Genomic DNA, 72,089 nt, shown 5'->3' with positions numbered 1-72,089 from the left:
CTGCTTAGTGTCGATATTTACTGTATTAAGCAATATGTTAATTACTGTTGTGGATAGCATAGTTTATGATTTTTACTATTGCATTGTCAACGTCAAATACCCACAAATATGTAAATGCTACAATTGGATTGTCGCCTTTTAATAATATAAGTTGATTCTTCGCGGCAAAGAAATATAATGAAAGATATAATAATTATCATATGCGTGGGTATGTGTCACTGTGTGATATTTACATGATATTTACAGACCATTGTGACGCTTTCCGTCACTACACTGCATTCACCTGATTTAATTAGCTGACATCCAGATTGGACATGGCTCCACTTGTTCATCTTGGAACTATCCACAATCCATCTTTCTATGACTCTTGATCATATGCACACCATATAATGGAATATGCATAATTTTCAAAGAAATCTTAGCCAATTCAAATTTTGTATGTTTTTTATACATAAACTACAAAATATTAATCTCTAAAACCAACAAGCTCCAATTGTAGCTTCTATTACTTAATGACTCTAGTTATTATGATGATATTATTATTCAAGGGCTTATCTGAATTTACAGCATCGTATATTTTGAAAGTTAGATCATAGTTTTTTGATAGGTTCATAAGCAAAAGGCAATGGTAGCAAATGTGGAGCAGAAGGTTTGTCAATAACAGTGTTGCAGTAAATGTTGTTGGATGCTTTCTTGCCACTATACCTGCTAACTGTCCTCATTTTTAGGGTCCTCCTCTCTTAGCAAGTAGTTGGGAAATATATATCGAATCAAACGTTATACGAGTTCCATTAAGTTGAGTGTCTCAACATGACATATTTGTCAGTGTACAACCAGCAAGACAATCGTTTCATTTAATTTTCTTTGCTAGGGCTAAGAATGCTCACGTTTTCTATTGCGATATATATTAGCAGTGTCACATGCTTTTTAAATCAGTGACGTAACGAGAAGTCAGTTACCGTTGCTTGTCTTAGGCTTTAGTGTGTTTTCTCACAATAATATTTTCATTTCATGAGGTTTTGCATCAACTGGAGATATGCTTGAGAACAGGACGTAAACAGATTTTGCTAAATTTATGAAAATATTTAGGGATTTATAAACTAATTATGGTCATATTATAAACGAAAATTAAATTTAATTTTCGCATTATTACAACTCATTTATAATTTTGATTTTAAATTAGATTCTCCAAGGGCATACTGGTTTGATACGTTGGCTGCAATAGTGGCCCACTATTTAAATATGTGAATTTATCCTATCCTCTTTAGTTTCAGATAACGTTGGTATCTACCAACCTCCAGTTAAAATAATAGACTATGTGATGCGGCTTCAGAAGTTGGTTGTGAAGAATCAGAGATTAGAAGAGTCCATTCTTAAAACCCAGGAGATAATGGACAAGATACAACATGGCGTGGCTGTTACCGTTGGCGACATTGGACAGCATCGAGGATCTATAAAACGATGGCATAAGGAAAAGGAACAAAACAATCAGGTCGAAGGCATACATATATTCTTTTAGCTAACTTATGTATGGGCAAACTGTGAATAACGTAACTCCATTTATATTGATGTATGGGCAAAATGATGCGAGTAGGGACTATGACAATTGGGTAACATTCCAAAATAGTACGATGTAATAATACGGACGTGTTGGTGCGATATAATAATACGAACACATTAGTATAACAATCTCACAAAATAATTGCGATACTCATTTTAGAATTTGATGATTGGCAAGATTTAACTGGTAACTAACTAAAGTTGTACACTTTTACAAGCTAAACTTAAGCTCATGTTACTTTAACGTTTAAAAAGGAATTAATCTTCACCAGTAGTGGTACTTTTGTGCGATTTGAAAGGACATATACATATTTCTTACATTTAGCCAAGACTGTAAAACTTGGTCTGAAGTTTGTAAAGTACGTAAGTTTCATATCGTGGTTGATTCCGAAAAAAATGTTTTTTTTGTGTGTGAAATATTTCCTTGATTGCCTGACAGCAGCGAATCAGTCAAAATGATGAAACGTAGGGCTGTATGATGTCCAGGTTTGAAATGAAAAGCTTCGCTGTTATTCAACCTAAAGATTAAAAATAATCTGAATGCAGTTGCATCTTCACGTGCATATAATTACTATATTACATTATGTATATTTCGTATCATTCGTAAGAGATCTCCCTATTTTTTTATGCTATCATATGTATGTTTGACAAATATGTAAACAAAAGCTTTATGTTATAAACCTTTTTTTGCCTTCATTAGGATAAGAGAGTTGTGTGTTAGACTTCTGTCCATGATTGTACACTTTACATGTCATTTGTAAACAATATAGAACATAACTTACATTTGTCCAAGAGTGTATACTTTATGTTTATTTTAATCTGAATTCATAACATTTGTTTACAATCGATAAGAATGTTGCTTGCCTGATTCGTATGATGTTATTTACTTCAATTTATTTATGTTTTGGTAAAAATTAAGATCACAAGAATATTATGGCGTTTTTTAATAACGTTTAGGAATAAGCAGCGACTGAAAAATTTCCCAGCTGGCATTTAGAAGCAGTGAAGAAATGTTTCATCGCATGGTGAATAAAGAAGGGAGAAAACCGTGTAAAGCATGAAGAAGAAGAAAGAAGAAAGAGAGAAGAGGAAGAGAGCCAACGGAATGAAAAAGAGAGGAAACTGAAGGAGGAAGAAGAAAGGAAATGAAATTAAGATGAGAAATATAGGAAAGGAGAAGAGGCGCGGTTAATGATGAAGAAGAAGAAAAACGTAACAGGGACGAGGAACAACGAAAAGAAGATGAGAGGACGGAAAGATTGGAAGCTGAAAGAAAGAGGAGTGGTGAAGAAAAGAGGAGGAAAATAGAAGCAAATGAAAAAGAAGACAAAGAGAGAAGGAGGAAGGATTCTGCCAATTGGACACCTTACATAAAAGTCCTTCCTTCAGATTCTTTTTTGTTGAGACATTATAAGGTTTCAACTCCTAATTTAATCCCATTTTGTTGCAAGATAATCATAAAAATAATATTAATTGTTGCAGTTGAGTTCAACAACAAACATGCAACAACTGAGGTGAAAGGTAATATCGTACAGTGTACACAGGCATATATGTATAATGTCTGATGGATACTTTCCACAACACTTTCAATACAATATTGACTACATCTTGCAGAATAAATGAAAGCTAAGTCGGCACAAAGAAGAAGTCACGTGCATAATTTGCCGGAATCAAATCGATGAAAACAACTTTTAGTGTTACAAAATTGGGTATTTTGACGTACATTCATGTGATGTAACTCTACTTTAGAAGAGAGTAATTAGTATTCAAGAGTCAAAGCATGGCATGACGAATATTCCTTGGAAAAGGTGGTGTAAATTTGAACAGTGTAGCATACATTACTGTCAGTTGCTATATAGAGTGGTGTGACCATTAGTAACATGTAAAAGTATTCAAAAGTGTTACATAGGCTTCACCCATTCAGAAAAATACAATACACATAGCAAACTTATATTAGTTACCATTGCAGATCTTTCAATGTATCAGTTTTTTCAGACTTAACTGGAAAACTCAGACTTACCTTTTTTCTACAGATATACCGTCAATAAGTCGAACTTACAAAACAATTAGCGAACTTATGCAAATAGTAATTTAATTGTGTTTTATGCAGCACATGTATTATTGTACAAAGCCACATTATGTTGATTTCAACAATGTTCAAAGATTAGACAGAATTAAATAACTCGAAAACAACAATGTTGGTATCAAGTAATTCTGCGTAGTTTGACTCCATTTTTGACAGGGCAAATATACATTCAAAACTTGTCCTATTCAACTATCTTTATTGCCCTTGTATGGGGATATTGCTTATATTATCTGCACGTTTGACTTTGGAGATAACAATGTTTAAAGCTGTGTTCAAGTTTAAATAAACGATTTACAAATTATTTATAATGAATCTATCATTTTGCTATTACTGTAATGAGGATGGTACTGATGTTGTACGGTCTCATGGTCGCCCAAAAGGCTGCATGCCCTACTCTGTCAAATGCCTTCTTAAAATCCACGAAAACGTGGTGCAGATCTTTCTGGTGTTGGAGGTACTACTCACACAATATCCTGAGGCTGAATATCTGCTCTGTTGTGCTGCGCCCTGTTCTGAACCCCGCCTGCTCTTCGTCAATGATCTTTGCTGCCTGTGATTTTAGTCTATTCAGCAGCATCCTTAACATGACTTTACTTGGATGGTTTATAAGACTGATTGTATGGTGGTTTTGACACTGTTGCAAGCTGTCTTTCTTTGGGACGTTGATGATCAGTGATTGGGTCCATGGCGATGGTCATACTCCTGTTTGCCATAACTTGTTGCAGATGTTTATGAGGGCACTAATCATTGATTCTCCCCCAGCTAGGACTAGTTCTGCTAGGATGTTTTCCACTCCTGCTGACTCAAACCTTTTCAGTGATATCACTGCGGCTTGTACTTCGTCTATGCTAGGGTGGTTGTCATTGTTAGTTGCTGGACGGACGTTCAGTACCACAGGATCTATTGTAGCTCGGTGGTTCTAACGTACTGTGCAATTCTGTCCTAAGTGTCAGAATATCATTTTCTGATGTGAGGCAGTTTCCGGCTTTGTCCGGTAAGGAGGAAAACCGCCGTTGTCTTGTGCTTGTTAGAACATTGACCAGGTTGATATGCTTTCCTAATGTTGTTCCTTTTCACGTTTCCCTCAGTGTGTTTGTACATTTCTCCTATCCAGTTCTCATTTGCTTTTTACAAGCTTGTATTGACTTCCCGCTTGACTGCCTTGTACTGCTCTCCCCTTCTGTGTCGTTCTTTTACTTCTTCAGTTCCTTCCTCTTGTCACACAGGTTCAGAACCTCAGATGTTGCCCAGGATATCTGGACTGGACGATGTCTACTGAGGATATCACTAGCTGTTTCAGTCGTTGCTGTATTGAAGGTGGTGATCAATGTGTCCATGCCGGTATTGTCAGCATATAGGATAGTGAGCGGTTCAAATTTCCCACCAATAATTACCTGGAAGGCTTTTGCTACTTTTGGTACTTCACTTTCTCAATATAAATTTTAATCTTGTATGGCTCTCTTTCTTGACCTTCTTTAGATGTAGCGTGAAGGCCATCATCACCATATCATGGTCACTTCCTATGTCCCTCCGGGAAAGCCTCTAGTTTTGGCGATGTTTATAATTGACTGTCGGCGACTCTTCACCATAATTTAGTCGATCTGACTGTGATGGTCTCCACTTGGGCTGTGCCATGTCTATCTTCTGTATAACATGTGCTGACCTAAGGTGTTTGCTAGCATTAGGTAGTTGTAACTAGCGCATTCCAGGAGCTTCAGTCCTGTCTCATGTAATTGTGCATTTCAGCAACGCCCACATGTTCCTTTCCAGTTCAAGCAAGCGTGCGCGCCAATGTTGGAATTCCAATCAACGTGCACAACCATACTGTCTTTGTGCGGTGTTTTATCCACAGTTCCTTGTAGCTGGTCACATACGTATTCCTCATCCGCGTCATCATAGTCTGATGTTGCGGCGTATGCCTGTATTATGTGATGTGGAATGGAGTTGCCCTGTGGAGATGAGCCGACTTGATACTGGCCGACATCCCATGACAGTACTCACTTTGTCGTTGTGAACAAGAAGCCCAACTCCCTGCTCATGTTTGTCTTCTTTGCCACTGAAGTACAGTAATTTGTCTCCTTTCAAGGTAGTTGCTTCTCCAATGTTCATCCATCGTATCTCACAGAGTCCTAGGAAGTTACAGCGATATATTTCATTTCGTATGTAAGCACCTCAAGCTTTCGTGTTGCTCTCAGTATTATCACATTCCCAGTGCCAATGGTGATGTTGTTCCTGACACGAATACTGCTGCTCTGAGCACCAGTCATACAGTTTCCACCTCTACCATGGTGCATGACGGAAGGCGCGGCCATTGCTGAACCGGGCGACGACCGAGCTGGTATGGGATGGGTAATGGTTGTCAGTTTTCATGTGGTCAGTCTAGGGCATCTGTCACCTGGCGGAGCCCAACCATCTCTAGGCCTGACCAAAGCCGTTTTCCTCCAACTTGGTGGCTCGCCTTGGTCAGGAACACGTAGCCGTTGAGCTGTTTGACAGCATTTCCGCTTGGTTGTTGACTTTGTCTCGGAAGTTCTTCCGCCCAGTAATAGAGCGCCTCTCTGACAAGGCCACATTGCAGTATAATTCAACGGCAGCACAAGAGACTGGTTCAGAAGGACAGTCGGAGTGAGATAAGTCTGTCTGCTCTCTCGCACACTATTCAACATATCCTTGGATAGAATCATGGCAGATGCGCTTGATAAGCACACAGGGTGAGTCAGCATCGGAGGGAGAACAATCATCAACTTTTGTTTTGCTGATGACATTGATGGACTAACAGGAAACGAGCAAGAATTAGCTAGCTTATTAGACAACTTTGACAAAAACTCTGCAGCCTATGTCATGGAAATCAGTACAGAGAAGACCAAAATGATGACCACCAACATTAAGGGCATCGCCACTGACATCATGGTCCGAGGTACAAAGCGAGAAACAGTCTACAGCTTGAAGTATTTGGCTGCAACTGTAACAGATGAATGGTCGAAGCCTGAAATGCTCTCCAGGATTGCACAGACAACAGCAGAGCTGACAAAACTGAAGCCCGTCTGGAAGGAAAAAACATCGCATTCAGCTCAAAAGTCACACAGATGCACTCACCGGCGATCTCCATTTTTCTATATGCCTGCGAATCTTGGACCATAACAGCAGACTTGGAGGAAAGGATACATTCTACAGAGATGAGATGTTTCCGAAAGATCATCGGCGTCACATACACAGACCATATGAGCAATGAAGAAATACGGCAAAAGTTATGACAAGTCATTGGGCCTCAATATGCCTCATTATCATAGTGAATACAAACGGAAACTGCAGTCATATGGGCTTGTCTCACGATCATCAGGTCTTCCCAAGACAATCCTACAAGGCACTGTGCAATGAAAAAGAAAGAGAGGCAGGCAAGGAAAGAGGTGGGAAGATAACATTTGAGAGTGGACAGGCGTAAAACTGAGCGACTCACTGAGAAAGACGGTAAATCGATAGGAATGAAGGAAGCTGGTTGTTAGGTCTTATGCGGTGCCCCAACTGTCTTTCAGACTACGGACTGATGATGATGATTATGATGCTGATTATGTTAGCTTTTTAATATGAAATATCAAGCGCTACGGCAAGATCATAAAAGCCGCGAAGTTAGAGAACGGACTAACAAACATTATTTATTTGCTGTGGGGAAAAGACAAACATTTTTATACCGTAAATTTTACAGTAGAATAGAAAAATCTCTCAGACACTACGAAGATGATTTACACAGATTCAAGGAATTCAGATTAAAACATTTCGAGAAAATTCTGCAATTGAAGAAAAGGAATGGTGTCTTGGGATATAAAGTAACAATAGCATAGACGGTCAAATGTATCACATAAATATGAACACCGAAAGGAGTTTAACAAATTGCACTTTGTTACAATAAATGTGTATATTGTAGACAGTCGTCCTGTTGACCTTTTAATAACATTTGTTTAGACAGTATGTGTTTGTTTCGTTTCGAATGATTGACAAATATAACGTTTTACATATATATACTCTAATCTTTAAAGTTCAGTTGCTCATACAAATCAAAATCAAATTTGACAAAAAGAAAACGCCAAAATAACAGGTTTGTCATTCGAAAGGCACCTTGGTATTTGACTTGTGTATGTAGAGCATTAATATCAGTTAAACCTTGATACAATTATTGGTCAAACACATGACCTCTCTTAACAATCGTGTGAAGTTCAATTTGAAAATTCAACTTCCATTTACTAACATTAGAAAATAAAACTATTTTGACTTATTCGATAGTTTCTTTCCATCTCTACTTGGAAAGTTGTATAAAGGGACACTGCTTTTACTCGAATTGATGTTGTATTTGTTCTACAACAAGCCATTACTGTTGTTCAGGAAACATTCATATTCTGTTGGTTCTGGTGCATTTTTTCTCACTGTGTGCTATAAGCAACTGTTTATTTCTTTCCTGTCAAATGCTATTCATATCTTGCTTCTCTTTCACTAATAGTGTTTCTGTTTCGGTATGGGAGTATTGCTTTCTATTGTTATATTGTGTTGTTTTAAGTTTGTGTTTTCTGTCACTTTCATAATTATACCTGCTTTTGTTACATCTTGTACACTGATGTTAATTAAATATACCTGTACTTGTACAGAGTAGGACCTTTGTTAAGTGTTCTGAAACTTGTGCTTCAATCCCGATTTCTTTTCTGTAGTGTTGAATTTAAATATAATTTACTAAGAATGGTATCTCTTGTAAAATTGCTGACATTGGCAAGTGGTAGGTTAAAATCAAGTTTGATGCATATTCCATTGATAAAGAACTTTGCAGAACAATATTTTCTATTCTGATAATAGTTATTTAGTCTGTTGTTCAACTGTTATAATGCTAGCGATATATTCAAATCTTTTTTTTTGAAGGTGGTAATATTCACATAAATTAAGTGATAAATACATGGTCATACTTAGTCGTCTCCAAAAATATCTGAAAGTAGTTTTCACAAAGTGTGAGAAAGATTTGCAACAAAATGGAAGACAAATCATGAATATTAAGATATGAGTTTGGGATGTGTGTGTAGCACAGTTCATGTCAGTTCAGTACAGTGCACAGTGTATTTGCTCATGTGTCCAGTCATTTAGGTCATGTGTAGCACTCGCTCAATTCGTCTTTGTTCCCATGCCATAGTAGGAGAGGTGTGGTTTAATTAAATGTCATGTTTTATGTTCATTTGCAATTATTTGTTACTTAGTTTCATGTCTATCTGCATGTCATCTGGATAGCAAAGTTTTTTCTATAAGATTTCAATGAATAGTATTGTCCCTATTTTTTACTTTAATAATACCAAGGTCTCACCAGAGCATTTAACATTTTTAAAGGTTTAAACTATTCCTATAAACATGATAAAAGGGTGCACACTATAAATGAGAGGCAAGTGTGGTGCATATATAGAGTTAGTACATTATAACCTATCTTGAAAGACCCCCCCCCCCTTCTGCCCATAAAGTATGGTCTCTCAAGACAGTTGATCTCTTAACAGGTCACAACACAATATAATCAATAAATTTGTCCTAGAATAAGGTCTCTCAAGACATGTGGTCTAGAGTAACTGGTCTTTCAAGTCTGGATTTGCTGTCAAGGGTTGTATTGGCTCACTGAGCACCAACTAAATGATTGTTCTAACAATGCAGAGCATGAGCGTCTCAGGCTTGTAGATGTCTTCAAAGCCATTGAGGCGAGAGGAGACGAGGTCGTGAATATAACGGCCATATATAATGTTGGAAGATACGGGTATTTTGTATACGCCACGAGAAGGATTCCCAATTATCAGCTGCATCAAGTACAGACAAAAGCAAAAGTTGTGAACACGGCCCAAACCAGTAGAGAGAACGTTGGAAAGCAGACTAGTATACGTGCATTTGTCTGGCTGTCTGCTACAAATAAACATAATAATTGAAATTTAAGCTCGGAAAGAAACTAGGAGTATTGTTTATCCTTGAGAAGCTAGCCACCTTCCGGGGTAAATTTGTCATTAACTTGGAGCCAGAATTAGCCAAACCCTAAAGTTAAAGTCTACTAGAGTGTAATACACACTATATATGATAATGTTCATTTTCTTTTCTTCTAAATAACTCAGAAATGTGCATCAAACTTAGCATATGTGATAATGCCTGAATTTAATGATCAATTTATGGCAAATTTGTCAAGCTCATTTTCATCGTTTGAAGGTGAACACCCAGAAAGTAATGAATCTTAAGAAAATTATGCTCGATGAGGTTAGACAGTAGCAATTTAAGCCCGAACGAGGACATGGATGAGGACCCTAAAATGCACATAGGGCATAAAGGGCCGTCCATTTAGTGCATACGCATGGAGGGGGGTAACCTAAATGCATACGCTTGCGTATTGGGGTGTGCTCTACTAATTATGCACGTACGCATAGGAAACGGGGTAGGGTCCTTGATAATAATTTGTCTTATACGTAACTTGTTTGACTGGTTCTGTAGGTGTTTTTGAATTTTAGAGGACATTAGACAAACTTTACAGTTATGCAGCTTATTATTTCTTTGATGCAGCCAGACATTCAGCGTTGGTGGAATGTTTCATTAAACACGTTCATATTATTAATCATGTATGGTTTCTGCATGAATTAAGTATATGCCTTACTGTGGAATTGGGTGGTAGTGCGTGAAGCGTACCTTCCCAGGTAGGGTGTGTGGGTATGTGTGTAAAAATGTATGCATGTGTATAGGGAGGGGGAGGGTCAAGCTTTGCTACATATTTGCATACATACAAAATGGATGACCCCTAATGAAGCTGAGTAGAGCTCGGGCTATCGGTATCCATTCTGGTAATTACTGTTAACATTATGACAGTTATTATTATTATTGTTTCGTTAATGTTATTTTAATTTCCTAATGAAAAGAAATGGGCATGAATTCGGGCGACATTTGGATGTCTTCAGAGCATATGGTCATGTGGGCATGGTGCATCAGTAACTAGTGGCATTAAAAGTTCAACACTTAAGACTCGGACTGTGAGAGGTGTATAAATACATTCTTTATTGACTTTATGACAAGTTTGTTTTTTAAACCGTAATGAAATGCAGACACCAATGTACTTTGGGTGGTATTGTTTACTACCCTCCAGAAATAGTAAAACTGAACAATTATATTAAAAAGAAAAACGAATCATATACCTGGTGTATCCAGATGTTCAGCAAGCATACATTTTATCTGTGGGTCTAGGTTTATACTACTAATTGCCCATTATGTATCCATATTTATGTGGAAACAAATATTGAGAATAATAATAATAATAATAATACTAATACTAATAATATATTGGTGATTACTGTTATGATATTGTGGTACAGAAGGAAGAAGATGTGTCTAACCATGCATCACATATACATATATATCATACTTTAACATGCATGAACTTCAAATAAATTTTACCCACAAGTTTGCTTTCTAACACAATAATGAATGAGGGAATGTATTTATCATGTATAACGGTGTACCTGTGGAAATTGCAGCAGTAAATAAATAGTTGAGAAGTGCCGATGCTGTAAAGAGATTATGATTTTGAATAAGTCTGAGGAGGTCAATGTGGATTGCATCATTGATAATCCAAGATTTCATACAGTTTGCTTGGATGAACATGTCCTGGAAGCAGCATACTGAGTCTACCGACATCAACATGACAAGTGATTGCTTTATATACATGTGATAATTATGCTTAAAATTCCGTTTCATAAAATCCTTCCTTTATTAACACAATTTATCAGCACTGTCACTTTACATGAGTGTGGAATTTTTACCCAGACCTTTCATTTTGATAATAGATCATGCTAGGCACATTTGGCCATTATCTTTGAAGTTCTCATGAACAATTCTTTAATCCACTGTAATTTCATTTCTTGAATAGATTATGTACTATGATATTACAAACATAATGCTCTCTGTTCATGTTCACAATTGATTCATTTAGCTTCCTTACACTGGTTGTAGTAAAATCTAATTGTATGCTAAAAACATTGACTCTGAAAATATGAAATAACTAACAGAAGACCGGAATATATGAGCTAACATAACTTTATTAAAGTTACAAATTTTCCGTATATTCTATTTTCAGACATAATATATACATGGCTGCATAGAGGTGTTAATAACTGTATATCAATTGATTACAGCTTCCTGACCATTTCCTTCAGCACTGCCATCAATTCTTCAACATAGTTGAAGAACAACAAATTTTACCCTAGTAATTCTAGAAACTGAAAAATGTCGACCACTGCCTAGACAATTTACCAAAGAGACTTAATGTGAATGGAAATATTAATTAGTATTCACTTTAAATCATAGTTTAATGAATTAATGAACAATAATAATAACTTTTGTTGCAAAATATGATTTTGAATATGTGCTACAAAAATAATCTGTTAGCTTTGGTTTGATTGAAATGGTTCAAGTTTGAGTTGCTTTTCCTTAGTTAGTTTATACCTTTTGTGTGTGTATGTACAGGGATGTGGATGAAAGGGCTGACTGTATTCGTAGCGATATGTTCACTCCTACTTTAATGTAACTTGAAACATAGAACTGATCTATTACTATATATGCTTGCATACGAGTTTTATTAAATGGGTATCATTCATTGTTGTAAAAATTGTAATATCTACCTACACTTGTCTACATGTCACACATCATAATAATGTGTGGCTCTTATTCTCTCTGGTCCATTTCTGTTCTGGACACGCCAGTCCGTAAATTTTGTGTCCACCTCCACACTGTGGTTCTGCAGTTTTGTATGGCTCTATAAAGTCCCTATTTCTCCATGTCATAACTACTCTTCACTTCACTGATCTGAAGAAAAGAGAAAAAATGTGTTGAGGAAAATTGACAACACATGTATTTATATTTCTTGAAATGTGACATAATTTACCAATATTTTAAAAAATGAACTTATGCATAAGTAACATTGAAAAAGTAAGTTCATTTCCTTGTTTGAGTGTGGTGTATGAATGATGATAATTACATGAATGTTTGCAATGCCTTTACTCGTTCTCTTTATTTGGTGGGCATTTACTTCACAACCTGTGTAGTAGGTTAAATTTTATACGTGTATTTTGATCATCGTCGTTTTCACACAGACGAGATTTCTCATGAATATGTGTATCAATTACAGTGTAGCATTGCTAAATAATAAAAAAATCACAAGTGTTTGGCCTACAGAGTAAAGTGCTTACATAATCATACTGAGCTTAGTTAGTAAAATGTTGTACGTTTTGTTTGCTTGGTTTTTTTGTTTGTTCTTAAGTTTCCTATCAGTCTGACACTGAATAGAAATCCTGCATGATGGTGTGTCTAGTCCCTGTAATAAGATTATATAAAATGTGTTTCATGCCTTTGCAGTATATATGTTAGTCCCCTTACGAAGTCTTTTGTATAATAATTGACAATTACACCAGACATTTTTGCTTAATTTTACAAGTAAGGGTTGATCGTAAAGTTTGACATATTACCAATACCTTGTAGTTTTTCTGCAATAAAATAATTATGTAACTTAATTATTGACTGATGCTGATAATATTTGTGAGGTCTTAGCAATCCACATCAACTATGAAGCTACAGAAACCATGTAAACAGGGAATTAATGGAAAGTTTACCGTGACATCAAAATGCACAACATCTATAATGTCATTGGTTCTCTCTAGTGCATTAACTTCCGGGTACTTGTTCCCAAAATGCGCATTCAGTCCTAAAAAAACGAGAGAGAGAGAGAGAGAGAGAGAGAGAGAGATGATCATTATAAGGTAAAATCTTGACACCGACAGCCTTCAAGTACTTGAAAAAATTCCTTTAAAATATGGGTATGTTCGTATTCTGAATACTAATGATATACTCTCCACATTGAACAGACAGGTGTGTTCACTCTCAAAAGCAATGGGTTGTGGGTTTGACTCTGACCTAGACTGTCATCACTGACACAATGGTGTATATTTTGGCAAACAATGTAAGTAATTTACTTGCAGTCCCTCAACATGAAGGGTTAATTAGCCTTTAACATTAAACATAATCGATACATCAAGTATTCACAACATTTTGGCTTTAGTATACAATTTTATGGTCATTATTATTAGTGTTGAACGGGGGAGTAGGCAAAGCTAAATTTCAAGAGTCACACACACACGCTCGTCATGGTAATGCAGGATTCATTTTGGGGGCTAGGGGTAGGGCTATTATGGTTTGCAAACATCTCACATTAAAATTGCCCTCTACCAATGATTGTTCTTTTTCTATGTACATGTGTGGCGAAGGGTAGGGGCTGAAACCAATAATATAACAAGCTTCTCTCGTTCTACATGTTGTTAACCCTGCCGTAACCCTTAGTTTTTTTTGATCTGGTGTTCACGGACTCGGTTATATGGCATTTGCATTTGGCAGGAGTGTCTGATGGTCGTAATACCAAGTGATTCTTTACTTTATTGGCGGTATCGAAATAATCGTTTCTCAAAGGGTCACTGCAGACTTCCTCGCCTGTCATTACTCGGAACCATCTAATGAATACAACTAGTAACGCAAGTAGAGATGCATTTCCTTACATGACGTCGCTTACATTCTGTTACCGAAAGTGACTAGCACGAAATCAGCTATGAGCGTTTCTCATTGTGGATAGAAAACAAAATCGATGTTTTGTGGTCATTGTTTTCATTAATGATGATATATTTTAATAATATCTTTAAAAATCACATCTGGAAGATTACATTTATGACATAAGCGAACGTTGTGTGAGCACACTGGCAGACCCTTAATTACTCACGCAAGTTAGCAAACTTTGTATTGGGTGGATTTTGCAAGAGAGAACTAGCCTCCGTTCACACAACCTAGACAGAGAAAGGTGAACAAGAAAAACAAGGGATCCAAAAATAAAATCACGTCTCCAGTAGTAGTTGAATAAACCTCATAAGGGAATTAGCACCGAAACTGAACCCCGACAGGATAGATATATTATCGATTGTCAGTTGGGGAGAGAGTCAACCGGAACTTCAACAAAACCTGATTTTAGAACAAGCTCTAAATGATGGATAACGTATGAGACAGAATATACTGAGATCCAGGGCCGGGTCGGGGTCGATGGAGATGGGTGGAGATTTCCAGGGTTTCAAAACCCCTCCTGGCATACAAAAACGAACAGACATAAACGTGTATTTACTGGTCGCATGACATTTGACCATCGTTGTATTCTTGCTCACGCTTATTCTGTAGTATGCACACTTTGAGTAAATAGACACATATTGTTTTTCTTGGGTACCCTTTCCAGGAAAGTCCGGGCTCTTTTGAAATTTTGGAAACCCCTTCCTCCCAATACTTGATCTGATCTGTTCCCAAGACCAACTACGAACAACTATTTGACAAATTCGACATCACATTGTGATACGGAAAAACTCACGGACAAACCTAATGGAAAAAGTTCAAGTTGTAAAGATATAACTATAATGCAAATTTTGATACGAAAATAAAACTATAGGCTTTGGTCGTCTTCACAATTCGCTGTGATCAAGATGTTGCCAGAAGTACATAACAATCATACTGAACATATACTTTTTGCAGCATTTTCGTCCAAAATTTCCCTTTTGATACATTGGTTTATTGTGGACAAAGATCTGCATGCCAGTGACCTCTTTTGAACTATGCGAAAAACATCTTTTGCATTCAAACCAGTGCCGCAAGCCCACGAGTTCACAAACTTTTTCACTAAGTCAAAGTTAAACTTTCCCCTAGTCTTTCCGTAACCAGCACGTTTCTTCCGGAAAAAGTACGAATGAAGACCAAAATTAATCCGAATATCCATCGCTTCTTTCCGTTGCGTGCTCTGGAAGATTAAGAGTGACGATGGGATTATTTTCGACTGGCCAAAGCCGCCCAACTTGTGTTACCGACATCCGTATCTAGCGCTTGTTTGTCAAAGGCGATTTTGATATAACATACTTAAATAATGAAACATTTTAACGACGAGTCCAAACATAAGCGTGTCTAAATGTAATAATACTTTATGCTGTGTTTTAGACTTAAGCACGTTGTACCCTTCGATCTTTCGTTTAAAGCAATACAAAAAAAAAAAGAAAGAAAGAAACCAGAAAGAAATCCGTGTGCAAACTATGAAAAATGACTGACAATTTACCATCATAACCGGAATATAATGAGGCGGGAGGGGGCGAGTTAGCATTCCCCTTTTTTTTACTTGATTATTTGTATAAATTACATCAGTTTTGGAAAAAGGATGGGGTCTGTCTATTTTTAGGTTTTGATCCATGATTTTTAAATTGCTTCTTAGTGATACAATTATCTCAGCATGTTTTTAAACCAACACATTTCAAGCCTTCAATTTTCAATTACCCAAGTTATATTTTCTTCATAGATTATTGTTGCATTGGAATATTCTTTGGATCGCTTATCTGTCAAATGGTGAAAAACAAACAACTACATCAACAACAACAAAGCAAGCTAAAATCCTTGCCGGGATGGAATTCGAAGGATAGCATCATATTGTCCTGGTACAGACAAGGCAAACACTGCTAATATTCAAATGAACGTGTTTCCGTTACATTTAGTAGCGGCGAGAGGGGAGTAATTTATTGCATTGAGAGAGGGCAGGGCTGACCGGGGGTGGGGTGGCAACCGGGTGTATATCACCCTGGCTCGTGCCTGGACCCGTAAAGGGGCACTGGCCGAGCAACAAATTTTAATTTTAAAAAAGAAAAAATTAGTTTGAATAAGAACTACTGGAGTTCTGGGTGTTTCCTACCGCAGGACCAGTGCTCGCTCTACACGGCTCTTAGAGAGGGGGCAATTGTCTCCGAACACCAGGCAGAGTGAGACCCATCGGGAATGTTTTAAAATAATATTTATAGTATTTTTATAGTATTTCACCTTCACCTGAATGTAACGGAGTCTTACGGTATTAGCATTTGGGTCTGACTAATATCCGGGTGATGATCGTATTTTTGAAGAGTGGACCACATTTAATTGCCGTGACGAGATGTTCGTTAGAAGTTGATGTTTGATAGTGCGACATTAGCTCATTATTAATTATTGTTATTATTATTATTATTATCGACATACACTAGTCTATCCTCATCCTCTTTTTCTTGTTAAACAATATATGAATATTCCGAATTTTTTAAGGCCGCTTTTTTCAACGGAAATAGCCATCGTATTAAAAAATACATATACAATATAAATAAGACATCAGCACCTCATCTCACAGGCAATGTTCACTGTATCACAAACAAGCCTAGTTTCGCTGGTGATATATCACTATATCGCAAACTAGCATAATTTCGCTGGTAATCGATCATATCGCAAGCAATCATAATCTCGCTGGTAATGGATCACTGTATTGCAAGGAAGAAACACAATTTTGACACTAGACAATATTATATGCAACTTAGGTTTGGAATGCAAATTAATCATTAATACTACTACTACTACTGCTATTATTATTATTATTATTAGCAGTAGTAGTAGTACAAGTAGTATATATGACACAAACGCCCATCCAACAGGACTCCACGTCTATCCATGTCTTTGTCCCAAATGATAAATATGCACATTCAGAAAGTTGCGTACTTTCTAGGTGCCAAATCATTGTCATTATCAAATGCACTCCAGTAAGCTTGATAAAACACGTCAATGATCCTCCTTGTTTCTTCTCATCGAGATACTGTTATTACTCCGTGGCCAGGACAGGTAAGCAGTTGTACCTGCCATAATAAATATATTATCATCTGCGGTGGGTTTACTTGTTAATTTTCACCCAAGATACATTTAAGCACAGTGTGTACTTACGTTCGAAGAGTAGAACAGAGAAGTTACAAGGCCGTCAGTACAAATGCAGTTGTGCTGTAGACATCTGAGCGACATATAGAAGTAGTCTGTTCAGAGAGCTTGTCGTTAATGGGAAGTATAATCTCCATCGAAATTAACTTGAGGTAAGTGATACATATTGATCGGATCATCGAGGTAGCTCGTAAAGACAGGTACCCGACATAGAAAGCTTGAATGACATTATAAACTATACTTCAGTTTGAAAGAGTTCTATTTTCCCTACCGTCTTGATCTGTGACTATTGAATTAGTAGGTCTTTTTTACATGTCGCCAAGCGAAGACTTCTGTTTACTTGTTTTTGTTTTTGTTCTTGTAATTGTTTATGTTCTTATCGTTTTGGATGAAGTCAACATTGGAAGTTTTTTTTTTCGTATATTGCATACATTTTGTATTTTTGTAACGATATTGTTTTATATTATACACCTTTCCAAAATTTTAACATGCCTATTTTTGTTTAATCTTGCACCACTGTATACCAGCGTTTTGTTTGGGAGGTCTATGTTCTGAAGGCTGTTTTGTAATTCTTTCTTTGTTGAAATGTTTAAAACTTGACTTTTAGTATGTGTCATGCAGCCAGTTTTGTGATAACGTGTTATTAAATCCATGCCTACCTAAATAACCGCACGCACGAACGCACACTCACACACATGCATTCATACATACATACATACTTTTCGGTCTATAATCTTTGATTTGAAGAATTTCCACTCTGGCTTGGCTCAAGTTCATTACTATATATGTTTTACCTTCTTATACAGATAATCTAGATGCCCATATCAGACGTTTGCATTTATATAGTTTATGCTCATATTATCTGCAGACAAAGAAATCATTTTGCACTTGCTTTGCTTTTCAGTGCCATCTAGTAATCAGTTCCTAATTCATGTTCTGAGACTATCAAAATGCTAATCATATCTAACCTGTTGAACTTCGCAATCCATTAACCGGATTGTTTAAAGTTTAATTTACAATTAACCAATAGCGTCTCATAAGCTTGAACTTAACGTTATGACTTAAGTTAATGAAGTTGAGACAGATTATTTAAGTATAGACTTACCTTGGAAACATTCCTAATGAAAACTAATATTAACAACCGAGGTTGAATTTCAAAACATGTTTTTGTTTATATCTGCATTAGCCTATTTTCCGGTAAAGATGGCTGCAACCGCTAGGTTAGAGTTCTCACGTTTGCTCCATACCCAGACTTGTATAATCCCAGATATGAACGAACCAGAAGTTTTAATTTGCTCGTTTAGAAGATTTAGATTATATCTGTTTGTTCTTATCAATCCTACCATAATAAAACGTAAAACAGCCATGCCTAATTTTATGTGGTACAACTTGTTAAAAATATTCAATTTGTATGCGATTTTTATAACTTTATTACAAATAAAGTTTTGTTTTAATATGGAGACAAATGTATCATGGGACCAGAGTTCAAAACATAAATCACGAATGCCCGTTCAATATAAAATTGTAACATAACACGGAGCATGGTGTTGGGAAGGCATATCGGTAACAACTGTATCTCGGCATCAGAATAATGTACATTTAGATGCGCATATATTAGTCTGTATGTGTGTGGTGGTGTCGGCGAATGAAATGAACTAGACCAGGGGTCTCAAACACGCGATCCGCCAAGCCGTATCCAATAGTCCGCAAAATGATTGACGTCACAAAGTGTCATCAGTAATAACAAAGGTGGTGCGGCCCTTGGGCCATCGAAATGCCCTCAAGCGGCCCTCAGGGTGATTTGAGTTTGAGACCCTTAAACTAGTTATGTCTCGCAATCCTGCGATGACCAAAGTTTACCCGTGTATTGTACACAACATGTTTTCTATTTGCCGTACATTACACTTGATGTGTTCTTTATTTACCTGTGTATATTGAAACGATTTTTAGAGACCCCGAGTGACCTAGTGGTATAAAGCGCTAGTCGTTACGATCACTGACATCTCACCTCTGTCTGCTTGGGTTCGATTCCCAGGCTCGGTTATCGTGGATACGTGAGAAAGCCTGCCAGTAGCTTCTCATGGGTCCGTGGTTCTTCCCGGGGTTTTCCATGGTTCTTTCTCTACCATTTATTCTGACCGCCATGTATAGCCTTACTTGTGCTGAAAAGTGGCGTTACTCTCTGCAGCAACAACAACGCGCGACTTTTCTTATTTCCCAAAACTGCTTCACATGATGTTTGCATTATCTTCGCTGCCAGGTAAGGTGATCACGTTTTATACACACATGGTTCAATATCCATTCAAATCAAGTCTCTGACAGGTAAATCAGTTCATATGCTTCTTGATACATGTAAAACATTTTCTTTTATAGGGATACCGGTGTCTGTTTTGTTTATTTCGTTCCGAGTGCACTCGGAGCAACAAAGCACGCACTAACATTTAGATTCGATCTGCTTTGGGGACAACATTAGAATATCAGAGCCTCAAATTAATTCAATATTTAAATGTAAAATTAACATACGCTAATAGCTTTGTTTGATGACTTGAAAGGTTGTCCTCTTTTATCGATATTTCTATGTCAATATTCTTTAAAAATACATAATCATTTCCAATATGTATTTAAATGATATCGGGCTAGAGAGTATCGCAGATAGTTCCATCGTGGGTCAGCGATAATATTGCCAGCCTCGCGACTAGATCATCTTGGCTTCGAATCCTATTAGCGGATCTACCAGGTACGGTTGGCGGGGCGTGTACCTCGGCAAGGCACTCTGCTATAATATTACGGCCAATATCACTTCAATTGTTAAATTGCCGTTCATGCCATGGTTTATTCATTGATCAATCACCAACTTTTGACTAAACAGCAAGCATGAAACACACAGCAGAGTGTTTTTCGTTTCAAATAAATCAATCATCATTCATTTAAATTTCACTTAGGAGAGAATATTTTAACAGGGAGTTTCGCTATTCGAGCATTGATATAACAAAGAATAAGATAAAAGATTCACCGCTCTCTGTATCGAACATCAAATACGACGTTTGAAAGGAATGCTTAAAATGGAAACAATGGAAACATAATTTATTTTTTCTATTATGTAAACTGCTTTTGAGAAGTCTTTTTTCCTTGTATATATAATAATTGATTTTACTAACTGACCGTCCTTGCTTTATGTACATAATACATTAAGGGCACGCACTATGTATAATATAGACAAATTATTCACTTTTAACACACAGATAATCAGGAGATGGAGGACATAGAGGCGTTACGACTTCTTACCAAAGATATTCAAAGTATTCAAAACTTGCCCAATCCTCCGCTAAGCCATGATGGGATAGAAAAGTTTGAAAAGGCAACCTCAAAGGTATTTGTACGAAATTTGTTATATATTGTGGAAATAGTCGTAGCTCTATCTCTCTCCCTCTCGAAATTTCTCATTCGACCTGGGGTTACGTCGGAACCAATGCTTACCAAACATTTTCGTCTGTTTATTCGTACGTCTGTTGCCGAGCTACCTGATCGTCAGTCTATTCATAGGGTTGTTACAATTCATTGCATTTCACTCAGTTTCTCGACATTGTGATTTAGAGGAGATTATATCGTTATACTGATTTGGCTCCTATTTCAATACGCATTCTCCATCTCTCTCGCCTTTCAAGAGTTTTGTTCCACTTTCGTCATGGAAAATTAATGAGTTCTTTTTTTACAAATTGCAAACAGGCTATGTAGATCAGAATATGCTGTTGTCTGGAAGTCTATTATACAAAAAAGTCATTCGGATTAATTCTTAAATTCAAAGATTACATTTTAGCACCTGCCATTCCTAATGATTAAATTATATCCGTTGTACGGAGTAAATTGGTTTGTAGAATATATTTAAAAAACACATCAAAATAAATTTAAACCACCACCTTCCACCCCGCAGAGACAAAAGTTGCCAGAACAGGTTGTCAATCAAGCCTGATTTACGCACGATAGTGCCTGTCTGAAATTTTGGTAGTTGTCGTTTCGAAGCAAAGACCAGGTCCTTCTTAGTATAAGCGTACATTTCAGACTAACTTGATTGTTTGACGATTTCATTTCCGTGGCTATGTGTCGTGGTGGGTACAAACTTTTTGAGGTACCCACAGAATCTAAGAACGGATATAGACCATCACATAAACCAGGAGTATAGCAATGCTCCTTGCATTTAAGTGTTTATATTACGAGTCGTTTATGAATGTACTAAATCTACTATAGAACACCCACCCACCCAACCACCCATACACACACACACACACACACACATATATATACATACATATATATATATATATATATATATATATATATATATATATATATATATATATATATATATATAATAGCAAGAGACAAAAAGTTCTGTAAAATTTAACAAATAATCATTGAATTTCTAAAACAAGTCCTTCTGATTAAAGTTCTGAGTAAATAATAGTGGTATTCCAAAATGAATCCAACGCGTGTAGGGTTGATGTGCCTGCGTCATGGTGATGTGCGACCAGTCTTCTCTTTGATCAAAATAATAAAATCCAAGAATATATTCTTATTAGAATTTCATATTTATCAAAGTTTCATATTGAATAATATTAGTTTTGAGCGCTTTGTATTTACAGAGAAGAACACTTTGAATAAAATAATTCCTCGCAAATCAAATTATTGATCAACTCTAGTGCGTATTAAGTCTGGCTAAGTTTTCCTGTAAACAAGATTTATATATAAAAAAGGACGAGGGTCAAACTTTCATTGTTCTTGAAGAGTCTAATTATAGTTAGACTGTTTGTTACCAAATGCCATAACAAAGCATGTGACAGTTATCAAGTAGACAGAATCTAGTTGTGTGAATAAATTTAAATGTCCTTGACTCAGCTTAAGATAATAATCCTAATATATATCCTTGAGTCAGAAATAGTCACCAAATGATGCTTACAAAACTGTCATGATTATGGAGGTCATATGAGAGATAAAACGTTACGTAACTCAAAGCATATCATGAAATCTTTCCTCCCACTCCAACAAAAATAACAAGCAATGCAACTAAATATGCGTAACAAAATATGCAAACATTTCCTGCGAACTTTGCAACTAAACTCTTTGTACTTGTTATACCAAACACTTCGATGTCTGACTACACAATCTAATCCATTTTCCAACATCTTGTAAAAAATTATGGCGGAAACATCTCATTGTTCTAGCTCAAGTGAAGTTTGCACGATCATTTCTACGATGTTTTCGTCACTGAAGTATGAGTACAAAGGGTCGAAACGTCTGCAACCATGTATTTCTAGAAAACTTTCCCCTATTATAAAATAATTATAACAGGGAGGTAAAGAACAAGAACGGATAACACAAAACAAGTATCCTCCATTCATTTTAGGCAGAGAGGTAGGAGACATAATCATTTGTCCATGATGTACACCAGCACAACATGTTTATTATTGCACCCATCTCCCCAGTCCTAAGCAAAATGCTCAGATATACAATGCTTGTAACATTGAACTAGCACCATAATTTTCAATGAAATTTTTCAAATGCAATTAAAAACCAGAATCACGTTTTTTAAGATGAATTCCTATCTATAATTTTAAGACCGCTTGATACAGTATCAATCATCAACTGCATGACATCAGTTCTTTAAGGGATGTAGGTTTTTATATTTAACACTGAATCATGCTGGCTCCACATAGGCTTAAAAAAAACGTATAATCTAGACTGGCCATTTCTCCTTGTGCCATTTTATGTACATAAATACATACACCCTAACACAGCATTAAAATAGCCTTAGGAGTAAATATTTTGCACCATGAGTAATTATCGTTCATTATGAGTAATTGTCATGCGGTACGAGTAATTATCAAGCATTATGAATAATTATAATTGATTATGACTAGTTATCATGCATTATGAGTAATTATCAAGATTATGAGTAATTATTGTGCATTATGGGTAATTGTCATTAATCGTGAGAAATATCATACATTATGCATAATTATTATGCGTTATGAGTAATTATCATGGATTATTACATAAAAAATTACTCATTAATATCAAAGTTCAGCACATGTGTGTCTATTCTAGTATCATACAATGTTAAAAACCAACCATTTAAAATTATGCAGTTTAATTTTTCACCTTATCAACAAGTTCTTAACATCATATACTATGGTAACGGATGGGAATATGAAAATTGCAACATTCATATTATGGAACGTACAGTTAGAACAGGGATACAACAGATCAGGGCCACAGGGTTCAAAGGGCAAATAGTAAAACATTTGCAGATTCATCTGACACCAGTATATGGAAACACGGGATACTTATGTTGTCATCATATGCCCCTTAATAGTATTACATATGAATTAAAGAATTTCTCATTTTGCCTACAGTGTGTGCAGTTTCATATTTTTGATATTATACATGTGAACATATCATTTTATGTGATTCTGATTGGTCCGAATAAACCCATGAAATTATTGTGCTGTATTTTCGTTACTGAATGGCTGTGATTGTGTGAAAACATTTTTAGCCTTCCCAAATTTTTTGTTTTTAATGACCATTTTTACCTATATGCTTTGGTTCGACTTGCGAAAGGGAATTGGAAAAAATGGTCTAGTCTATTTCACAATTGCGAATTTAACCCCACAAGGATTTTTTAAGTCACATATAACTTATCATAACATGAAAAATGGCAAAAGCCCCAAGACAAGAACAATAACAATAAGTACATCTACGGGTATTGCTTATATGATAACGAGGATGGGGATGGGGATGTATGTGCGTTATAAATCTAGAAGTTTTAAATTCAAATTGATGTTATTTCGATTTCATACAACTATTAAGTTACACATAAGTAGATACATTTAACACATGGCATTGTCTCCAGTCATATTATACAAGGTAGAGCAAGACCTGCCAAATTATCATTAATGTTGATGTGTGATGGTACCCACTTAACAACATGTGATCACTTGAATTTAAAGGAAATGAAATTGCTAAAAAAGTTTCATATTTGTGTTAAGGTATCGCCCTGGAGTTGAGCTTCTTAGAAAATGGTTCAAAACGCAGTCGCCTGGTCTTCATGCTGAACATCCATATTATCAATGGAAATAGGCATATTATATCTAGGTCACATTAATTTACACTGTGTTTAATTCTGCAAACAAAATGATGGATTGCAATTAACTTGAGTGTAATATTGTATTGTTAGTCATTACTTCTGATTCGCATCTGATAGAATATTACAAGTTCTGTCTGGCTATTTCCACTTCATTTCCCTGATATTTGAAAATTGTATAAGTGAAATAAATAAGTAATGATGACAACGCTGACATTTTTTGTTGAAGACAAGTACAATTTTTACCAGTACTGGTCTCAATTTCAATGGAGCTTCAAACTCTCCAGGACGGAATATATAAGCTGAGATCACAATAAATTGAAAATAATGTGTAGTAATGACACATACAAAGATGATAAAGTGGACATTTAGTTTAATGAATATGCAAGTATATACTAACCTTAAAATTGCATCATATTATAAAAAACATGTTTTCTTTAACAAATGTGAACTTTATGAAACGTCTTAAACGTATTAATTGCAGACCTTTATAACTTTAGAGAGAACATATTTGCTTTGCCTAAATGCAAGTATATTTATTACACGGATACTCACTCGTTATTCAACAGTGTTTATTAAATAAAGATCATAAAACGATTCATGCATACACTAATACACTAAATATTTAAATTATCTTAAATATAAATACTCACTTTAATACCAAAACTCACTAAAATATCAACACCCACTTTAATATCAATACTGGATTAATTGTCAATACTCACATATATACCAATACTCTCTTAAATATTAACACTCATTTAAATATAAATACTCGCTTTAATATCAATACCTATTTTCATATTAATACTCGCTTAATTGTTCATACTCACTTAAACATCAATACCCGCCTTAATATCAATACTCGCTTAACTGTCAATGCTCACTTTAATAGTAATATTCACTTCAATATTAATACCCGCCTTAATATCAATACTCGCTTAATTGTCAATACCCACTTTAATACCGATACTCACTTAATTGTTATTACTCACTTAAATATCAACACTCATTTAAATATCAATTCACACTTTATTATCAATACCCACTTTAATATAAATACTCACTTAAATATCAATACCCATTTTAACATCGATACTCATTGCACGGACTTTATACCTATGTCCATCAGATATTTCAGTATAAAAGTTGTGTTCGAAAATAAGTGGAGTGTTTTTAAGTATGTTCAGTGGCAGTTTAATGCAGTACTGACTATATCGTATGTTAATAAAAAAGGTAGTGCCTCTCAGCTACTACAACGGGACCAAACGTGTAACATTATTTGTAGGCAAAAGTGATTAACATCAACACACCGTATTACAGTGAATAATGGACATTAAAATAATGCAAGTGGGAAAATAAAGCGGTCCATATAATACAGACGGTTATTATAAAACAGACATGTTTGGTAATGACGATATATTAAGATAATGATAACATATTAACATCTACCCCTTCCAACTAACATAGACTAATTTAAAATAAGTGGATAATATATATCAAAAGTGACTAGTAAGGAGGGGGAGGTTATGTCTCCTAGGTATATGGATGAGATCTGAAGGTAGACATATGATAAAAGATTGCACACACACACACACACACACACACACACACACATATATATATACATATACAGCTATATATATATATATATATATATATATATATATATATATATATATATATATATAAAGTGTATAAAGAAATATAAGCTAACGATTGTGATTTTGCAAAACATGCAACATGCAGACATATGGTATATATAAACCTTAATTTTCGAATTATCAACTTTCGTTTTCTCAATCCTGTTTCTGTTTTTAAAACTTTAAGAACATAACCCATTTCATCTTCAACAAAAGAAATGACAGTCCCTCACAATCATACAATAACTACACAGCAGGGTTTTAAATGCACTTATTAGTTACAGAAGGTGAAGGATCCCACCTCTCTCTCTCTCTATCTCTCTCTCTCTCTCTCTATCTTCATCCGGTGGCCTAAGTGGTTATAGCGTAGAGCATCCGCTCAGATGTGGGAGGTCGCTGGCTTGAACCCCGGACGAGTCTTATCAAAAGAAAGATAAAAATGGTACCTGGCGCTCAGCATTAAGAGGTTAGTGTTATGACTGGTCGGCCTGGTGACATGATAATGTGACTGAGTGGGACATCATGCTACATGTCTGCGGCATGATGCCCCAGTTCTAGACATCACTATAATCTTTCACACTGCTTGCATCGTAGTGATATGACTGGGAAATTGTTAAGGCTACGTTTGGAATCCAAATTACAGTCTATTTGTCTTTATAACCTTCTCTACATTTCTTTATCTGCTATACTACAACCATTAACAATGCGTATTTGTACGTAATCTCATATCTCTAGTGTTAGACTTGACCTGACTAGCTCAGTTCCTTTATGTTCTTTCTGTGTCAACAATAGGCACAACAATGAACCAATTATCTTTCAAGTCAGGTATCATCCGGTACACACATTAATATTTCGTCATAGGTAACAAACATGCAAGTTTCCTAGTTAAGGTTTTGAAATATTTAAATTATGACCTCGTTGAAATGAATCAAACAAATCTGATGTTCATTTTATCCTTGCGCAATTGCTATTTTTCTTGGACAACGATGCTATTAAACTTTAAACTTTAGAAGCATCTCAATGGCTAGGTATTATGAGCAAATTGGTCTCATAATTTTCAAAAAGCGCCCCCACCTCCCCCTAAAAAGAACCAAAACAAGTAACGTTCAGATGGATGCAGCATATATTAATGACGGCTATTTTGTGAGATAAGAACATACCTCAGAATTATATCGGCGCAACAATTTACAGAACGAAATCACACATTTTATTAGCCAGATAGTTATGAGACAACTCCCTCTACTCACCCTAAAGAAACAAAACAAAAAATACCCCATAAAACAAAACAAACCGAAGCCACAATTTATTCAAAAACCTTCGGCTATTTATATGATTTGACTGCCTTTATGACTTACTTAATTATAACGATTGTAATAGGTAGAACTGGGCTTGTCGGCTCTGTTCACTCAAATGATATAGCGACGTCCAGGGTTAGAGAGGTTCCGGATTTGAGCTCCGGTCTGACTGTGCCTATTTTTTCCTTTTACATTTGGCGTTCACCGATCTCTCGTCTGAATCTACCTCTGATAGGGTTATGAAGTTAAGTGAAAGATGGACCTTGAAACACAGCCAAAAAAAGCAAGAAAATATTGTAACGGTATGTGGGGGTAGATATGGGAGTTTCGGCTCGGATAGCTCAATGTAAAGGGCCAGTAGAGAGTTATAGAAGTTCCTTGTTTGAACACCGGTACAGCAGACCATTTTTCCTTGTTAAAGAATGAAAACCAGTTTTGTTTTGCACGCGTAAATTCTTGGTCAATCAATGTTTATTAGGTAAACGGGATTGTCTGAACTTTATTATTGATATAAATTCATAGTCCGAGATATATCTCATCCAACGCATTAAACTTGATTCTAACGCATCAGCCCAATATTTCAACATGTTATAAATTCATAACGAGATAAAATCAATGTATGACATGTGTATGGTGTATTTTAACATGTCACCAATATTATGCATATCAATATCTTGTGTAACCATTGGTACAACTGTATTTAGATTTTGTGTAACTTTGTTCTTGACTGTAAATTGTACTAATCATCAATAGACAATATATTATAGAGATATTTTTTGTCAATGAGGTTATTGTCCCTTTTCAACGAGATTGAGCAATAATTAGGCGTTTGCATGTTCAATTCAACCTAAGTGCTTGACCGGTTGACATTTGTTGGGGGTATTTTCTCATTGACTAGTTAGGTAATGTGGGTTTCTTAGAATAAATAACTTATTTCTCATTGGAAGGGCGGTCATGTTGGTTCTTTAACGACATTAGTTATTGTGAACAAAATGCGTTTTTGGGCTAAATAGGTGAATATAAATGTGTAAAGCTGGACAATTATGTAAATTCTTGTTTCGAATGCTATAATTTTAACATCAATCTACAAATGTATAAATGTCATGTTTAGATATAATGTTTGTTGAAGCATATGTTTGGATTATTCATTGAAATTACAAAGTGCTCATTGAACTACAATAGTAATCTGGGAGCATTTTGAATTTAACGAATGATTTCTTAGCATGAAAACTGTTGGAAAATCAGGATATTCGAGGACCTGGAATTCATTCGTAATACATGATCCTTTAGGAGTTGTGTTTAAGTTTCTAGGATTATTTAGGATTTGATTCATACTAGAGTATGCTCCGCTAAAATTTTCATTGTTTAACCTGGATAATTAAATTGGTTGTTATGTTTGAGATAACTTGTTGGCTTTTGCTTTTGCATGTGACTTAGTGACCATAACGTCGTAGCATGAAGAATATTTTTGCGTTTTACAAACAGGTTTTAAAGTGCGAGTCTCATAATCGAATGTATTTGTTTAGCACATTTTTGACATCAAAAGTCTCTAATAATAATGAGGTGTCTTACACTCAGACTTTACCAGACTTAAAAGATAATCATCCCCTTTTTCCTAAACATATTTTACCAGTCTGTACTCTTAAATCAAATGACATGAAAGAGTGAAAGTCAACACGCTTTGTAAACTTTAACAAATAAGTTATTTCCCTAGAATATTGCTGAAAACGAGGAAAGGAACTTGCAGTATTGCGAATTAAATCCTAAAAAAGTCAAATAATTACAGACACTAGTCCTAGTAGTTTAAAGTCCATAATAAAACTCAGTACAAGCCCGGAATACGTCCAAAAATTGACGACGATGATATGGCTGTGGTAGCTTATAAAGTGTTGATGTGTTAATAATCTTTTGGTTAATTACGCTAATATAGCTCCAGGTTTGAATTCACTATAACTCTCATGGAATATCTCTGTCCAAGTATTTTATCAGAGCCCTTATGTAATTCGAGAGAAAATTATTAATTGAATTCAATAATTTGAAGAAAGTAGATTCCAGCCCAAAAATGACTGGTCACAACATGATTTTGTTAAGACTTAAAGTACGAAGGAACCAATCCTCTCAGTTTCAAGAATATATAATTCTCTACTTGACGTCATGTCACAATTACCATTATCTTTTAAAAAATCACCTAATGGAAAATAACCTTATAGAACGATCCTAATGTTTACAAAATAAAAACCATAATCTGGATTACACTCAGGTAATTCGAAAACCGAGACCAAAACAAACATATTTGCTTATGTTAGCTATATATCAGTTGTTTACACAGAATAAACACAAAAGTCAATTTGGGTCAAGCAGAAATGAACTCCATTTTGGACAAGAACAAGTCCAACATACAATGTTACAATGCAATGGCATGTAATGAAATAAAAAACACTAAGAAAGAATTATATTAAATATCCATAACACCTATCTATTTAGTTTAAGTCTTATGAAGTTGAAGACTTCACGCAAGAACAATTTATCGCAGAAATTGAAGATCTTGGCACTATTTCTGAACCTCAAGAATGCGTGTAAAGGAAGTGATAAAATGAACATGGTCAATAAATTTTACGTTGTGCAAAACAAATAGTCACATACTGTAACGAACAATGTTGCTTTTTAAAAAACAACAACTTTAAATTACAGTCAAAAGATATATTAAAAAGACTTTAGAAAGTCATGTGAGCAAATATAAGAATGGGGATAATTGTGTGGAAATGTTTGTTGGACTATAACTAAAATATGTCTATCGAATAATACACATAATAAAGAAAATTTTCTGATGAAATTGTGTAAGATTTTAATTTCAAATGAGTACAAAGTACGCTATAGACAAAAGCAACGTCACTGCTTTCATTTGCATCTGGAAAATCGCCAGTTAGAGAAATATAAGTGAGAGAAGATTCTTCAAAGTGTGCGAAAAGCAGAACGGTGGTAATTATGGAATTAAATTTAATGCTACTCAATTGTCTCAGGCAGTTCGTTTCTCCCGCAACATCGTGCTGACCTTTGCAAATTAATGTCATAAGTGAGAGAAAATGTAACTCACACCCATTTTTCATTGGGGTTGTTTAGAAAGAAACTAAGGAATACATTTGTAAATTTCCATGAATATGTGGTGCATAGAGCCTATGGTTATGGAAGCAACAATAACGCCACCAATAATAGAAACAACAAAGACGAAAACAAAAACAGGTTTCCCAAAACACAAGTAAAACAAACGATAGATTTACATAGGCGCTGCGGTGGTGTAAGTTCTTCCACTTTTTGCACAGGCAGTATAAAATCTGTATGACATGCAAACATTGACAGGATTACGATGTGTATTTAAAGTGCTCTTGTTTCCTAGGTGATCGATCATGTGCTCGATACGATACAAGAAGTAGCTAGATATGGGGAGGCAATCAATGCGAAGATGGAGGAGATGCGTTCCGCATTGGATCAATCAACCAAGAAAATACAAGAGCAAATCAAGAAAACACTTGATTGTATCAAAGGCAAGCCATTAGATTATACAAATCTGACCACAAAACGATGGTGATATAGTTTCATTGCCCTTTTTGTTCCAGGTGTACATAGCTATTTCAACTACAAACGGTACATACTTAGATTTGATATCACATAAACCGCTGATAGATCCTGATCTGCTCTGTTTCAGGAAATATGTATAGTAAAGATTACCGGGGCATTATTCAATTGAATAAAGAAGGGTCCACGTTATTAAAAACTGCATGCGCGTGAAGCACATACACGATACAGAATTTCTTTGAAAAGTTTAATTTCATTTCAGATTTTCATCTTCAGATTTATTACATGGCTTTTCAGATTCGGAAATAATTTACACACATACAAATGGAAATGTTTTAATCCAGCCACACATAGAAGATTTATATTTCATTTGAATACATCCGTTAGCCTTTTAGATCTGTCCAATCAAAATACCTCCTACCCCCCAAAAAAACCCAGACAAGTTTAAGATCAAGAGCGCATCGAGTGCAAATAATTCTTTTTCGTATTAGATTTGATAGCACGTGCAGCCACGCATAAACTTGAGGGATAGTCAAAAGTTTTAAGAGGGTGGGTGTGGAGGTGGGGTGGGGTGGGGTGGGGTGAAAGTAGTGATGAAATTTTGAAGTAGGGTTTAATTTTGTTGATTTGACGCCGGTAGAGGGGTTGATTTACTTTTACTTTGTATCTATTTTTTATATCCCAAAGTACCCCCCCCCCGCTTCGTATCTGTATTAACTGCTCTCCATAATTGGTGCCTTCTCATTCGTTTTGAAGTTTCCATCTCCTCGATTTGAGACAGAGTAGGTATAAACCTGAAAATTTTAATTGTGGTAAAATAAGCTTTCATACAAACTCTGTAACATCAACTTAGTTATCTCATGGATACCGTGTCATTTAGGTTAATTTTTCGATATCCTGATCCTTCTATATGAAATACGTCCGTGACGTCTGGGAAGTCAAAGCCGTAACGATCGAGGCATCCGAATATTTGTGAAAATTATTTGTCTTCACTGAGCGTTTCGTTACATCAGATCAATATTTGTGTTTGTTTGATTCATATACTCAATTGATTTCATAAACACTAAAATTTATGTAACGTATCGAATAATATCAATAGTTTCCGCTCGTTAAGGCCCCAAAAAAGACTCTAGACTCGATTCACAATTGTCATTTGAAAGAAGCAACCATGAAATATGTTATATTCACGAGGCCACTATATCTGCATCGTTATGTATGCTGCAATGTTGCTGCCATATATGTACTATCTCAAATTACTAGTATAAGGAAAGTGAAACAGTCATTTAGAGAGAGAGAGAGAGAGAGAGAGAGAGAGAGAGAGAGAGAAAGTATACCTTTATTTAAATATATCAACTGTCAGACGTAAAAGTATTGTATATATAGGCTCACCTTGCGTTTTGTCCACTCCAGCCGAAACATACATGCCACTGGAAGCGTTTTCTTTTCTCTTGATATGACGTGAAAATCAATTCTGTGACTTTATCTATTCTATATTGTGTTTTTTCTGCACTCAGTATTTGAAAATTACTACGTTCATTTCCAATACGTTTGGAAGTCAATTTAAAAGAAATAGTATTTTCTTTCATTTAAAAAAATGACTACTTTATAATATTTATGTCCAAATTATATTCCATACAATTGTACAATGCCAAGTTTTACGTGTGTGTGTGTGCGTGTGTGTGTCTGAGAGAGAGAGAGATAGATAGATAGATAGATAGAGAGAGAGATAGAGAACGACAATTTGGATATTTTTATATTTAATAATTAATAATTGATTTTTAGAACATGATAATAAGTGTAAGAAACGACAACAAAGCAATAAATACGCTACTATATGTGTGTATATTAATCGACAAATTTAGCATAAGCATATAGACCGAGTGTCGAGTGGCTATTGCAACTAGATATTATTTATATTATGAGCAATGTAGATAGATCCCAAGGAAAGCTTAAACATACCGTTACGACATACCAGATTACTGTAGTTTATTTGGTCCAAGTTCAGTTTTAATGTTTTCGTTCAGCGCAATTTATTTTTGTCTCTCATTCCAGATATTTGCTTATTTTGTCCCTTACGCACGGGAGGGGAGGTGTAACGAAATAAAGAAAATTTTTCTGATGAAATTGTGTTAGATTTTAATTTCAATTAGAAGACAGGGGCACTTAATAATTTTAATCGTTATTTTCATATGTTATTGACGCTTAATAAGTTAGTAGAAAGAATGTTTATATATGCGTATTATTGTACAACGGGCGGATCACAATCTGATATATCAGTTGTACTGATATATCGAATTGCTTTATACCAACACCTTAAATACCGTGCAATTTTTATATTTTAATATATATATATATATATATATATATATATATATATATATATATATATATATATATATATATATATATATATATAGTGGTGTGTGCGTGTGCATGGAAAATAGACAAGCACAGAAAATCCGATACAGGAACCTTAAGTGGTTGTTTGGGATTAGAAATCGCATATACATCCAACCCCTCTCCACTCAAGACCATTCAAATCGTGCACAATGAGCATTATTACTTAGTTTATCACTGAGCTTTAACATTATTCATACAACTATAATACCTTGATAATTATTTTTGATATATATTTTGATGTATAATTAGTTTACACTGCTCTGGTCGCCTAAGTGGTTAGAGCGTCCGTCGCGGGTTCGAACTCCGGCCGAGTCTTAAAAAATACTTATTAGCTGTCAGCATTAAGAGGTTAGTGTTAGCACTCGTCGGCCTGGTGCCAGGATAATGTGAATGAGTGGGACATCATGTTACATGTCTGCGGCACGATGTCCCAATGCAAGAGATAAGATAGTATAAGCTGCCACACTGGAGACATATTAGCGACATGACCAAACCTTGTTAACGCTACTGCCACATTAAAAATATAAATCAGACACACACACACAGATACAAATAGACACACATACACACAGAAACACACACATTCTATTGATAAATTGGTATATTGTCCATGATGCCTGACTACCAAATGTATCGAATACATTTAAATGATGGCACATTAAACATGCCTAGAAATGTTATAGACGACCAGTTTTACATTTATTGGTAACGAAGCGCAGTAAGTTTGTCTTAAATTAATGCGGAAGTAAAAATAAGTATTTTTTGTTTCAAATATCAAGATAGAAGCAACTGAATAGTTATTATCTTCCAAAAGGCTTGCTCTGTTAATTCTTCCAGCTGTTTAGGAAATTAATGTAATAGCCAAATAGAGCTTATTCTCACATGTGTGTGTACAAAAATGATGTACAAGGGTCATATAAACCTCATACATTTTCCCAAACGCATCTTATAATAGCTGAAATGAAGTCTTTCTGAATCCTAGATAAACAGTACTATACTACTTAATATCGCTAGAGGCCATAACTTGGTCCTGCTTTCATTTGTCAAATTAAATTTTTAACTTTCGTGAAATTATTGCAAACGATGCAGTAAATGTTGTTTTGATGCAATCAATCCTTATACATGTATTTGAAAATTCTATTATATAACACTTCCTTCATCTATGCCGGTTGTTGTGTCGTAAGAATGTGTTAAAACTTTCTGTCAAAATCGTTATAGTTCTTCATTAGAGGAAATACGTCAAAGTAGATGACGTTAATTCTTAGTCATTTTAGTGATGCAATGCCACTACCGAATGCGAACGGACTTTTAACACGTGTCTCGTTTTTCACATGGTACATATGAGACAACCAAAAAGGATATTATAGTAATAATTTATTCACACATATCTTTATGTTAAAATATGATATTGGTTGTGCCATGTGAACAACTTGAAATTATTTTAAAACTCGATAGACATGTGCTATGTCGTTATTGTGAATTTGGATTTAAGCATCAATAGCAGTTTGTTTTTCTTTTAATACTGACCAATATTTTCCATGATATCATAAGATAATTTACATTTTCTAAATAAAAAAATATACATTATAGGATCTCTCCAAAAAGAGTTCTGATTATTTTACTGTTGGTGGTTTACTTTAATTCTACTAATAAAGTTGTATTAATTCTATCAAGATCGCTATATGCTACAAACAACATTTTAATCCGGGTCAACCTAACTCAGGTAGTAGTCAAAATTTAGTGAGAAATATGTGAGGATATATGGGATGGGTGGTGTAATATAGAGGCTGGGTATACGTTTTTGAGCTTTCAGACATGTCTGGTACTCACTTGCTGTGAACAGCTAAATGTAAAGTACAATGTATTCGTCATGGAGCAGAACATGATACTGCATGGGACGCTTCAGACGTTAAATGATTTATGTGTAACATGATATGCTATTACGTCACTGACCCCATTAAAACATTTGATTACTTCTTTTTTTATACTAGCCGTCATGTATAGTCGATCATATGCTGAAAAGTAACGTTAAACCGTACAAAGACAAGAACGAAAATGCGTAGAAGGGTGTTCGGCTTTAAAGGACTATGATCTATGAAAAAGATGAAACCCACATATCATGGCTAACTGTGACTAAGTAACTTGTACATTATGTATTTGTGTCAGAAATTTTCTATACTGCAAAACCATTTAACCCTTCGTATTAATCTAATATCATTGTTTATAAAGTTCCACCTGACATAATACTCCATTCATTTGAAATAGTATTGGATTACTCATACACATAATCTATGCATAAATATATTGTATGGTATTCAGATGTTTCACTATTCACTTGTATCACATTGTAATTTTTCTCTCGAAATGCATGGATGAGAAGCGCTTTAGTTTAAGTACTAATACAGATTCAGCTCTGTGTTATATTTCTTAAAAAAATTACTGGAGGGTTTTTGAATCTCACGTGTAGCTTGAAATCGGCTTATATGGACAAAAGTCCGTTTGATCAGGGACGACTAACACTTTGTGGGATGTGGGTCGGTCACTTAGGATAGAGGGCCTCATAAATCTTCATATACACCCCGAAAGCAGTCCTTAAGCTGTTATTTATATATGTATCATTCTTTATAGCTATCCCGATGACGGGGGGTGGGGGTAGGGTGGGCGGGTGCACATTCGATCTGGCCAGGCTCAATCTTAGAAAGGAACATTTAATTAGATAATCGGCCTGCTAAAGGCGGCATGTGAAACAATACGTCCATGTTTGTCAGAAGATAAGAACAGACTGAAAATATAAACAAAAATTGCACACACATCTTCATTTTAAATTCTAAATGAAAGACGTTAACTCCATGTATTTAAATGTATGTTCTGGCGTTGATTTCATCGTATACATAGTTGCCCTGAATTGAGCATATATATATATATATATATATATATATATATATATATATATATATATATATACATACATTCAACAACAGTGCTGACTGGTTAGGGATGACCGATGACAACTCATTAATAGTGCTGACTGGTTATGGATGACCGAAGACAAATCATTAATAGCGTTGATTGGTGAGGGATGACTGGTGACATCTCAGTAACAGTGCTGACTGATTCGGAATGATTGATGACATATCAGTAACAATGCTGACTGGTTAGGGATGACTGATAACAACTCAGCAACAGTGCTGACTGGTTGATCGCGTCAACTTTGTGACAAAGGAAGATCTATCTTTTATTATTGCTAACATTATTTGCACATGGCTTGTAATAATCTTCAAGGGCAACCCCCCCCCAAAAAAAAAAAAAAACAGAGGTTGACAACTTGAACCTATTGGTGTGACTTTGAAGTGTAATACTTGTATGTGAATTGCTATATTCAGAGGTGAGGTATTGATTTGCATGCGCTCTGCAAACAAGGTATGTCACAATTCTTTCTTTTACCTAACCTGTCAACAGTGCATGCAAGGCCCTATGCAAATGTACCGGTAATCGAAATCCTAGCTAACGGTCAAAATGGACAGACCTTCTATCTCGGTCTGCGTTAGTTCCTTGAAAGAATCCCAACTTCAGTCGACACATGAAGCAGCTGAACAATGCCGTCAAAAGAAATCGTAATTATTGAAGAATTGTGCATTTTGGCCTAAATAATGATATAACTTTTAGCATTGTTATAATCTTCATTGGCATTATCAGTTTATGTGTCCAGACAATCGCGCCAAAATAGTACGTAGTAATGCAAAGAAGGATATACTGGTGTGTATTTTAAATGATAGAATTTTAATATAAACTCTATTAAAACAAAAGTCATAGTTCTAAATGTATATAGCAATGATGACTATACTTTAACAGGAAAGGAGGCTGTACAGTCAGCTAATTTTTTTATTCAATATATTTTTATTTCTTGTTTGGTTTTTCCCGCAATTGAATGCCATAGCTGTCAGCAACTGGAATTTTGGGATCGTATTAAAGAGTTCGTAAATAATTGCAACTTAGACGGTAAAGAACATCTGAAGAACACTTTAAACATTACAAAGTCCTTCCGTCATTTTGCAAGTATAAATGATTTCCGAGTTTTGTTACTTTTGTTCTTCCGACATCAATTGCCTAGTCACCATGTTTTAAGTTTTTCTTCTCCATAAATTCCAACAAAATGATTTACGGAATCGTTAGAGACTGTCCCTGTAAAATGTACATGCTTTTCCTGTTATTTGGTGAATATAGCTATGCTCAAATGTGTGTATTTACCTCATCCATACGTAATTTATTCCATCATCGTACTAGATTGGTTCAAGTGTCTTATCATGGCTGATACGACTTATTTCAATAGTTTCGTTGAAATATACTGTGTAAATGCGGTCCTGATCAACCGTAATCCGTTCTTCATACATACTTTGTTTTGTTATTGCTGAATTATATGCTCTCTATTCAAAACGCATAGTGCTCTTTCATGGCTAATGACTTCAACTCTCGATTGTTCATTTTAATGACCCGATACACGTAGATTAATATGTAAATAAATAAATCGTGCAAGCAGTACCTAACGAAAAGTGCAAGAAGGTGACTAGGTGGTGGCCGTCACAAAATGCATTTCAGATATGTCTGATCTTTGCGTTCAGCCGATTGGCTATCAGCACACACATACACGCACGCACACACACACACCACTGAGTTGAAACATCTTGCTGTGTAATCATAGCCTCACTAATTCACCATATACAATTTACTCTGAGTAGCTCTTTTAACCCCCAATAAGATCTGCGCAAAAATTACGGTGCAACTGTTCAATATCGTTTGTTGTGATCATTCCAAGTGCTTCTCATGGATAATCAAGAATAGGTAAATTAGTGTAAACGTTTAACTTTTCGCGTTTTACGTTTCATCTTAGGGATCACATCTCCAAGCTTTATATATATATATATATATATATATATATATATATATATATATATATATATCCATTGCTAAGCGTGCTTTCAAAGCTTATGCACCTAACGTTTGTTTAATATAAACGAAACCCTTACCGTGAAATCAATTTAAGAAGACTTCAGTCAACTGATTAAGAACTATAATTATAAACTTTTATCGAAGACTAAACTTCAATCGAATATTTTCCTCCATTACGAATACTCAGTTTGTTTTGTTACCTTTAAGGCGCCATTTACCAAAAATATGTAATGTCAGGTTGCGGCCATTGCTTCCATGTAGAAAACAGAACTCCAATGATATGTGTATGAAATCATGAACAGTTGTAGCACACCTTTGTCAAGGCCACTGCTAATGTGATCTTTGTCGTCATCATTAATGAACACGGAACATAATAAGGCTAACACTTATAGCGATGCAACTGCTTTGGGAAAAACATAAGGATACAACTTTAAAGGAGAGGATTTCTTAAAGAGTCTTTTTAATATAAAGCAAATAAACGTGTTTGTATATGTTTATATGTTAGATACAGTTCGTATTTGCATTACGTTTTCAAAAAGGAAAGCATAACAACATTCTCTTTGAAGATCAAGTTGCATTTGCCCGTGAAGACACTTGACGGTCGTACTGTAGTAAGATATTTAATGTTCTGCAGAAAGCTTTTGATAATACTCATTACAGTCTGTTAGCTTTCCATGGCCTAAGCTGGAATGTCTCATTATTTTTCGGGGACGCAAGCCTTTTAGTATATATGAATTGCCCGGATGTAACTATAAACTTTGATTTACGTATGAATATATTTCCATGTACTATATGGCCGTGTTATTTGATACGAAGGTTTAAATTTGTCCAACTCAATACAGGTTACTCGTGAATACTTTTTCAATATCCAGTTCACAGGTACATATTTCGTCACCTGAAACTGGGGTTTCCGAAGGCACATCTATCACGTAAATTTTTTTTACATATCATTAATTACATTTTACGCCAACCGTATATTTACAGAACGGATACAACATTCAGTGGCATTTAGATTAAATTATTAAATTAAGCAGTTGCTAATTCAATGAACGTTCTACAGCGCAAGACGGTATACCGGGATATAAATGCAGTTGCATTATTGCTCCAATTAATTTATATTGTACCGATGGCTGCGATTGTCTAGCATTGTTCAAAAAATATTTAGAAATATATATATATAACTAAAGTTGAATGTTGTAGCATATATTTATCAAATAGGAACAATATATCAATTTCAACAGGAAGAAAATACATTTATACATAATATATATATATATATATATATATATATATATATATATATATATATATATATATATATATATAATGACCGCATCGGTGGCCTAGTGGTTAGAGCGTCCGCCTCTGATGCGGTAGGTCGCGGGTTTAAAACCCGTCTAAGTCATACCAAAGACTTACAAAAATCATACTAACAGCTACCTCCCTTGGTGGTCAGCATTATGAGGTTGGTGATAGGACTGTACGGCCTGGTGTTAGGATAATGTGACGGGGTGGGACATCATACTACATGTCTGCGGCATGATACCCCAGTGCTAGACATCACTATTAACTGCCACACTGCAGACATCGTAGCAATATGACTGAATAAATTGTTAAAGCTACGATACAAATCCAAATCACACACGCACTAAATCGATCGATTGAGAGAAACCGGCCTTTGGACATTTTCGTATTTAATTAACAGTAATCATTTTTTAGAACATTATAATAGGTGTAAGTAACAACAACAACAAGAAAACATTGCATATATTACAGGATGTGTACCACGTAACCGAGAAATTTACCGTATAATGTCGACAAGATTTCCAACGTTGTAACATTAATTGTAAGTACACTGTAGACAAATCCCAAGGAATGTGCAGACATGCCATTACGACGAACCATATTACTGTAGGTTACTTGGTGTACGTTCAATGTTAAAATTTATATTCAGCCCAAATTCTTTCTTTTTCATGCACTCCATATTTCTGCGTATTTTGTCCTTAAGCATGAGAGGGGAGGGGAACGGAAAGAGGAAAGGATTGCGATTAAATTGTGCAATATATTAAAATCATTTAGAAAACAGGCATTATTAAAACTTTTTTATCGTTATTTTTCATACATAACTAATGATTAATAAGTGCACAACAAACAGTTGCAAGGGTGCCGGTTTCAACAATATTTATGTATGTATATTATTGCGTCATGGGCGGATCACAATGTGGTATACCAATAATCTCTCTCTCTCTCTCTCTCTCTCTCTCTCTCTCTCTCTCTATATATATATATATATATATATATATATATATATATATATATATATATATATATATATATATATATACATATGGGTGCTACATTGTTCGACAAAGCTTTCTGTCTCATGTTTTGTATTTCTTATAACTTTACATTTGCCAGGGCCAAGTATATAGGACTATCTTGGAATTGGACAGAAATAAATGTCTGTGGACAGATTACCCAGTATTGGACACATATGTGTAGTTGAACATTGCTTGATCTGTAACCTTTAAAACATAGTTTAGGACTAATCTTGTTACTTGTGATAATTTCCATTTTGGATTTATTTTGTTCACAAAAACCTGGATTTTTTAAAATTGCTTTTCCAATCAATCACATGGTGCGTTTTTCGTTTCATATGATCATATTTGAAACTATTGAAATTAAAGACAGTTCGAACAAACCTGGTATAGTTTTAATTACATACTTGTTTAAAGAAGTACTTTGAGGTTGAAACAAATATTTCATTTGTATCATCTTGTACAGTCTACCTTTCCCTGTCAAACCGAAGTCTCATTGATCTCATAGCCACGTTTATGCTGTGCAAATTTCCTTTAAGACGTCAGTTGTTGAACAATTACCATTTTCCTGCCCAGTTGTCAATCTGTTGTAATCATTAATCACATTAGTATTAATCACACAAGGCGACTTTAAATTCTATTACTTTTGGTTCTTCATGTTCACCATTAATATGATAATTCCAATGGTGACCTTTTTGTTTAATATAATTCAAATTGTGATCTTATTTCTTGTGGTTAAAAGGCTTTCTATCCCAAATGAAAGAAAACTACAGAATTTAATATGTTTCCATGACAACGAAAATTTACTCTTGGAAGCGATCCTATTGTTTTGCGCGAAATTTGTATTTTTGTGGAGTGGTGGCCAGCGTACACTTCCCTTGTTGAAGGATCTTTTATTCCAATCTTGTAATTAAGTGAATCTTTATCAGGTACAATATTATCACCATCCCGCGTTATATTAAAACATTTGCTAGGTACCATATATCATAGAGTTACGTCAAATAATGAGGGAAATTATATCAAATTCACCAGGTTACATCGTCTGTAAAACATACTTGTAAAGTGCTTGTGTTGTGTGTCTTTGATAGGTTCAGTCCCACCGGTCTCATCCTGTTACGCTGTTAATTAATCAATAACTGTAGCAGTGGCTCCAGTTATAGTGCAATCGACAATGTTGTATCAAATTCAAGTAATATTACTATAATATTTTCAGCTTCATCACATTGGTTTCTTCAGAGCAAAAGGGATTAAGAACATTTGAATTCTGGATGATGATTGAATGGTTTTATGCATCAAAGATATGCTCTCGTTTAATTTCAGTTATAAATTGAGGATCCTTCGTGCTTCACATTTTAGCTACCAACATTTTGAAACGATAACCAGAGAGAACCACTTTTCATATTTAGTCCCTAATACTAGTTAGTTAATCTATTTATTGTTAACATCTACATTTTTGGAAGTCAGGACTAATATATGCCCTTTGATTTTCGTTCCTCTTATCATTATACAGCTGCGGCTGAAACTTAGTATAGATCATAGAAGGTTAAACACTCCCAGCGGTACGCATCTGATATGAATATATCTCACAGTGGACAAGTGTTAGGATCAGAGGACCACATATATCATCAAACGTCTATCCGTGTTTTTCATGACTCTAACAGCTTAGAGGTTTCTAGCGATAGTTGGGGCTTGTGTGTAAATACGAGTTTCTATATAAGCTTACTAACTGATGATATATGTTTTATGCAATAAGGGCTTGGACTTCACAGGTAGGAAATTTCTTTATATTTCAATGTCATTGCAACATTGGTAGATAGTATCGTGGTTTGTGTGGCTAACACCATTTTTTAGGCTTTGCCATAGGTCATAAGTTTATTCCACTCATTTGTAAGAGACTTGCAACACAGAATATGATCAGATAGACCAGATATACCAAGGATTCAAACGACGCTAATCATGGTAGTTTCATGGAATGAGAGTCTGGATCTGGCTTCATGTCATACCCAGGATAAGATACGTATGTTCATCAAGTCTTGCTTATATGGCTGGCTGATCCACCTCTCGCGGTGTTCCCCATTATTCAAGCCATCTTATTCTGTCTGGAATCTCTTAGATGGTCTTTTATTCCAATGAAATTTGATTTTGTTCCTTAAACGAAGTGTCAGGGTCACCTCGGTGTCAGAAGCTATAGTTGCACACAAAGCAAACGTTCATTATAATATTCAATGGATCAAATAATCTGAAGATACAAATTAGCTTTTCTTGTAATCTAATAAAAACGTCACCTCCTGGTTATGCAAACATAGGAGAGGTAATACAAATATTTTACTATCTCGCTCTAATATTCTCTGAACGTTTTAGCTGACAGCAATAGTTTCTCGCTTTTATTATGCCAATCAAATCATTGGTATTTCAAATATGCGAGGTGCATTGTGCGTGCACAGTCTTGATGATTAATAAACTAGATGAATCGCTCTACTGTATTGATACATACATAATGTTCGAAAAAGCATTAGAATGAATAACCCGCTTAGACTATCGCACTCTTGCATATGACTTGTGACAGGTGTTGACTATCCATTCCTTAGATATCAGAGTCGGCTTGGAATAGGTGTTGACTTTCTCAGTGCTTGGATGGAATAGATCTTGGGCATCTCAGAGTTGGGCTGCGATAAGTTTTGGATACATCATCGATTTCCCTGGGTACTTTTTCATAAACGTTTAACGCATGACAAATCCTAAAACAACTTGTTACATGTCTCATAATGCTATTAAGTGAGACATAACCGGGAATAATGTTGAGATTTGTGTGCAGAAATTTGTGGGCTTTAAATAAAATGATTTTTTAACGTAGGAAATAATTTGGACATTTCAAAAGTTATCATGATTGTATTATAAATGAAATATTGCTGTTTATTTCAAACACATTGACCTAATTGATTTGATGGTGTTTTAAATTACGACCATCAGCTATACAAAGATTTCTTGCTTTGACATACTCGTCGGGATGGAATTTAAATTTTAAAGTGCGAGTTGACTATATGTCCCCAAAATATACATAACATATAGTCCACTCTCACCAGTAAATTTAACCGATCTACTCTTATTCATGTACAGTGGGCACCAATGGCAAACTCCCAGGCAAAACGATGGATTATGTGCTTCGGCTTCAAAAGTTGGAAGCTAAGAAACAACGTCTGGAGGAGTCCATTCTTATGACGCAGCAGATAATGGAGAAGGTCCAACAGGGCGTGACCGTTACCATTGGCGATATTGAATTGCTCCGGGGATGTATAAGCAGCTGGCTGGATGAAAAAGAGGAAAGCTACCAGGTAGTAGGCAGACAGAAATACAGTTTGGCTACCTTAATTTTTAGTAGTTTATGAATACCGTACCCATCAAATGTTGAAATATGGTAAGAATATATTTTCTGCTGTGAAATGCTTCTGGTGTGATTAATGAAATTCAACTGCAGTCTAATCAGGTAATATGTTATAATAATCATGTCATTGTGAAACAATCCCACTAAACCCTTACTACACTGAGTTTAAACCTTTTCATTTTAATAAAAAAATGTAAATAGTAAATATATATAATGGTACACGTGTTCGGGCTAATAGTTTCAAATAAACCTAAATCACATAACACCATGAGTGATATTAATTTCAGTTAGAAAACAACGGCAATAACTACAACAAAAAACGCAAAAGAACAATAACAGCGACAAAAAAGAGAAACAAACTATGAGAATATCATGCGTACACTCTGTAGTTTAGTCAAGATTTTAAGTTTTGACCTGGACATGATATAATTAGTGAGATTTGAAAATAAGCGTGATGTTTTATCTGCAGCAACCACACATGATGATTAGTGTTCTGATATTTTTAACCATTACTTGGCTGAGAGTAGCGACACAGCCTCAAGCTGAAATGTAAGGTTTCAGGATCTGTATGTCTGGAAGAACGAGAAGCATACCTATGTCATGCAATATTATGAAATTTGCATATTTGCACATTTCTCTGGTAGCCCTTCTATTGTTAGATTAGTTGATCTAATTATATTATCATGTGCCTATATACATGCTATATATAGATTCCACATCCTCATACTTATTCAGTTGAATACTGCTGTAAAATTTATATATTTTTTTGAATTCTACCAAAGAGAGGAATACTTGTCATATGAGATATACCAACTCCCCAACCTCCAACCCCACTTTTTCTCTTAATTTAAGATTTAATTGAAAAGTAATTCTAAATATGGCATTTGACGCAGGACTGAATGAAAACTAACAATGTTCTTTGATATCTTCCAGGTAGAGCAGAATCGTCTAGAGAAAGTTAGAATCGAACGAGAGGAGGAAGAAAGGAAATTGAAGGAGGAAGAAAAAAGAAAACGTAAGGATGATGAGGAGAGAATGAGGAAGGAAGAAGAAGAGCGGAGAAAGAAAGAAGAAGAAGAAAGACTGAAAAGAGAGGCGGAAGAGATGCAACGAAAGGAAGAAGAGAGGAAAAGAAGAGAGGAGATGGAACGAAAAAGAAGGGAGGAAGAAGAGAGGAAGAAAAGAGAAGCGAAGGAGAAAGAAGAGGAAGAGAGAAAGAAAAAAGATCCTGCCAATTGGACACCTTATACGTAAGTTTATATTTTGGATAGAGTTGTGTCGAGGGGTTGTAAATCCAAAGGTCACTGTCACTGTTATGTTTCTCCATTGGCTTTAAATAATATATAACTTTCATTGTGCGTTTAAAGAAAAAATAAGAAACAACTGAAATTAAATATGAATGCAATGTATGGTACATTTATCTATTCAAACAACTCTTAATGAACATTGTGAAATATGTAGACTTAGCGTCAAGAGAGAAACACTTACTCTGGCAGCCAATCCACATGGAAGACGTACCGACATTTTTTGAACAAATAAAATGTATCTTTCCAAAAGAGGAAAATACTATTGTGAAATCATACTCATTAAGACGCTTGCTTGATGAATTTGACAGCACATTTGGCATATTATTGACTATGTCATGGCGAGGAAATGTGACTAGGTGCCTTTCCCAATGACACATTAGGAAATCACGTGCAATGAGGGCTGAAAAGAAATTTCTGCCGACAAGTATTACATTTGCACTCAAGGGCTTTTTGATACACACGACAGTAATTATGTTCTGCTCAGACAAAACAGATCTGATGCACTCTACAGGCGAAACGTGTAGTCGCGATATGTGGGTATTCATGTCAAGGGATGGTACATATATGACCAGTATAATATAAGCATTACTAGTAGTAGCCCTATGTGGAAATTTAAATGGATACGATCTATTTTGCATTGGGATCGCCTATCCGTAATTAAACAAATACAATATGAAAGTTCCATAAATTTAAATTTAAGATCTCACTCCACAGTCATACTTGAGCATTTCATAAAAGATCCAAAATTGAAATTTCTAACATATTTAGGAACACAAACAAATAGTTTGTAATAGTTAATGCATGATAATATATGGTATAAACCCCTAATTGTATTTACAATCCATTCGTGTTAAAAAATGTGACAGATATTTAACCTGTTGACTAGAGGAACTGTATATGTTGTTTATAAATTTGACTTGGTAAACGTGTCATCAACGCTAGATGCGTTCAAGTGTGATATTAAATATTATCTTAAATATGAATTTGGTTATTTTAAAGATAAATATTTGCAGATGTACAACAATATTTCAATATACAGCATCAACATCGACACCAAGGTATTTAAGCTGTGCAGTACGAGAGAGGACTTATACCCATTATTCGTTTCAAGTGTACTGTGTCCATCACACGATCGTGAGTGTGTAATGGTTTTATTAAATTAAATGTAATAAACCGGCAGCAAACAGTGCAAAAATGTTTTCTTACGGCTAGTTGGCTTCAGCTTGACCCACGATGTTGTGGATATATTTATATTGATCTACCAATGGACAAGCCACATCACCATCCCTTTTTTAAATGTAAATTGGCGTAACTGTAAATTACATCCCGAATATTTCGTTGTTGTAATAGCGAATATTTTCGAATGAGCTGCTAATGAGCAAAATGATGCAAACATTTAAATGTAAATATGGTGGCTCTAAAAAGACTATGATTTTATTTGCGCTTAGTTGTCTTTTTCTAGTTTTCCTGATTTAATTTGAAGACTACGGATCTGTCATGTGATGAGATACAATGCATTCCTTGTTTTTCACGTTCTGTTTGGTCCATGTACATTCAGCTTTTCGCTCTCTGCTGTGCTAGAGAACGTGCTTGTTTCTGTCGGATTTGCATTGAAGTGACAGTCTTTGTTAGGGTGGTCTTGGCTTGTAATGATATTAGCTTCACTGTGACAAAGATGTCTTTGATTTGTTATTGCGGTAGGTAACTTTTGTTTTCTTCGGGAGGATTAACTTTAATTGGTTACATGGTTCCACGATTGCTAGTGGTTCTGAATGATTTTACTTACTTAGGGTTTGTCTGGATGGTTGTCTGTGGTTGGTTTGTAGCCCTTTGTTTTGACTCTGCTCTCAGGTCTTTGTCGTATCATCCGTTCATCAAATGTTCAAATATCTATTCAAATCTTTGCGGAACTGTTCCATCGTCGGAGCATATTTTCCGTATCCTCAATACTAGTCTGTATGGTATATTCCAAATTTAGTGTTTTAGATCAGATCTGTTATATAGCATATTGCCCTTAGAAATGTTGGCTTTCGTTACTAACACACGGAAAATAAATATTATGTACTATTCATATATTGACACTTGGTGTTGTATTATCATGAAGACTAATCGGATAAGACTGGCAATCAGAGCAGTCATTCACTTTGTTGAAACAAGTTTGTTGTTTTTGTTATCTCCATCTTATTTGAGAAAATTTTCAAATATAATAATATTCGGGCTCTGTCAGGAAATATTGATTTGTCTGGAATATATTATCCAGCGAGTCGTCTTGTGCCAGTGGATATCTATTTTATTTTAATGTTGTTAAATAACAGTTGGATTAGTGCGGTGTACTAATAAGTGTCATCATAGTTTGGCTGGTCTTTTCCAATGTTGTACAATGATTAAGTCTGAATGGTCTAGTAATTTTCCAAATGTTGTAACGTTATCACATCTGAGTGGTCTAGTAATATTCCGATTGTTGTACAATGATCAAGTCTAGCTGGTCTAGTAGTTCTCCGAGTTATGCATATTGATCAAGTTTGATTAATCCAGAAATTGTGCCAGTAGTTGATATACCGAAAGAAATGGTATTTGAATTTGTTCAAATTTCGCGAGAATATGATTCTAAATGTTACTATTTGCATGAAAAGTTTGATATATAAACTACTGTTGCTTCAGTTAAAACTTCAAAAGAAAAAAAATGGTACGTTATTTTATTAACGTTGTGATGGTTGTGTACATGCATGTAAAAAGGTTCATGCTTGAAAGTTTGAAAATAGTTTCATTTTCTTACACGAAAATGTGGTTAACAATTACTAATGTGACAATAATACCTAAAAGAAGTTTGAAAGTTTATTATGTTCGATAGTATTATATTCTTGGAATTTACCTTCTTTTACATTAACAGTGTAAATACATTAACGTAAACTCGAAGCCTAGGGGCTAAAATTCCTTAAATGACGAGAACTATGCATTGCAATAACTTATCCCTTGGTAATCAGTTACAGGCGATCGGATGGAGAGTCTGACACATTTCATCGCGGCATCTGCTGTCAGGTTTCCGCTATGACTGGAACTCTACAGGAAGAGGATTTAGAATGTTTTGCCAGTGATGAATGGCGTGATAAGGACGGACCGACTCTTGCCATCGGAGAAAAAGTGACGAGTTCCCTTATCGAAGTGAAGGTGAAAGAAGATCAGAAAGACATAAAGGTAAATGGAAAAGGCACTAAATCAACGTGAAGAAAAAGTAATTTTGACATATTGCTGTCTTCTTGGAAATGTGGGTCATCTGCGATATAGTGTTTTTGGAGATGAAAGCCACCTTCGCAGAAAACAGTGCAAAGAAACTTTGTTTATGAACGTAGTTTGTGTCCTGTTAGATTGTTAGAAGTGTTGCTAAATATTATAATCTAAACAAATATTGCACCCTATCAATCAATCAATCAATCAACCAATCAACCAACAACCCTACCAACCTACCTACCTATCTATCTATATATCTGTCTGTCTATCTATCTATCTATCTATCTATCTATGATATTAGATCTTCTATCTTTCTAAGAAAGTGATTTATTGATTGATTGATTGATTGATTGATTATATCTTTACGGCCCATACAAAACGTTGTACGTATGATCATTTAAAAGTGATCAATGTTTTCATATCGACCAGCGATAAAAACCAAACAGTTACAGTTTAAAGGATATGATGTAGGGGTAATATGTAAAGCTTTCCGATGTAAGAAAGTGAGTTTGTAAACAAAGGTTTCATGAATAGACACCCCATAAAAAACAAACAACAAAAGAAAGCAAGACAAAGGAACACAAAACCTCGCCATTTTTATGGAACAATATTTTTAACTATCATGCTTGTAAGCGTTCAACACTTTCCTACGTTTCTAATGCATCATAATTTGTGCGTTGTAAGAAAGTGTTTAAACACAGATTCAATTCACAGCTTATGCAGTTTTATTTATTTGTTTATTATTTTCCCTTGGTTTTCTTTGCTCCATAAAACTCATTGTGGTACTAGATTTACACTAGGACCATGTGAAGCTAATCATAAACATTTATGTTTGCCTTATTATTCTTTGCTTTTGACCTGTGTGATTAAAATAATAGTCATAATTTTATTCCTTGTCACCTGACATAAACTGTTTCAAAATCTTTATAAAATCTGCTTCATGCAGGTTCCCATGCGAGTGTACGTACCCCATTGCTCCGTATCAGACAGCAGTGACGAAGTTATCGTCAAGGCATCCATAGATGGAGGAGAATGGACAGACCAGACCCCTGTCACTGTACATACAGAACAGACAAGCCAGTCGGTAAGGAAATGAAAGCTAGGTTATGTGCATTACAAGTGTCCAAATGCATCATCACTGTCAATTAAGCCCATCGACATATATTGCTGATTCATTTCGTTTACGGATTGGATTAGTTTATTTACTCCGTTGTTACGCCTTAGGTCCGTTAAATGTTATGACATATACAACTCATTTGCATTATCATTGTATATACAAGACCAAGCCTTAATGGCCAGCACAGTGCAAACATTCATTTAGAAAATCTTCTAAGATTAAGTTTGATATAATTCACGTGCATAATATGATACGGAAAGGAATGAATTAAGATAAGATCGAATAAATGTAAACATTTAATCTACGTATAACGGGGGGAGCCACATATGTGAGTCACACACTTGTATATAATATCTTGATCGACATAATATCATTCGCCGGAAGTTTTGCTGTTGAGCAATTGCTTCCGTAACGGATAACCAGTCGAATCCTTCAGTAAAAATGCGCCGACCAGCAACATGTGCGGTGCTATGTTAGTTCCAATGTTAATACAATATTTTATTTTTCATGTCAGTTGATTTCGCTGTTAAAACACTCAGCGCGCTCCACAAAATTAGAGATGGCTTAGAGAACTACTTGCCGTGAAAAAGAGAAAAAAGTGAAACAAATTTAAAGGGATATTCGGGAGCATAAGCAACATTCATTGAAAGGGACCAACAAGTCAACAAAATCCAAATAATCCCCTAATATAATAAATGCATTACGGTTTAATTGTGTGGTCAATGGCACCCAATCCTTCATTAATATAATACATTATCTAACGTCATAAGGTTTGTATACATTATTCTGCTGTAAAACAAGCACTGATGTCTTTTTGTTGGAGATATATGTAAATGTAAATCTAAATAACCGAAATGATTTCATATGTTTTTCAAGGGTTTGAGCTACACCGGTATAGATGTGGCCAATTTTCACACTGTAAAGATGCTGGCAGTGGCGAAGACCAGGAGTCAGGAACTGATGGTTGACAAGAACGGAATCAACCAAGCTTCAGCTGTGGATAAGAACATTAAGTTATTTGTACCCAGGGATACTTTCCGCAAACCTACGAAAATGAAGATAGAAGTAAATATGTAGATAGTAAACATCTATGTTTTAGGACTGAAACAGTTTTAAGGTTTAATTTCGTGCATAGCTTTAATAACTCTTAGCACATCTAAATCCAACAGGATTTTAGGAATAAAACAAAAAATTGGAATGTATTATGCTACGCCTTATTACATATTATTCAATTTCTTACGCTACAAAAATTATTGCCTTCGTTTATAGTCATTCGACGTTTATTTCGTAAAGATACCAATTATATAATCAGCATAGTGATTCAGTCCTTTAAACCCTGGTATCTCGAATGTAACATGTGACATTACTAAATCACATAACATTAGAGTTAATATAAGTTTCCAGACCATCGGCATTTTACTAATTTTGTGTCATGGTTATTATCATGTTAATTAGTTAGCAGTAATATACTTGATTACAAATCAGATGTACCAATTAGCAAGTTATGCCACTAATATAATGTCCTAATATTGTACGTTTTGTTTGTTTAAATTCCATTTCTTATACGTTCATGTGCTTGTGGATGTAACGATATAAGTAAAACATGTTTTACCTCTGGATACAATGAACATAGGTATTATATATGTAATTATTATTGCTTTATTTACTCGTAATGCATCGTTTATGTATCCATGTTGTTATATATATATATATATATATATATATATATATATATATATATATATATATATATATATATATATATAGTACTTACAATATAATGTAGCATGTTGAAAGTGAGTTCAGAAGAGGAAAACGTCTTTGACAATTAGCTTTTAATATGTCTTTGATACTGAATTACAGCAACCATGGAAAATACGGTACCTACCATTTACGTAATAATATTTGATATTGTGAACCGTCTCTATTAAAGAAATGATACACGTGGCAAACGATGCTGTACTAATTAATTTACAGTTATTATAATATTATTCACTATTTTCGTATGACAAGATTCGGCCGATCAGGGAGAATAGTTTAGCCTTTGCCACCCAGTACTACGACCACTGCCATAATGTGCTGTCCACAAGCTCTGTTATGGCAATCACGTGCGACGCTCCAACTGAAAAAGACATTGAATTAGATTTGACAAGGATTGCACCGAACGGTATGTAACCTGATATTATGATGAGAAGTTACACGAAATTCCAACAAAATCTGAGTAGTTTGGCGATATGGTGTTATCATCCTAAGTTTAATGCGAACCAATCAAACTTTCTCTCACGGCGGCCTAAAATTTGATTGCATTATTAATACTACTACTACTACTGCTGCTGTTGCTACTACTATTACTACTACTACTAATAATAATATTAATACTAATAATACTAATACTAATAACAATAGGGTGTAAGTTAGCGCCTACTACGTGTAAAATCATCGTGTAGAATCATCGTGTAAATCAACACTAGCACTGTCGTCTAATTTTAACTCAAGACAGTTAAGTACAAGTCTGGGTTTAAAGTGACATGACCATCAAACCTATAACGAGTCGAGGTATACTTACTGTTTATGAGAGAGAGAGAGAGAGAGAGAGAGAGAGAGAGAGAGAGAGAGAGAAAGGGAGTGTTACGTGTTACTGTAGTTCTTTCTTTTTGGTGTGGGCTACTGTTCAGACTTATCAAGATTCCTCAGCTAACTTGATCATTCGAAATGTTTACAGCAAATACTATTTTATACATAGGTGTACATTTTAATCTTATATTGCAATAGATGGAAAAGTATCTTATATCTAATATTTAGGGGACTGTGAGGGATACATTTTCGAAAAAATGTATTTTATATTGGATAGAATTTGGAATAGTGACATGTAATTTTGGAATTAATAAAAATGAATGTTATCTTAGAAATTAGAGGTAGACCTCAACCTGACAATGATATTAATATATTAATCATACAAGGAAATTTGCGGTGTTTACATATGTAGACTTAACAGAATTAATCTTATATATATATATATATATATATATATATATATATATATATATATATATATATATATATATATATATTGTTAATAAAAATGGTGCTTATATAAGCAGTAAATGAAGTTAATCTAAAAATATGTGGTCATTGTACAGGCTGATAATTAGCGTCAATTTGTAACGAATATAATTCCGATTAAAGCCTTTACATTTCATAATGCTTGTTGCCCGATGGTACACATACAAAATCAAATATGCATCCATATATAGGTTACATATAAAAAAAGATATAATTGTTGGGTACTTTACTATATGTGACACTGTACTTAAAAGTTACATTAAATATTTGTTATAGTTTCGATCGTGTAAGAGCATAGTGTTTCCTGTTTTTCTAACATGCTTATGCTGAAAACGTACACTGATAAATGGCAAACAAAACATGATTTTATTTGCTCTTTGGCGAGAAAGTGTGAAATTATTTTTTTATGTCTTGGTATGTGTCTGGCATCGTTAAAAATAATCCATCATTTTAATTCATATCTATGTCATATATTCAAGTAATCTTCGCCATAGATAGACATTATTCGTTTAGATTGTTTTATATTGATCATGAACACGCCATCCATACTTGAACCCAAACCCTCCACAAAAAACAACATTTTTGTACAGTGTGCAATGTTATCTTGAATCTTTGGCTTTTTCCTTCTCCCCCTCCAACAGCGTACCGTGGTCTTTGAAATGTAAAATTTGTTTTAATATTGATACATGCAGTTCCATTTTGTTTGCCTTTATGAAATATATATTTGTATGGATCAATACTGCATGCATTGTTACTTTGAATTACTTCTTAGCAGAAGATGAAGCATTGAAATGCACAACTCACATTATCAGATAAATGCTTAATGTATATACTGCTATCATACATTTGCTGCTTTGGTCATGGGTAAGCTTCCTTGCTGTGGCAAACCTGACGGAATGATACCATTTATGTAGAAAAACCTGTGCTAAAAAGTATATTTACAAAATCATCTCGTTTACATTATCGAGTTTTTTGCTGGGATAAATTATTTCTGAAAGTTTGATATTTCGCTACCAACCATGTACACATTGTATGCATTGCTGGACACCAGTAAATGCTAATGTACTAAACACCCGTTCTCTGTAATTTAGATGACATTTTTAACGTTGACCGTAGCAATCAAGTGTTTCCTTAAAATGTTATGGATTTATATGGACCATTATAAATATTTACGTGAAGGGTCCAAAGGAGTCATCTAGTTATGGTAATAACAAGTAATTAACCCACAATAACGCAACAAGGATACGTTGTGTAAATTAAACAGTGACTGTAGCCACTCTTTCATCACTTTGGTATCCTTGCATAGCTAACAAGAATCACAATGTTTCAGATAAAAGAACGAGTGATAAGGGAAGGTATCTTCACCTGTACAAGTGCAGGGGCGACAACTGGAAAATAGCAAGCAGTGAAATCAAAGGAAAAAATATGGATGTTTCAATCAACTTGCCTAACTGAAAGGACTCTTATTTGTAAGCATCAAATTTTGTATACTACTCAATCGGTTTATATTCATAGTCCAGGCAATGGATGTGAGATACCGCCGCAGAAGCCAACACCTTTTCCTTGCCACGTATCTCTTGTTAGGCATATATTGAATCTCTTCAACAACACCTCAAAGACAATTTATGTTATCGAAACGAGTATCACTTTGATAATAAATGTGTTTGAAGTGATGCAGAATTTTAAATGAATTAAAAAGATATTTTCTTGGAATAACTGGCAGTGTTTAGCCTCCTTTCAGATTTTATTCTCCAACTCTGCCAATTTCGTATCCTTCTTACCACACTTTTACTTTGCATTGCCCTTGTAATCTTTTATGTCTTTTGTCACCAGGAACAGTGCGACCTTGTGTCATTTATGTTGGAACAATTCATATGTTGATGCAACTATATAGATGTACTAATCATCTGTTCCTTATAATTGTTAACTGGGATAGGATGTGGGTAAGGAATCTAGTTAGACATTTATTTTTAAATATTTCGTTTAGATGTTAGTGTCTCCATTTTGGTCACCACCTATGAACGCGCGCTCTCTCCCTCTCTCTCTCTCTCTTTTGTATCAATCCTGCAAACATCCAACATATACTAGTTAGATTCCACTGAATGGCTCGGGTTCCTGCTTAACTGGAGTTTATTTATTTATTGCCAGAGTCCTGGAGATAGAAGGACGACTGGGCATTCCAAGTGAAGAATTTCTCAAAGCAGCGGACGAACTCTGCTTTCATAGTAATGCATCAATTGTGCGAATTATTGCTAAACAAAAGGCAAATAATCCGTACATCATAATGATTCAGTGTGTTCGACGCGAACAAGTCTCTTCGCGCGTGTCTGAGTTGGAAAGACTGCGTTACAGCCTCGGCCCTGATACAAGCAAAGAATTTGTTTTGACAGACGGGCAGGCTATTATTGTGAGGTGTTCTGGAAATATTGCCATGACACCGGAGTCACAGGTAACAAAATGTACTTTATATAACAATAAATTTCGCGAACGTTAATCACTACAATGAATATGTTTATTTTTTAAATTAATCCCATGTTATTTATACAAAATTTCAAAGGCATCCTTTACCACATTGTATAAACGACACGATGTACATTTATAAAAGTGTTGATTTCCAGAACAAAAACTATAATATAGCTAGTGGATATAGCCAATGACCTAAAATTCGGTCGACTTACATTACCTTTGAAATCGCTGAGATTCTTTGCTTTTCTTCTAGCATTTACAAGGTCAAAAATAAATGAGGATGATTAGCAGAACGGTAAAGATGACATGGTGCAAAGTATGAAATAATTCCATTTAGGTATGATTAAAACAAATTGTCATATTTATATTATATTTATAATCAAGGAATACATCTTTGATGATTTTTGAATTAAATTTTCTATGCTTTGTAGGTAAATGCATTGTTTGAATTATCAAATGTATTAAAGTTAATCACATTCATGACATATTTCATGATACGTTATATCATGCATGCACATAAGCTTGCAACCCTCTCTGTAAACAAATTTATTACCGTACAAATGGATGACATGTGTTTATTCTTTTTACTCAGGTAAAGATGATTTTTCATGCCTACATGGACACTGGTAAGGAAGAGGTCCGTCTACAGGCCGTAGATGAATACAAACAGAAAGAATTTGATTCCTACGTTGGACAGCTACAATTTGAAGTCCTCAAGGATGACAGAAAAGGAGCGATCTATACAAAAACATCAGGAAGCCTTCCAATTACTTTGCCTAAGGTACGAACCGCAATATTTTCCTCCTATTTCTTGGCAAAAGTTAAACAAAATATTTGATCCTTTTCTACACGTAAGGGCATTCATTGTATTACATTTTATTATTACATTAATTAAATTATATTACTTTTAAACCTGTTGAACATAATTATAATTGTCCTCTAAATTTGCAAAGTATTCTACAAATAGACGGTGATTTTAAGTACACATAACGTATTTGCTATATATGTATATATATATATATATATATATATATATATATATATATATATATATATATATATATATATATATATATATATCGGAATATCCGTTCCTTGATCTATAATGGCAATAGTTTAACCGCTCATTTTCATTTATATGCTGTTCTAGACATATACTAAGTGAACCTAACGTCGTAAATAATGTTTCCAGAGAGTCATAGAACGACCAAGAAAAGCGAGAGCCCGCATTCGATTTCCTCACTATCGTAAGTATGCATTTAGTTTACTGGACACAGTTAAAAGCAAAACAGTTCGTCTGCTTTTCCTTTACCATCTTTACATTCTTTAACATTCTAATGATAAAAACAAATCATCTATTTGCATTGGGTTTGCGACTATAGTCGCCAAGATATGTGTGCTTTATGCTTACAACTCTATTAAATATGTATTTGTAAAACCGAATTACTTTTCTACTAAGAAAACATCAGGACAGAAAACAGTTCCTTAACCTTGGGTATCTTCTTGAATTGAATAGTTCGTGCAAATAATTGAAATTAAAACACGCTTAAACCAGTCCGACTCCGAAAAATTAAATGTGGTTGATTTTAAAGTGAAGGGTCTAAATGTAATACAAAGAGAACATTCATTACGACAGTGTAATGTTCACAATGGTCAAAAAAGTGAATATAATGTGAACTACAATAACACTTTGTCTGCAGTAACTACCCTGGCAAAGTTCCTCGCAATGAAGTTGACGACACAAGGGAAGGATGACACCTGGTTACAAGTAATATTTAGGTATTTTTGTTTCCATATGTAGTGTTACCTCCTATTAGAGGTTTATTTTTCTTGAAAGCGACACTATACTGGCTCTTGCAAACCTCGACTTGACGCATTTTATGTAAACGTCACTGATGACTTTATATAATTAAATTTTTCTAAAGTACAGTATAACCGTGATATTTAGTATAAATTGGTTTTTCTGCAATATAGAATGATCGCATTATTTAGTATTTAGTATTTCTACAAAAATCAGTATCACATTTATAAGCTTTGTCATTCGGCCCAGACGAATAGAGCTGGGACTAATTAACAATTTGATATAAGTATAAGACAACATTTTTAAACGAGCATGTACTATGTTGGGCGACCTAAATGTGAAACATTTAATAGTGGTATTCATAATTACAAACCTACACTTATATTAATGTTGTTTCACAATTAATTTAGCTTATTGCAGAGGCATCTAACTGGAAATTGATTTATTACCAACGTATTGGCTTATTTACTACTGTGATACCTCATTCACAGTCTGGGTTCCCGAAGAGATATGGATAATATTTGGCGCAGGGCGGCCACGCGATGTGAAACACCCAACAATGAATGCCAGATATGTGAGATAATCCTGCAAGACTGGATGAAATCCAAACCTGTTCAGGAAGACAAAGTAACACGATCCTTGTTTCATACGTTTAAAACACAAATATGCGTTTAGCCCATCCGATTAATCTTAAAAGCACTTTAAATTAAGACACTGATGAAATGACCACCCCCGTGATCATATGGATGTATTGCATCTACACCGTATAATACCTATATATAAAACAGCTCCCTCGCTAAGCCCCCAGCATTACGAGTTTAGTGTTATGCCTGGTGTCAGGATAATATGATTGGGTGGGTCATGATGCCACATGTCTTCGGCGTAATGCATATGTGCTGAACATGACTATGAACTGCCATACTGCAGACATCCTATCGATATGGCTGAAACATTGTTAAAGCTACGTTAACAATCTAAATCACACACACACACACACACACACACACACACACACACACACATATATATATATATATATATATATATATATATATATATATATATATATGCAAACGTGTCTTTCTTGATAGCCATTGCGTTTTAGAATCTACCAATTATGCTCTTTAATCATGGGGGTGTTGTGGGGTTGCGTTAGGCATTTCACAGAATATAAATTAAAAGAAATTACAATGTTATTATAATCGATGACCAGGGGCTTCATATACTGTGTTGGTCTACTCAGATTAAGATTTGGCATACCGTTCATAGCTTGCAGATCAAATCCAATTGCGAATGTTAGAAAAAACATAAATCGGAGTTCGTGTACATGTTGAGCTTGCTCCCATCTAGTTTTATGCAAAACAAATCAGTTTTGTTTTTATTGTCATTATTTGTGGCCTTGGTATTGCTGTTAAAGAAATAGTTTAATCAAGCGGAAGTTAAGTATGCTGAAATAAATGAATGGCTGCATCATATGTAGTGTTTGACAATCCGAACGTTGGTGTAGTGTGTGTGTGTGTGTGTGTGTATAGGCGGGGAGGTGCCGCCAAACCAATGTAAATTGGACTCAAGCGAATTACGACTTTTATACATTTTGTTTATATCCTGCATTTAGATTCTATATTTTGATATATTAAAACGAAATAAATTTCATAGGTCACCCTGCCCGAAATGTATTCATGGACACCAAATGTACTGAGATCGGAAGACAAAGAATACTTGCCCTAAATAGCTACCAGTAGTCAGTATAAATTTCTACCTATATCAGATAGGTATAAAACGAGGTGTAATTTGGTTCTGAAAATGAGTTGTTCGGTTAAGATATATATTATAATCTTGAACTAGACTCAGTAGAAAGAGCTGGCGTCAATCCCAAATGCTACTTCAAAAGCTACCCTGACCTTAGACAAAACAGTGTACTCTTTAATTTGACCTCACTTACTTAATATCCACTTATATATATATATATATATATATATATATATATATATATATATATATATATATATATATATATATATATATATATATATATATATATTTATATATATATATATATATATATATATATATATATATATATATATATATATATATATATATGCCAGTGTAATGCTAATGTAAGTATAAAATTGTATAGGCACAGTTTAGGAATTGTTCATGTCAACCTTAACACTGTCATAAAGTCAGTCATAATCTGCGTTTTAGTGTTTATATAAAATCGTTGTCAGCCGCAAAACTAAGCTGTTTGTTTTATGTTTGCAAGAAATAACTTTTACTATTTTGCATCTATAGGTCAAACCAATACTCTGGGCTCTTCAGGATTGCCATAGGATGACACTGTCTGACGAGTGTGAAAAATTTGTTTATATCCACATGAGTAAGTCCTGTGTAGAAGCAGATTTAAATTTTATCCATTACAGCATGAGCAAGTCCTGTGTTAAGGTATATTTAAGTCTTCTAATATACACATGAGCATGTCCTGTGTTAAGGTATATTTAAGTCTGTAAATAAACACATGAGTAAGCCATGTGTAGAAGCATATGTAAATTTGTCTATATCAAAATAAGTCCTGTGTAGAAGTAGATTGAAATATATCCATATGCAGGTGAGTATGTCCTGTGTAGAAAAGTAGATTTCAGTTTATCCATATCCAGGATTAGGTCCTGTGTACAAGTAGATTATAAGATCCTTGCCAACATCTTGCACGTTTTATTTCCGTAATATATTAAGATGTTTACATTTTTTTATGATCCCTAACATGTTACAATCGGTATAATTGTACCTGTATTTACTTTATTTTTACTCAAAGTTTATGTTTTTAAATTATTTTATGATATGTCCATGTATTTGTTGTTCATGAATTTCTTGGGTATAGGTTGTGTTCTCCTTTTGCTATCAGGGATGTGCAATAATTAGCTAAACGTAAGCACACAAAAATTTGATCGGCATGTGTTTGTGTATTTGTGTGTTATACAATATTTCGTTTCATTAAAATTCATTTGCGTGAGATTTGTCGGTGCCTAAGACGTTATAAAGGCAGACTTTGTTTGGTCTACATTGGCTTGATTCATTATGTACCTCGAATAAAATGGTGTATGCATATTCTATATTCATAACATAATAAAATAACTTAAACAAGTAGTGATATTTCAAACATAAAGTATGCAGTCGAATGTAAATCTAGCAATTCAACTTTCCCGACAAAAAAGGGAAAAACGAAATCATAAATGTACAAGCAAAACAAAAATTGAAAGCAAAAACGACTCGTCTAATTTACAGAAATTGAATCAGTAATCAAAAGAGCAAATTACTAGACAATAGGCTAAATGTCTGAATAGAGAGAGATCCTTACATCAATGTTAAAAAAGAAAAGAATAATTAAACGTCCGATTGTTATATGATGTATTTTTTAACTATATGAATTATTTTGAACAACTGTCCTTGATGTTAGTTTCTGTTTCTACTCTTTTAGATTATTTGTCGGACAAGTGCATGTCTGAAATGGCCAAGGTGATAGAAAATGATTGGTCTTCCCTAGCAAGGAATATGGGACTCTCTGAAGAAGACGTTACAGCATGCAAGAGCGGTAGCGAAGGCTCAAATGAGGAGGAAGCGTTCATGATGTTATGTAAATGGCGTGTGTCCGAGGCGGTCATCAACAGCGGGTTGGACGTATTTAATGATCTCCTTGGAATATTAGAGACCATGCATTATTCCATGGGTCTAAAAGAATATGTTAGGCATATATTGAACCTCATCAACCAAGACTGACTGTTTTTCTACAACTGTAACGCCTACGCATGCGAATATGTCATTCAGGATTGTAGAAACAAAACAAGGTAGCATTCTATGTAGTATGAAAACAGTGGATCAATCATGCGTTTAGCTTATTGCCGTATAGTATTGTTCCCTTTTTAGGGAAGTTTGTTCATTAGCCACTCTTCTGAAACAGAGTCCACCGGCGCTATTTGATGATAGCTTAAAGCAATAACAAGGAAGTCCTGTGCAATTATTAACTGGAAAAAACAAAAGTAGTTCATTCACCAGGATAACAGGTACTGATACTATACTGTTTTGTATTTTACCTATATTCATGACTAATTCCCATCTTTACAACGATTTTCAAATTTCGTATCGTTTATATCGTAATCGTTTAACTGATACATATCTTTTGTTGCATTATATCTATAGTGCAGTCTCACGATAGAGTTAATAAAAAACAAAACGACTGAGTTGATATGTGATAAAATAATGCTAGCATTAAATACATGTTTCAGCAACCCTTAAACTGAAAGTATTGATACATTAAGACGATATTGGCGTGTGACTGTTCCCATACTCTCTCTATCTCTCTCTCTTTGGACTTGCAGGAAACAAAATGCCAGTTATGTGACAATAATAAAACTTCTGGCGACACTTTGTTTAGACCCATAATATACTCCTTCACAGCTCCGATAAAACAAAGACATAAAACATAGGGCGAATGAATAACGCGACCTTTTTCACATAATTAATATGAATTATCATTAGTTAGTATAAAACGTACAAATTATTAAGCTAGTGCGAATGATTATACATTTTACACTTTTCGTATTTAATTTCTTTTTTGAGGAATCAATAATCGAAAACAATTTTGAAATGCCTTTTAACTGAATCAAAAAGTATAAATAAACTGTCTGTACATACCTTGTCTCTTAATGTTAGAATAAAAGGTAGGTCAAAGGCAGGCAGATAAATGGTTTGGACAACATACTTCTTGATGCATCTCATTGATTCAAGAAAATACAATGTTATCGGATTACCTGTAGACTCTTTCAATAAGGAGTGTTTTGTGTATGTATAGATGATATACAATAAAGGTAGCAACGTATTATATGTATTCGGCATTAGATCAACGAAGACGCTTTTAGGGAAACTTTTCGAACAGTGATTGTCGTTTTATTAACGCATTTTTTTTCAAGTCATCAATTTGTTCACATAATTATAACATGTTATAGGTTTAGTTGGGATATTGATTTTGGATATTTCCGTAAACCTGCCCGAAAATGTAATACTTACGTACTTTTCTATACGAATCGAGTTTTATATTCAGCTTTATTTCAGCAATTCTGAAGCCTTTTCCTCCTCATTCGCCAGTTTTGTCTGTTACTAAGACCACTTCTCAAAAGGTACATATCAACATGTAACCAAGATTACTCTGCATTTTAATTTACGTTTTATTTTATGGCATTATACGCTCTTTAAGACATAAGTAGAGGGAAACATATAAATCTTGTGCTGAAACTGCGAAATACAATTTCCTCGATTGTCATTTGAGTACATCTACACTTCAGGGCAACTATATTTATAGTACAGCGTTACGTTTGCTTTCTGCAATCGGTGTTTCTCAGATATACTAGAGAAAGTATATGTCATACGCTTATGGTCATACCTGCAACGTAGCTGTTTTGTCAAATGAATTTCACAGATCAAACAAGTATTAAAATTCATTGTTCGACATCATTTCCTGTACATAAACCAGACAAATTAGAACCATGATGAAAGTTTAAAATACGTCCATTTAAAAAAAAATTGTCCTTTTATGTCTCTATAATTACTTACATTTTTGTTAGACTAAACTGATAAATGAATATTGGCGCAATTTCATTCACATCATATTTGAATTATTAATAACTTAATTTATATGCAATAAAACTCATTGCAGTTCGTTTAAACATTGATAAAATAATAGCCCGGAAGTTGAGCCTAACATTTTCTTCAATCAATCAGATTGCTCACGTTATGACGAAAATGACCGAAAAGTCCAATTAAAGTGTTTGCTTCTTTAGGTAGAACGTGATGATGAGTTAGGAAAACAACCGTTCGTGTCTCGCCGTATTCACGATGTTTATGTCTTAATCCTACTCTTAAACAGAAAAAATGGGGATACTATGTTAGCCGAATTTGTTATTATTTTATTTCGGTCAGCGATACATGTCATAGTTACTTCTTTTTATGTATTAACTTTGAAAGAGGAACCCATTGTATTCGTTATAAATCTCACACGTTACGCATAGTTTAATTAGCGCACCCAGCACACCACCCACTTTCTTCACAACTATCATAACATTACTTAATATTAAAGTATATGTCGTTACGTGTCACTTAACAACGAAACTACTGATGAAATATTGGTTGATATATCATAGTTAATTTACAAATTAGTGTCACATATGCCTGGCGGTTACGCATAATTTCGTCCTTAGAGATGAATAAATTTTGAAACAGATATTACCTGCTTTCTGTGCAGAGGTATCATACTGAGAAAGAGAGCGAGAGAGGGAGAGAGAGTGGGAGAGTTCACACACAACATACATTATTTATCGTACATCAAGTTTACAATAGGTGTGATTTGTTCAAATCAGTGCATACATTGTCAAGCAAATTCTGTAAGAATTAAAATTGTACTGGTGGACTTTAATAACGTGAATAATAATGGGATGTTTTATGTGTACATATTCATATGTCCACACCATCACACGTTATATTCATGCTTACTAGAGGGAATCTTATTCTACTTGAGGTAATAAATCATTGGACGCAATAAATCGCGACTTTAATCATGTCACATCACGTAAATTATTAACTATAGCATAACATAGAACACTCCACTCGTTTGCTTTTGTCAGAGTTTTCTGGTTTTGTCAATTTCAGATTGACTGTTACGAGTAGGTTTCATGTCGAGTCAAACGAGTCAAGCCAACTAAGGATCGTGCTTATTATAAGTCATGTTAGGTGGAATATGAAAGATGTCATGTATGCAGGTAATTGCTGAATGTGTAATCGAATGACTGTAGCAACCATCATCGTTGACATGCCATTAAATGGCTGCTCTACCTTTTTTATCTATATACCAATATGTGTCAAGCAATCGGGAAAGTCTAGTTGCAACGAAAGATGGTGTATATATCCTCTTTCATTTCCCTAGATATACCTTCTTTCTTTACATATACATAGGAAATGTGGTCTTCGCTAAGTAACGGAAACAACACAATATATCTTTGACATGTAAACTAAATATAAAACTAGTATGATATACACAAAAATGCCCGTAAATGTTTAGCCTCATTGTGATAACAATTTGTCAAAAGAAATGGAATCAATTATTCTGAACGAATCTGACTTGACAAACAATGTAATTAGAAAATCAATAAAAACAAACGTATTGATTGGGAATGTAAAAAGGGTCCATTAAATTGCATGTCTGTGTGGTATAAAGGTCTGCGAGCAATTCCTCAAGCACGTCCCATTTATTTTGCTTTATTGTAGGCTTCTACGTCATTCACATTTCAGGTAAAAACCGTTCCTAGCCAGTATTCATATGAATAAGTACATTTTACTTCTTTAGGGTTTAAACTGGGTAAGGAACACGCCAAACGGCAGATGCAAGTGTTTCGGATACAGTACATACATGTTTACTGTTTACTGTGGGTACAATAAGCTTGAACTTTACATAAGCGTCGCATGCAAATTGGCATGCATAAAATAAATTGCATGAGAGAAAGCAAAAATAGATCACATACAGCATTGAAAAATGAGACTAACTATGTTGTCATTATTTAACATCCAGCGCCAATACTGTGTTAATATGATGATCATTCGATTGTATCGCATACACATAAACCTATTTGACAACATATAATAGTCCGAAAATTATGGCGGACTAATCTTGTCCTGGATTTGCTTGATATAGCTTACGAATCTCTCGTTCTGTCTTGTGTACTCCAATTGTTCCAGCAAGTCAGCAAAGAGATCCGTGCCGCAGAAGATTACTGGATCAGAGAGGCGCCATCTTCTTAACAGTTCAAAAGCCTCCTCTTTCTTGTCTTCAGCAGAAGTTCTCGTGCAGTCCTTGATATTTTCATTGGATAATCCCAACTTTAGCGCCACAGATTTCCAGTTGGCATCTATGAGTTTTGCCATATGAGCGATACTGGAGTCTGACAGAAAGGCTGAAAGAGTAAAAGAAGAGATATACTGTGGTACTACTACTGATTACTAGTTTTGTATTACACTACTGAAATACTGAGTGTCCACTTATGTACTCTATAATGATGAATTAACTATAAAGCAAGTTATGCGATTATGTCACCAAACCCTTTACAAATAATATTCCAACTGCAGGCCATGCGCAGTGCAGTCCATGCTCTACTGGGTAAAACATTAACTATCAAAGTAAATACATGCAGTATTATGTCATTTTGAATCCACACTTACCTTGGTGGATGTGAAGAAACCTGTTGCACTCTTCCAAAAGACTGTGTCATTTACAGTCCTCCAGCGCTTTGAAGACTGGACATATCTACAATGAAAATATCACCAAAATAACACAGATGTAGTCTTAATTGTCGTATGCACATATATATATATATATATATATATATATATATATATATATATATATATATATATATATGGTATCGGCTCAATTGACATTATTAAGCATATTAAAGAACACACAAGACACTAAATCTTGTTTTGTTTTCTGAGATATTTGTATTGAATTCTTTGTTGGCAAATATATGATAATTAGACTGGAGTGTTTCGTGTTTGTCAAATAGATATAAAAAAAACATAAATGACTGGATATAAATGTATCAGGCTATTAATGGATTAGTTTATTTATGCTTAAGAAAAACTGATAAATAATACATACAAAATAAAAAGATAAAACAACCAACCTTGTCATCCTTTACTCGTTCTGATTTCATCCAGTCCTGAAGCATTATCTTACAGATTTGTCGAGCTGTATTCTTAGAAGGCTCACAGTGAGTCGCAGCCCTCCTTCTGATCATGTCCATCTCGTGTTGGGGAGCAAGACGAAATAAAACCTGTAGCCAGCTATCGTCTTGAGGTTGTATTAGTTTCATGGCCAGAAACTTGGTTAGTGCTGTGACTGTGCATGGAATAATACTAATACTAATACTATTAATAATGATACCATTACCATCATTGTCTTTGCTCGGAATGTGCATAAAGTAGGAAATAGTTATACTTGTTAAATACGGGTACCCAATGACCTTTAAAATCATTATCATAAAATGAATTGAACCTCCCGAGCTAAGTAAGAAATATTATAGGATATTTATCCTTTTAATTACAATAGCGCATTTAGTAATTGATGTTCTCCTTTCTTTAATTCTTAGTCTCACTATCCATCTATTTTTAATTACATTTGTTCGTTATTAGCATTGGTTAAATCGAAAAGCATACAATCAATGGTCGCTTGAAAACTGGAAAATCGTGTATGGAAAACAGTGCATTTAAACACACCCAATGTGCGACAAACGAACGGACGCATAGACGGAAATGTATGACATGATATGCTTCTACAACTTCTATAGTCGGACACAATAATATAGAAAACGTTCACATAGCTAAACATGCTGAAGTTTTTAACTAAATATTGACATTGACTGGATAGAGCACGTTGACGGATATTAACATATTTTGTACACCAAACAAACTGGTTAGAAAGTCTTTTACAATAATATGGAGATTGTAGTCTTGCCTTTGCAGTCCTGGGATGAACTCCGGGTGCCTGAAATGAAAAAGGAGCATACCATTTGACACTGAACCGGCCGATCTTATATGTCGAGCGGACACAAATATTCGCCTCATACGGCTATAAATGCTAAGCATCTTCTGAGTCTTTGAAATTTTGTTTCACTGGGTTCACCATAACACAATTTCACAAACTGTTCAATGTGTATTTGTCGGTGTACCTTCCATCGGCAAGATATTGTAGAAGTATAAGATTTAATCCTAATACATACACGATTTTGTAGAAGTATCGATTTCCTTACTAATACATATATTACCCTGTTGAAGTAGTATTTACATTCGCAATACAGACACTACCTAGCAGAAATATCAATTTTCTTACTAATACAAACTAGACACTGTACGTCTACCAATTTGCATTCAGGTACAGACATGACCATTTATAAATAATACGTTCTTTCCTAGCAATTAGTCACAACCATTTAGACAACACATGTGCATAAACTATATCATTATATAAACCCATTTCCTAATAATGCATGCAACATTTTAACAATATTATACTATAACACCTTTCGTTTAAGACACATTTTTGTATCTCTTGTATACATTGCGTAATAAGGTAATAGCGCAACAATCTCTAATTTGCGTAATCCAAATCATCAATAAATGATACACTTCCGAATACAGAAATGTATTTGCATTTACTTGTTCTATTCAAAGCCACTGAGAACACATCGGACGCTTTGTTTGCTTCATGTTTTTGGAATAAAGAGATTGATAGATTAACGTTTGTATATTTCGTTTATCTGACACACAAGTCGGGCAGTTGACTTCCCCAGACCTGATATTTAATGTATCAGGAGCATGTAATAGATGGGCTTGAACGTTTATAACGAAGTAAGCAAAATCAGCAATTTGCCTTAACAAAAACAAAAAAAAAAAAATACAAGAAAAAAAAAAAAAAAAAAAAAAAAAAAAAAAAAAAAAACGGGAGAGAGAGAGAGAGAGAGAGAGAGGAACCTACCTTCGGTAAAGTAATACAAAGTACTCCACGCATTGTAGGTGATGGACGAATTTCTAGTTGTTGTTCCTCTACGTCAAAATTAAGGTTTCAGATTCTTTTGCTTGAATGTATCTCCTACTTGTAAATTTAACATCATTTGTGGCGTCTCTAAGTAGGAGTGAGTGGGAATCATGATATGCAATAACATACTAGTTGAACCATGACATATTAACGACTTGTTATGTGGATGTAAACTTAATCGAATAAAATTATACTCGGTTTGTGTCAATCAAATTACTCCGTGATATACAAGCAGTTTATTATTTAGTATGGATATTACATTCGTAACAACCGTACAATGCTTTGATTTATCAGAATTATTTTATCACAGATATAAATAAAGAATTATACATATCAATGCAAAGGGAAAGAAGGAAAGGAAGTAGATGGATACAGTATATTTACACACTTATGCACATCCACTTCATGAAACATTATATCTTCAGACACATTATAATAGACAAATGTACAGTAGACTATAAAAATACAAGTATACACGTTCCAGTTGATAAATGTACAGTGGACAAGGAAAACAAATACATACGTTTGTTAATCTAATGCGAGAATATAAATGGTTATAAAAATATCGTCTGTTGAAATTGGAGTTGATGGAAAATATCAAAGGTTCAATGAGTTTTATATGGGCTATATGGTGGGTAATTTAAGGTTTCCATGCCAAATTCTTTTACATATATATTGAGAATTTGCATGTGTGTGTTTGGTCATTATTCTGGTGCAAAATAAAACTACCTATCAATATATGTTGACGCGGATATTACATTAACGTAAGTAAGTAATGACTGATAAGTCTTATATATTTGATTACTGAAACATGTTATACCTGATTAATGTAGCATAGCATTATATGTGATTACTGTGACAGTATTGTATCTTTTTATTATTTTAATATATTATTATATTTGTTTACTCCAGCCTATTATTATATCTAATTACTGTGGCATAGTATTATATCTGATTACTGTGTCATACTATTACATCTTAGTATTATTGCAAACTGTAATATCGCATTGCTGTGGTACACTATTATATATGATAACTAAGGCGTAATATATCTGATTACTGTGTCATAGTATTATATATGACGACTGGGTCATATTATTATATCTGATGACTGGGTCATATGATTATATCTGATTACTGTTTCATAGTATTATATTTGATGCCTGGATCATACTATTATATCTGATTACTGAGGCATATTATTATATCTAATTACTGTGGCACAGTCATATATCTGATTACCGTAGAATATCATTGTCTAATAATTGCTGCGTTCCCTGCTATAATGTGGTTCAGCATTAATTAGTTCTTGTTCTTTGAGGAACATAACACACGTAACATTTTCAGAATAATTTGAATGACATAATTTTATGGGCAATGACAATCTTTTGTGCTACCATACTCTGCTTTTTTTTCTTACTGTTAAAGTAGTCTACACAAGTTTCATCTCATGTAATGATCTCTTCTTATGAAATTATATCCTTTAAATTATGAACCGATAAAATAATTTCCACCAGATCGTTACCTTTAAACATATTTGTTCCTCATCAAGTAATATTGGCATCATACGGGCACACATCATGTGTTGTTATAATTGTTTAGACAGAATTTCATCTGCATTTTGCATGAAAAAATCAAAAATGTATGCTGTCTCTCGGACTAGTAATAAGTGAGTCTTTCTTTACATATTCGGCATCAGCCTCCAATAATTAGTTTGAAAGAAACGACTATGACCACCCTTTTTTTACTGCATCCTTAACAATCTGTATACACCACTAAACAGTTTCGCAATCACGATCTAAAAAGTAGCAGGTGTATTGGGTCAATAACCAGTATCCAGGCCAGATTGTAAAATGTCGTAACTAAGCATGGACTGTGCCAACTTAAAATTCAAGACAGGTCCTAAATTTGATTGATTTTAATTATTTGACAAGCAAACATTTATAACGTCAAGTTGATTTGTTTAGAATAGATTTCAGAAACAAATGCATAACATCAAACTTAATCAACGGATTATAGGGAATACATGGAAACAATGTGGAACACGAGGAAGATAAGGTGGTAACCTTGTCTGGAGACTCTCCTACTATCTTGATATTGCCTTTGGCCATAAGTTGTATTCGCTGATCCTCCATAACTAGAGAGTATTTTGATACATCTGGACCAAGAGTGTAACCTTGTTTCTCCAATTATTCCAAGCGGGAGGAGACAACATCTCTTCTAGCACACTGTTCTGTGAACATGGATGGGTCGGTCTTTGTCTGCTTTGCTATCATACGGACAATAAAGCCATTGATGTAGTAGTGCAACTCTTCTGCCGATTTTAATATTTCCTCTTGGTGTGTGCCATGGCGCGCTTCTATCTCCATCAGTCTTTAAAACATTAGGGTGAAATTAATATACTTTTACATCTTACTTATTACTATCATACAAAGGTTAAATGCATGTGCGTGTAATGCATACATTGCACATAACTGATGCTACGTTAGTGATCCAAAAAGTTAATATTAACATTTTCATGTTTTCATCAAAGAAATTCATCGAATAAACAATGGTAAGGGATATCTGTAACATTATCGTTTTCTAAAGCATAAATTTTGAAAACATTTACTGAGTCAGAATCTATTTATGCAAAAATGAAATTTACATTTAAAGCAATTCTATTATCCATATGTGTGTGTTCCATAGTGTTGCCTCAGGTGGTAATGAATCAAATCGGGCTTAGTTTTATATGAATGGTCAATTGTGTGCTTTCAGCTTATCGACATACATACATAACTTGAGCAGAATTTCGTACCGTACCATACATTCATTCTTGCTGCTGTACGCTTCTGTTTAATTCTTTGAGAATATTTCATGTATACGTGTAATAGACAACGCATTCATTATTGGAGTTCATTGTAACACTATAATTTTGGTCTTGTGATAAAATTTAGGATATATAGTTTCATTCATAATAATATACCTTTTCTGAAATTTTGAATAGGAAACACAGGAGCTGTATTTATTTGTTGATCTTTCTGTTACTTATGTTTTGACCTTATTGTTGTAATAATGAAAGGAAAAGTATCTAAAAATAAAGAGAAAATTGTAGCAGATATTCTAGCCAATTAACCAATTTCGACTATTTCATCTCTTTTTCTAAGTTCTCGAGGCCAAGACTGGCACCTTGCTCAATAATCTAATATTGATCTCATTCAAGCAGTCCTGAGTAAATTTTTACAAAACCAATACTTTCATTCGGAAGCACTCTTTTAGGAGGGTGTACTAAACAGATTTGACTGTGAAGGCACCAGGACCAGTAGTGAAGCCGACGCACATAATGTACTGTATATATAATGATTGCACGTATGTGGCCAATATTTATTGGGAATCTACTTTAGCAAAGTCGACGTTATGAAGTTGTGAAATTGCAAATATTGTATAGTGCTAACTGCATAGGATGTTTGATTTTGACAGCGGCCAACCCTTTGTCGAACCAGCACAAGGATGCAGATGCTGCCTGGTGAAACGCAACACCAAGCCTTAAAATGTGCAGAGAGCAATTATATTAGCGACGAGTGACATCTGATTAACAACTGCTATGCTAATGATTCTTAGATTAAAATGTAGCAACACTCGTAGTAGGAATCATTGAGTTCGTGTACATATACTTTTTATATTGAGCATATGTCTGATTTTAGAACGATTGTCTTATTCTGCACTGGATTGTGTTAGGCCGGTAAGGTTTACATGGTTGAAGTCTTCATGCAAATAACCTACAGGCAAAAATGACTTTAAAAGCCCTTATGCAGGTACATTTTTCGTCCCATTTTTTCAGAGAGAAAAGCGACAGACTCAGGGAAATGGTTGTACGTCTTTAAAGCTAACGAAGAGCCATGGCGGTTAGCTGACACGGAACACAATGACAAGAAGCTGGATGCTTCTATCAAACTACCACGCCTTAAACATTGTAATTTTGTCAGATCTCAAGTAATTTTTGATAACAAAGTATATGTCTTCAAAGAATTGAATAAAACAAGGTTTGCACAAAATTAACTTTTCAATCTACTCATACAAAGAATGAACTATATTTGCCATCATAATTGTATTTGGCTGCACAAATACGCAACTAATCTTTAACTATATGGTACTTAATGCTAAATCTGCATCATTTTGCGTGTCGAGTACTGATGCATCTCAAGGATCTAATCCAGAATGTTAATGAATTATTGTTTTTTTTTTACAACAATCCCCAAAAAAACGATTTAGTCAAGAATGGCAGTATGCACTTTATAATTTAAATGAATAATGTAGACCCAAATGGTTCTT

General features: G+C 34.6%; 1 protein-coding gene across 1 annotated transcript; it reads left to right on the top strand.

Moving 5' to 3' along the window:
- The first annotated feature begins 17,487 nt into the window (after positions 1 to 17,487).
- Positions 17,488 to 61,342, top strand: LOC149784248 (uncharacterized). Its single transcript, XM_089932966.1, has 16 exons — positions 17,488 to 17,619; positions 20,710 to 20,837; positions 30,938 to 31,085; positions 43,899 to 44,113; positions 45,097 to 45,413; positions 48,455 to 48,665; positions 49,645 to 49,782; positions 50,692 to 50,880; positions 51,829 to 51,982; positions 55,029 to 55,327; positions 55,937 to 56,125; positions 56,537 to 56,591; positions 57,045 to 57,123; positions 57,637 to 57,772; positions 59,441 to 59,525; positions 60,621 to 61,342. Exons 2-16 carry the CDS (start codon positions 20,721 to 20,723, stop codon positions 60,917 to 60,919), a joined length of 2,631 nt encoding a protein of 876 aa, XP_089789092.1. The 5' UTR covers positions 17,488 to 17,619; positions 20,710 to 20,720; the 3' UTR covers positions 60,920 to 61,342.
- The last annotated feature ends 10,747 nt before the right edge of the window (positions 61,343 to 72,089 follow it).

This window comes from Sinohyriopsis cumingii, chromosome 14 (genome assembly GCF_028554795.1).
Source record: "Sinohyriopsis cumingii isolate HCF-2022 chromosome 14, ASM2855479v2, whole genome shotgun sequence".
NCBI lineage: Eukaryota > Metazoa > Mollusca > Bivalvia > Unionida > Unionidae > Sinohyriopsis > Sinohyriopsis cumingii.
Note: the sequence above shows the minus strand (reverse complement) of the source record. Positions and strands in the feature narration are given on the sequence as shown.

What these genes read in the sequence shown, in the direction of transcription:
- LOC149784248 (XM_089932966.1), top strand. Translation starts at nt 20,721, where the DNA reads ATGGAGGACATAGAGGCGTTACGACTTCTTACCAAAGATATTCAAAGT. An exon ending in GCCAATTGGACACCTTATAC is followed by an intron (nt 45,414 to 48,454) that starts GTAAGTTTATAT and finishes CTTGGTAATCAG; the next exon opens with TTACAGGCGATCGGATGGAG. An exon ending in AAGATCAGAAAGACATAAAG is followed by an intron (nt 48,666 to 49,644) that starts GTAAATGGAAAA and finishes TGCTTCATGCAG; the next exon opens with GTTCCCATGCGAGTGTACGT.